This window comes from Salarias fasciatus (genome assembly GCF_902148845.1).
Source record: "Salarias fasciatus chromosome 7 unlocalized genomic scaffold, fSalaFa1.1 super_scaffold_4, whole genome shotgun sequence".
NCBI classification, from domain to species: domain Eukaryota; kingdom Metazoa; phylum Chordata; class Actinopteri; order Blenniiformes; family Blenniidae; genus Salarias; species Salarias fasciatus.
This window is the reverse complement of record NW_021941229.1, coordinates 20,118,539-20,189,728: the sequence shown is the minus strand read 5'-3', so window position 1 is coordinate 20,189,728 and position 71,190 is coordinate 20,118,539. Positions and strand designations below refer to the sequence as shown.

The window sequence follows — 71,190 nt, the reverse complement described above, 5'->3', positions numbered from 1 at the left end:
AGGAAACAAGAACACATCGCTGCCATTCAGTAATCAAGAAAAATCAGTAATCAACTCCAGGTTTTTTTAAAAAAAAGAGCCTTCGTCTGAAACCTTATCTGTTTGGAATCAGGTTTTTACTTACACTAATCAGTTGAGAGCTAATCCATCTGCAGAAGAGGGCATTCAGAGTCCTTTTCAGCTGTGGGCTGAGTTATATTTTGCGAAGCTGCCTAAGACTAAACATCCACTGGTAGTTTATACAGCGGCACTCCTTCCTTTAAATTATAGCTGGATCATCCTGTTCGTTCTGCTGCTCTGACATGCTATTCGGGACAATTCTCTGTCATCCCAACAGGCTGAAACTGGCACCAAGAACAGCGAAGTATCACAGACAGAGATTTAAGAAAGGAGCTCGACGCGAATCACAATCAGCTTCAGCTTGAAGAAAGCCGTTCAGTGAGCCAGGCAACGACACTGAAAGTCTCCAGTAAAAATGAGCTCTGTCACTATTTTACTAAACTCTTGTTCACAGGAGAAGCTTGTAATAAACTCAGTCTTCCTAAGAGAGCAAAATGAAAGATGACTAAGTAACACAGGCATTAGTCTGCATCTACGACATCTGGGATGCATTAGCCAGCCTAAACAGACAGTAATTCATAGGCGCTGTCTGCGTGTTGGTACGTCACCTTGGCACTTTTGCTGCTGCTTCCCCTCAGTGTCTTTACTTCATATATTTGTGCCTTTAAGAAGTGAACTCAAATCATCGATCAACGAGTGAGTGAAGCAACTTCAGCGGTGCTGACGGCTCAGCTGACGTGTCACAGCAAAAGCCACAATAATAAAACTTTAATAATAAAACCGAACAGGCAGACAGCCTTTTCCAGAACTTTATTTTGGCAAAGGTTGTTACTCTACCTTTGAAAGTAGAGCTTAAACTGTTTTCATATATTATCTCAACAGATTCAGTAACCCAGGGACCCGTAAAAAGTGGAGAAATACAAAAAAAATTGACAAGTTCTTATGTGTAATTCAGTTACATCCATGGTGTGATTCATATTTATGCCATAGCTCTTATACCTATTCATCCAAAGTACAAATTGTGGTTAAAGTTTTTCAGACAAGGTCTCACCAGATTAGGATTTACTACCAGCAAGCTGTCAGTGACTCGTAAACACACAGACAGACAGGGAATCTCCTTCTTAGATGACCTTTCATTAGTTTTAATGGCCCACTATAACTCGTGGAGGCTAGTGACAGTCGCAGGACAACTACATCTGCTATCGATTTGTTTCATCACAGCTGGTCCACTGAAGCAAATACCAGAAAACAACTGCTTCTACTACACCAGAAGGTTTATATGAAGTAAAATAATGGCAAGTGGCTGGTAAAGCTAACAGCGGCAATCAAAGGCAATGTATGATGCCAATGGCATTAAGTCCTCATAATCTACCTCAGACTCGCAGCTAAAGGCCGTTTGCAGACATTAAGCAGACCAGGGACGTCACAGCTTGCACAAACATGAACTAATATGGCTCTGAAGGAATCACAAACGCCTCTAAGGTCCCTACTGAGGCTCGCCAGCACATCTGCCGAGAGCCTCCGATCGCGCTCACGGCACAGAGCGGCTTGGACTGTGCAGAGATCGCTTCCCTTTGTTGTCTCAGCGCAGTTAGCTCTAATGAGCTTGAGCTCTTTACAGATTAGAGGATCTGCACGTCCAGGCATTAGTGTAAGGATTAGAGTGACACTGGTGGCTGATCGTTACTGAATGGGGCCTTTGTTGACAGTGGTGTTCGGCTGTGCCGGGTGAGTGCTTAATCAACGACAGGACCCATTATCCTTAACAAGATCAGCGATAGTCAGTCATGCTCACAGTCGATGGCAGAATCTGTGACAGGGAGCAGTGCAACTGTTGTAACTAACATGTTAAGTATGCTATTGAGGGCACATGGCACAACTAACCAAAGATGGTTGAAAATTACAAGAAGGGTTAGACAGTGTTGTCGTTTTTTGTTGTTCAGTTTCCTCAATAAAGTGGACCATTACTATATCATCATCTGGATCACAGGTGGAGACACATTCTGTCTCTTACTGAGTGGACCAAATTAACCAGGAAAAACGGTGTAAAGGAGCTTCAATGTTTACAGTGTTGTGTTTTCTGCATGTATTCATAGATGGTTGTATTGGATAAAGCACCCGTTACTGGCCCCATATGAAAAGTACATCATTTCTGCCATTTCCTAATGTACGGGCATCGTTTTCAAGATGTTGCTGTCTGAACACGAACCTTTACTGAAGCAAAAAACACAAAAACTATGGCGTTTTCAGTCGATCCAACCAGGTAGTAGTTAAGAGTACCTGATTACATTAAATTTGAGAAGATATTTCACTTCACTCATCACTAATTAAGCTTTTTAAGAATTAGTTTGATTTGTAGAAGACAGTCCAATCTACCGCTCACTTCAGGGCCAAAAGGTGGTAGCAAGCTCAACATGACATTGAGTCAAAGGGAGGGTTCACCCTAGAGAGGGCACACACCCTAAGACAAACACAAATATTCACATTAGCAAGCAATTTAGATCCAACAAATAACCCAGAGAAGCATGACTTTAGGTCCCTGAAGAAAGGTGAAGAGATTCAAGGAGAACATAAAAACCACTTCACCACCATTCCACCCTAATAGATATACAGTAGTACCGATCTAAGGTAAACTAAGGTAACCCATGCACCAACATAGCACCTATTTAGCCAACATAATGGTGTAATGTCGGTGCTTCGTCCTCTTCTCCTGACCAGTTCATTTCCCGGGTAAATGGACTTATCAGGTCAGAGGAAATTGTCAATTAAAGCAGACAAAGACAGAAAAGACCTGCTGCCGCTGCATTGGGAGTGTCTTTTGTCACAACTCAATGCTCCAGTGGCTTCGGTCCTCCAACATAAAGAGGTCTATAAAGGGTTATTAATCATTCTCTGAAAAGCTACTGCTGCAGATATCTTCTTTCACTGTCTGAATTTGGAAATAAACTCATTTCTTTTCACTGCATTTGTCATAATTGCTCCCACATAAATAACCTCACAGGTTAAACTGAAACTATCGACCCCGTGCCAGACTGTAGTGTAGTGATCAGCATTCCTGCCTCACGGCGGCTTCGTCCCAGTTTGTGTGGCGTTTGCATGCTCTCCCTGTGTGTACATGGGTTTCCCTCAGGTACCCTGGTTCTTCTTCTACAGTTAAAAATGGTATATTTCAGATTGATTGATGACTGCGAAACTGTGCATGTGAGTGTGTGTGACCGTCTCTGTGTGTTTGCTCTTTGATAAGTGACGCATCCAGACTGTAGCTTCAAATCCCCCGGTGTCAGCTGGGATCGGCTCCAGCTTCCCGCAACACCAAGTTGGACGAAATATAGAGGATCGCTCATCTTTCATGCAATTTTTCGACAGTCACAAGTCTGGATAATTCCAAAATCCCAAATACAAGGGCAATATTGCACTCAATGACCATGAAACTCTCCAAATAAACATAACAACAGAAACATGCTGATTCTCCCCTAACAGATTTTCTTGGGATTTCTGGCTGCGTGATCCACACATGAACAAAAAATATACCAGCATGAAGCTGCAAACGGCTGAGCTCAGATATCCGTGGCCCCTGTTGGTGTTTACGTCTCAGCATTAATCCTCTCCCGAGGGTCGATGACATAAATGCCAACTGCAATCCCGTTTCTGTATTATATGTATTATGACCGTCAGTTTGACCAAGTTAAAACTGTTTTTACTGTTTTACAGCAGAGCTTTTCAATCTTTTCTTTTTTGCAAACCTCTAATAATCTCCTCTTTATCAGCATTTTCACATCATTAAGTTGCAAAGACCAAATAACTTATGCAGATTTTTTTCCCCTTCCCATCTTATTTTATTTTAATCTTTCCTCCCTTCAGATTTATTTAGAAATCCACACCACATCTTAACCGCTGCTTCAAACCACGCATGCTGCGTTGAGTCAGGAAAATCACTTTATTCTAATGAGGGCAGATGATTTAACTGAACTCAGCGCACTAAACCACATCTTCTGACTTCCAAAAGTAGATCTGACCAATAAGGTAAAAATATCCCCATCACTCCAAACTAAACGCGACACAGATCAGTCAAGCCAATTTAAACAATTCTGCTCAAACACAGAGTTCATTAGCATGAGAACTGCACTGCATTTTGCATTAAATAATAAAAATCTGAGACGTGAATCAGCTTCAGACAAGAGTTGACCTGTCCAAAATCTACTATAGACACCATAGAATCAAGTGTGTCTCGGGATTGTGGGAGGAAATGACAGTAGCTGAAAGAAAACTCACAGATGCACAGGGAGAACATGCAGACTCCACAGAAGAAGGCCCAAAGCAAACCAAAGTGGTAATCTCGGCGCTCAAAGCTTCACACAGCAAATAGAGCCAGTCTTTTTGTGAGTAAACAGCACCAATCAGCTAAAGCAGTCACAACAATTAGTGTGATTTATCGTGGGATTCAATAAGAAAAAAAAAAGAAAGAAAAATCGAATTGATGAGCGACAATTAATGACATTTTGAGAGTATCTCTGTATCTGACACAAGAATAAATGTTTCTAGAAAACTGAACCGAATATACACAAAGTAGAGTAATCAGTAAAACTAAAAATATTCATTGTGTTTTTGGAACTAATCGCGGTGATATGTAAACTCTAATCTGCATATTTTGCTCTCACTTTTATTTTCATCCATATTCCATCAGCTTGTTCAATCCAACAGTCTTTAAACTGAAAGTTCTCATCCATCTGTTATCATGCATGACATTCACCGACTGCTGTGCTTTGTTGCAGTTTAGAAAGAAAAACACAGCGCATTTAAATGTCTTTTAGTTTTTATTTAACTTTTAGAAATCATGAATTAATCCCAGCCTTAGTGAATGTCTTTCTGCTCCAACACACCTGCCTAAAATCTTAATTTCATCGTCCAAGTTGCTGAACACCTGAAGCATACTGTTACCATTTGTGCCAGAGTGTGTGTGCATGCATGCATGTGTGTGTAATAAGTGGATGGGACTGATTGTGTGACGCCGGAGTGGTAAAAACGTGCTGTATGAGTGAAGTCCATTTCTCATTTATCATCACCGAGCTCAGCAGAAAGCGCGGTAATGTGCGCCTCATTACAATCAGACGTATTCTTTTCCAGAGTCTCCGATTCAATTTCTGCTTTCAGAGCCTTTAACGTCTCCCTGCAAGTCCATCGATATTCTTATCTAACCTCAATATTGCGACTTAAAAAGCACCACGTTGTGCACGTGCACGCAGCTGAAGACTTGTGAGGCTGGCGAGAAGTGAGTTATAACGGCGCGTCCGGCGGGGGCCTCCCCATCTCTGCAGGGCTGCGTCATTCCAGGCAGCTGACATCTTCCCACAGTGGGAGATGGACGATCTTCACAGAGGCCACTCGGTCTGGCCTTGGTTAGCGGCTGCTCAGCTCTTTCATGCACACAGCTGCGGGAGCTTCGCCGCCTCCGCTTGGACAGTCGGGACATGTGGAAAGTATGTAGGTAGCACGGTGTGGGTCGCTCTCACTAGTTTTTCATGCGCATGAGGAACAGTTTTCATAAAAATCTCAGTGGTGAGCCGACGAAAACTGCTACACGATCAGACTGAAAGGAAAAACAGGCCATTTCAAGTTATAAATTAGGAGGGATTCAGAACTTTGGTAACACTTTACTTGAAGCCCCCCTGCATAACACATTATAAGTACATTCATAAAGCATTATAATGCCATTATGACATGTGTAGCTATAGTTATAAACATTCATAGATGATCACAATGCCAGGACCAAACCCTAACCCTAACCCTAACCCTAACCCTAACCTTAATCCTATGCTGTATACTGCTGTATAGTGAGTTATAAAGCATTGTGATCATGTATTAGTGTTTATAACTACTTATAATGTGTTATAAAGAGGGGCTTCAAGTAAAGTGTTACCAGAACTTTTCTACCATGCGAATTAGTTGTAACACTGTATTTCACTGAAAACGGCCTTCTGCTAACACTGTAGGGCCTCATTGGAGTGAAATACTACAACACTAATACCCACAAACTGCACCATGTTCAGGGTGTTGAAGAATAATGTGCAGATGAGCCGGCCAGCCATTGATAACTGTCAGCACAGCCTTTGCTGCTCGAAAGGCATGAAAGTTTACTACCCTGGCTTAAAATAAATACGTCATGTAGATACAGTATATTTCAAACTAGCTGTCGAGCCACGTTATTCTTCTCGGCAGTTGACAGGAAGGACAAAAATGTCTGCAACTGACCATTATCTTTTCAAGATCCTTTTATGTTTGACATAACAGATACTCTGTCAGCTCGCAAAATTAAAGTGTGGATCATCTGCGTTATTTCCCCCTGTTCCCAACATGGAAGAGATTATACGGAAATGATGTGCTGCAGTCTGTGACCATCTGTGGAAAGGACGCCAGCTTTAAAGAGCATCAATGGCAGCGTCACCTCATCCCTCACGTGCACCCAAACACACTGTACTACTGGGAAAAATCAGGGGTAGCTCCACCTCATAAAATGTAAAAAAAAAAAAAAAGATGTGTTTTTAGTTCAAACATTGTGTAAACGTTAAATGAATCCTATTCTGTAGCTTCAGCTTTCCTAAATCATAAAAGCTTATGGTGGAGGTTCTCATTATGAAATCTGGCAATGTGGAAAGGGCCCATGGCATCAAAACAAATGCTCTCATTCCTCCAAACTACTGGAAAATAAATGGTTTTCTCTTTACATCAATGATTTTTCTCAAGAGGGGCAAACTGCATTAGCTCTCCACTAAACACCAGGCTGAGTACGCTCCATCAGTTCCAGCACTTCGTCGTCGCCGTTTGTGGGAAATATGAGATGAGATAAAGATTCCTGGAGGTTGAGAGTGGCTGGCTCAGAGTGAAAACTCTGAAAAATGTATGGCGAGACAGCTGCTTTGTGCGCCCGAGTGCTTGAGACCACCGAGAACAGGAGAACTTACGTCAGCGTAATTAGTTGTGGTTGAACTACTGGATAAACATGGTAAACATCACTGTACCAAGTAATAAAAAAAAAAATTAATGAAATGGTTTTGGAATAAAATAAAATAGCAGCTAACATGACTTTACAGTAACTTCTTAGTCTAGTTTCTCAAATTTCTTTCAAACAACGATCAAATATTCATATGTATGTTCAAGGCACAACTTATCTTTATGATGGAAAACAATTACAATTCAATTAAAAAAAAACGCTTTGACAGTTGCAGTAAGTTCTGCAAAGAGTACATTTGGCACGTGTTTCATCAATGGACCAGCATTTACACTTTCTAAAAGATAAATCATAGTTAGTTTGAATAATAGCGACAGTGTGCTGTATAAACAAACATGCCTTGCCCAGTGGCTTCATGGAACTTTCACTCATTTCAGCTCTTTGTGAGCCAATTGTCTGTGTGATCTCTGCATTTATCCGCACAACGCTTCATCCAGTGTGTGCTGGAGGCAGGTTACGCCCAGGACCAGTCATAGGGCAGACGCAGAGAGACAGTTTCACCCACACACACATTCGCACGCATTGTGTGAGGAAACTTGAATATTCCATTGCACTATGGCAGGAGAAATTTGGGTGTGGGCTAAACTGAAATTTTAGTAAATCACTCTTTAAAAATAAACGGAAATGCTCACAAACAACTTAAACAGCCTAAAACCAGCCTCAGTGTGGCTAGCTACCAGAGATGGCTGAAGTTTTAGAAGAGCGGTTGAACAAAATGCACTGAGGTGTTGGAACAGCCCTCGCAGACTTCCAAATCATTAAAAAAATAATGGTGCATGCCTCATGAAACCACTACATACATGACAGCACAATGCTGCTATCGTACGCCCTCAGTTACTGCCATATTTAACTTTCAATTCAAGCAAAAAGAAAAACCTAAACAAAAGATTTTACATTAAAATTGAATAAAAACGGATAAAAAAAATGAAAACAGTGTCGTATAAAGAGAGTTCAGAGATTCTAGACGAAGGAGGATTATACTCAGCTGCAACTTAAATTCTGTAGAATACTGTATCTGGTTTTTATGTACATGGATCATAAATGAGCCTTTACGACTTGGAATTTAGTTGCTCAACAGCACAATCCCTTTCTCCAACATATTGAAGCATAAAACTAACGGTGTAGACAAATGGGGTATATTTGTCTGCATTCTCTATTTATGAGTTTCATTCTTTACAGCTTCACATGATGTGGTCCCACTTTTCTCCACGTGCATTTCGTTATCATTTGTCTTATAAGTACATCTGAATGATGCCAGTGTTTTAATTTGTAAAAGTTCTACAGGTTAATAAATCCTTTTTTCCCCAAGAGATCTACACTTTTGCTGTTAAAACAAGATCCACGTTTCCATGGTTTGAAAAAATATATCTCTCAAAGTGCTAAATCTGTAAATTATTCTCAGGCAGAATTGGCGGAAAATATATTTCAAGTATTCCTCCCCCCCCCCCAAAAAAAAAAAATCTGCCATGAAGAAAGGTGGAAGAAAGCCAGTTGAGAAACAGTGTGTGCCCTTCTTTGCAGAAACAAAACCTCAATGTTCCAGTTTATGCATTTCCTCCTGCCAAATCAAGCCTTCCCACAAGATAGAAAAAGCAGTCAGCCAAAGACTGAACTTTGCCACGGGCTGCAGTGACCAGCAAACACCCAGCTGAGTGAAGCTCATCCAAATATACAGGCAGATGTTCTATGGTCTGAAGTTATCGTGGAGGAGATTTTTTACCTCAGAGCAAAAAAAGCATAGGATTATACTCTAAACAGTCTTTACTGCAACTTTGCTTTTGATCTGATTTAAAAAGGCAATAAAAATAAACACCATTTAACCCCTTGACTGTAGGTCAAATACTCTTTTTATTAATATTATAGCATTTAATTGTCAACTCAGTATTATTTGGAGGAAGAAGTTAACCTCGGCTGAGAATCATTACCCCAAACCAGTCAAAACAATCTTCTGTTAACATGACAACCACCCTGCAGCCCTCAGATGTGGGAGCTCGTGGGAGGCGGAACATTTCTGTAGAAGTTACTCACTGGTGATGTTCACACAGCACAGAAGAGGAAAACCATGAAACTTCCTTCTATGGCACTGTTCACTGAACATCTCTGAGGTTTGAACTGTTGTTCCAGACTCCAAATGTCACATGAAAACACAAAGCTGGGCATGAAGGCAAAGCTTGAACTTGGTTTTCTGTGGACCATAGAAGCAAAGATTTCTTTTCGTTAATTTGGTCAAACTAATGTATTTCATGGAAGCGTTTTCTGAAAACGCCTTGAGTCTTGAAGGCAGAAGAAATAGAGGTAGTCAACAGACAGCTGTCGTCACAATCCGTCTGCGTGAGGTTGCATGTTTTAAGCAGAAAGACCCGGAAATCCCTGCAACTCATCCCGACTGGACCCCAAGCTGCTCTAAGCCTGACCTCAAGATCCCAATCATGCCAGTTGGTCTTGGGTTGACCTTCAACCCTAAACCAGCTGGCTCTCCCCTTTACACCAACAGCAATATCTGGCCAGAAAGCTTCCTAACTTGGGAATTTAATTAGGAATCTTTACTAGAATCCTAACAAGACATCGGAAGTGTCTCATCTCGCTACTCTCAATGCCTCAGATGTCTCCCAGACGGCCGAGCTCACCCTGTCCTGAACGGTTTGGTCTGTCCTCCTTTCGGGGTGGCTTTACCTACAAACTCATTCCTTTCCTCATGAGAGAAACACCATGAGCAAAGGTGAGGGTGGGGACGCATACCAACCCGTAAACCATTTTGGTTAACGTGCAACTGGGAAACTAAGCGATTGAATTAAGTTTTGCTTGTACTGTGCCTGCCAGACGACAGCTGCACCAAGGTTTTTTAATCTCATTTTGTGTGCCCGGCTCTCCGACACAAGACTATCCTCTTAGTGTCATCTCAAAAAAATCATCTGAAAAAGAAAACACATATTGTAACCTTTACAGTCTCACCGCACTCAAGCACACAGTTGAGCTTTAGGAATACTTTACGAAGATGGATTATTCACAAAAAGAAGTTGTGTACCTGGGTAAACAGCATACTTTCATTAAAATACTAATCAGCTTCAAAATAAAGGAACGGAATGAGCAAAAAGGTCAATATAATATTGAGTTCTTGGGCTCTTCTGCCTTTTCGTGACCAAACAGTGCAGAAAATAAAGAAATATTGCTTCGACTAAGCGATGACAATTACTGCTACCTGTCTCATTCTTCAAACTAGCATTAAATGCCCAGTGGGGACTCTGCTACAGCTGCTTCCATTTATTCTGTGCTAACAGATATGTAAACACTGGCTGAATGCAGTTTATATTACTGTATTTAAAAAAAGAAAGCCAATACCTCCACGTGTCGTCTGAAGTGGTAATTTTGTCTAAATGTCACGAAGACAAACTGTGGTCTCGCTTTCCAAATATTCCTGCTGCTGATCCCCTGAGGACAGTAAAACCTGACCTTCTGATAAGATCTCCGGGTTGTGCTTATTGTCCGTTTCTGTTTTCCTAAAACTTGCCATCCGTCTTCAGGAGAATGCGGCTGCTGTCTCCGAAAACCATGGTGAGCACAACAAACATCTCGGCCATCGAGGGAAAGCTCGGCGGATGTCATCACTTTCCACCAGATTTGCTCCCAGAGCAGCCGGCTGCTATTTTCAGCTTCACTAGAACGACAGATCAAGTTTTTATCTGCGGGGATTCTTCCATGTGTTGCCTTTTATTGTCGATGATAAAACGTCGAGCATCGTCAATCACACCATTTCCTGAAGACGCCAGACAGACGTTCACCACACAAACATTTATAAGGTAATGTAAATACAATGGGGGAAATAAGTATTGAACGCATTAACTGTTTTGTCATTACATTTATTTCCAAAGATGCAATTCATGTGACATTTCTTCCAGACACTGGTATTAACTCAAACAATCCACACATGAAAAGAAATCACAACATTCAAATCCATAAATAGTGATTATGTGGAATTAAGTGCAATAACACAGGAAAAAAGTATTGAACACACTATCTGAGACTCGTTTAATACTTTGTGGAGAAGCCTTTGTTTGCAATGACTGCTTCCAGACGCTTGTTGTATGTATGAACTAATCGCCCACACTGCTCAGGTGTGATTTTTGCCCATTCCTCCGCACAGATTGTCTTCAAATCCTGAATATTCTTTGGTGCCCTCTGGTGAACCCTTATCTTTAGTTCTTTCCACAAATGTTCGATCGGATTTAAGTCAGGTGATTGACTGGGCCATTCTAACACATTGATTTTCTTTTTTTTAAACCATTCAAGAGTCAACTTTGCCGTGTGCTTCGGATCGTTGTCCTGTTGAAAGGTCCAGCCCCGTCTCATCTTCATCATCCTGGTGGATGGCAGGAGGTTCATCTCAAGAATTTGCCGATAGATGTTTCCATTCATTGCTCCTTCAATTATATGAAGTCTGCCAGTACCACGAGATGAGAAACAACCCCATGCCATGATGTTTCCACCACCAAACTTCACTGTTGGTATAGTGTTATTTGGGTGATGTGCAGTGCCATTTCTCCTCCAAACATGGTGTGTAGTATGACAGCCAAAAAGTTCAATTTTGGTCTCATCTGACCAGACAACATTCTCCCAGTATTCCACAGGCTTATCCAGATGCTGTTTAGCAAACTTTAGACGAGCTTCAACATGCCTTTTTTTGAGGAACGGAGTCTTGCGGGCTGAGCGTCCATAGAGGCCATGGCGGTGGAGTGCATTGCCTATCGTTTTCTCTGTAACACTTGTACCTGCTGCCTCCATGTCTTGCTGGAGTGCTTTCCGGGTGGTCCTTGGCTCTTTGAGAACTCTTCTGACCATCTTTCTGACTCCCTGGTCAGAAATCTTGCGAGGAGCTCCTGTGCGCGGCCTGTTGATGATAAGGTGATGCTTCTTCCACTTGCGGATAATGGCCCCAACGGTGCTTACTGGAATACTCAGATTCTTTGAGATAAGTCTGTAACCAGTTCCATTCTGATGCTGAGCAACAATCAGGCTGCGAAGGTCTTGAGAGAGCTCCTTGCTTTTACCCATCATGAGATGTGTCTTGTTTGACTACTTGGTGAAAAAACAACCTGTTTATAGGGCCATCAATTAGCACTAACCCAGCTGATGTTGGTTTGCACTTATAGGAAGTACAAAGACTAATTACTTTCAGGTGTGAGATGGTATGGTGCCTTTCCTTGACAAACTATACAGCTTTCCCATGGTGTGTTCAATACTTCTTTCCTGTGTTACTGCACTTAATTCCACATAATCACTATTTATGGATTTGAATGTTGTGATTTCTTTTCATGTGTGGATTATTTGAGTTTATACCAGTGTCTGGAAGAAATGTCACATGAATTGCATCTTTGGAAATAAATGTAATGACAAAACAGTTAATGCGTTCAATACTTATTTCCCCCATTGTATATACCTACACAAATAAATACATTAATAGAGCACACAATGAGCATGCTCCCGATCCCCGAGGTATGTTCATGAATCAATATGGCAGCATGGCTGGAACTACAACTATTGCAAAAATGAAAAAATAAAACATACCCTATTTGGTTTTATTTGCTTTTAACAAGGTCAGAAATTAAGCAAAGTTGGAAGATGAACATCTCCAGCTTAAAAACAAGTCCCTTCAGTTCAATTTTATATGTGGGATCAACTTTAATGAGATATTTGAGGTTAGAAATATCAAAGAAATATCTAAAATGTTTGAGGGTTTTGCAGCGTTTAACTAAGAAATAAAAAAAATCTGAAAAGTACATATATGAGGTGGCTTCTCTGTACAGCTACATTGAATTTTCTTTTTTTTTTTTCCACCCAGATGACAAAACGGACCAGATTTAACCTCCATTAACTCAAAAGTGAAGAAGTCGCCACTTACGGCACGAGTCGTTCCAGCCACATCGGCTCAGATCCATCTGCAGCAGGTGAAATCTGGTCCTCCGGGAGAAGTTTCCGTCAGCGACGGGACAGCGACAAACCAAGAGAGCACAGAGCAGGATGGTCACACATGATCCCGCACCGCCACATCAAATCCGGCAACGCGTCCGGCTGTCTTCAAAACAAAAAGTGCATCGATAAACTGTGAATTTAGCTCCTGAGCAGGACAAATTGTTTGTTGGCGTTCTCAGTAGCCAACAGTAGCTGATATGTGCAGAGGGTCATCTGCCTCACTGCAGGAAGTCTGCACAATAAAGAAGCCAAAATCAATAGTGGTAACAAGCCATCATCGGAGCAAAAGAGGTCAGTGCTTCCAGACAGAGAGAGATTAGAGCTGGCGTATTCGTCCAGGCACGGCCGACCCGGCGCTGCTGTCCTGACTTGGATGCCGGTTTTACTACTGAAGATGCCCCCATATAAAAGGACACAGTGGAACTGACTGTCTCCACAGGGACTATTAGAATTCTTCCTGATCATTTTTACTTGTTTTCAAATATACTCTTGAGGATTTAAGCCTCACCATACAATAGGGGCAGTTTTTAATCCTTTTTCAGTTTAAGTCTGTCTAAAGCGCAGAATGAAATACACAGAAAGCAAATATTCAAACAGCGAATAATACTTCAACCATTTTTAAAATCACCAGTAATTAGAGAGCGTCTTATAAAGACATTTAGCCCAACGTCATCTTCTGGGCCGAACATAACAACCGTTAAAATTTTGCTTTGTTGCAGCGCAGAGTGTGAATATGGTTCCACAAAACTAAGCAAAAAAAAAGAAAAACTTCATTACTTACACCGTGCTTCACAGCAAAGAAAAACTAAAAAGTTTAAATTTGAAGGTTATGATGGACACTATTTTACCAGTCCAGCTACGTGAAGATGAACATGCAGCCCCTGAACCAACATGTGTCTGACACCCTGCTTTGAATGAAAACTTCACTCAGGCGCGAATCATTAAGTGTTTTGCAATTAAAGATTTATGTGGGCATAAATAAAATAGATCATGCATCAAGGGCAAAATGTTTTTACAACAGCTGTCGACCTTTGAGCCAACGCCGGTTCAGCATACCTTAACAACACATAACTCTTGTGTTCTCTTTGCAGGATGAGGTGAAATACACTGGTGTACATGTTGTTTTGTTCTTGTTGTGTGAGCAGGTCAGAGGTGAAGCTGACACTGTGACTTCTCCGCTGTCTTTGATCATCTATTTCTTAGAAATGTTGCTCTGAAGGGACTCCTTGGAAATCTCATCAGTGACGTGTACGGTTTCCAGGACCACAATGAGAACTTTCCTCTTTCACAGTGAACGTTGGATGCTTTTTTGGAATCGATGCGTAAATCGAGACTTTTTTTTCCTCTTCTTTTTGGAATCTAAAGATGTTAAATGGTACCTCAGAGTCACATCTGTTCGCTTCGTGTTCCTATAAGGGACCAATTGAAAAACTTATTCCTGTGCATTAGTCATGAGAGTTGCAGCAAACCGCCCACCGCTGATCTCTCTATAGGAAACACTGAAGAACATAAAAGGTGGAACAACAGCTGGGTTAGTCTTCCCATTTCACACACACTCCCAGTTTTCTGTCAGCGTTCTGATATAATGGAGGGTGAAAACTCGACTACAAGTTGACACTGGCAGTCTTGTTAAACAATAATGTCACACTTTCAGACAAAAAACACTGGAGATTTAAAAACCTGTACGTCACAGAGACTTACAGTAAAAAATAAGAGCATTTCAGAATACAAGAAGCTGGATTTTCTCCTAAAACAACACAATGGTACAGTGGTTTACACTCACCTCACAGCAGCAAAACCTCAGTCTGATTCCAAGACGGCTCAATCAGATTACAGTTTGCTTTATGGATGGATGGATGGTTACTTCTTGAACCCCCCACAGGAAGATATGGAGAAAAATACCTTTTCAATTCATTTTGTAAAGAGGCTTTTTCCATCACCAACTGGATTAAATGGGTCAAATACAAGAAGTCCCCGAGGCAACTTGTTATGGAGACTGTATGAATGAACTTTTCACCCTCAGTATCCATCTCCCAAGTCAGTTTTGTGTCTGTTATGTGAATGTGCACAGTCAGTGTACTGAAAATCATTATCCTATTCTGACTGCTCTTAAAAAATCCTGGTTTGACCATCTTTACAACATGTAACAACTTTGATTTGGTTGCTAAAGGAACTGAAACTACACAGAACAATTCATAATCTGTTTTTTTTTACTTTTCAAAAAGAGAAGTACACTTTCTTTAGGTCAGATTTATCCAATATGTCAACTGTTATTGATTGCAAATGCTGTTGAAGGAAACTGCCCAAGATCTGACAAACGTTGAGCTCAGTCGAACTGAAATCTTTTCTCCTTTGACACAAAACACACAGCTACGGTGAAACCTATTTGTTGTGTCACACAATTATTGTGGAAAGTGGCAAAGCGAGTGATGTTGGAAAACACAGAAGACCAGAGAGAAGGGAATAACAACAGGTATTAACGTGTCAGTGCAGGTCAATGATCATAATAGACTTTAAAAATGGGTGAAGAACATGCTGTAGTCCTTGTAGAAGTGATCTCTGCAGTAGCTCATGAATTATCAAGACAGCAGATTGTCCCTGCAGTTTGCATGAATGTTTCATGTAGCTCTAAACGAACATAAAAAGCCAGAAAATCAGTAAACACTGATTAAATCTGGTTTCAAGAGAAATGTGTATTTTTCCATGCCAGGATTTAAATACAGTTAATAAGTCTCAGTCAGAAGCTGCTGTTCGAGAACTTCTCTGAATCTCAATCTGAATTAGTCTTTGATTTCCATATTATCAAGTTTCTCACAGAACTTCCTTCCTAGTTTCTACAATTTCTAGTTTAAATCTGCTGTGCAACGATATTATTTTAATGATATTTTGCTTGCACTGTCAGTGAAATATGGTGGTAATGGAGATTTTTTTCTGCTGGTACTGTAGAATTATTCTGTTATCATACATCGGCTTGTCGTTCCAGTTGGAATGTACTGTGATATATTGATATGAAAGTCTCTTCTGAAGACAAATCACATGAGTCTAGAAATTACGGTAACCTCGAGAACTAGAAATATCCCTGAGAGGAAACAGGGGCTCACAAAACCAGACAACGTGACTGCAAGAAAACATGTCATCTGGCACAAACACAAAACAGCTTCATGAGTTATCTGTGGGTAAGCTTTACCAATGAAATCATATTCAGGTTCATCTACAGAGGAAGAGTGTCTATCTGCAGAGAAATGCTGTGTGTTGCAAAACAACGCTGCAAAGTGTGCAAAATAGTTTCCGACTGCTTTGGTGAGAATCAAGAGAGAGGTGTTTTCTGTGGTCTCATTCGGGGTTATTTTTAGTTCGCAGATGAGCGTTTCTCCAACACTATGATACCATCTGGTGCAACATGACGACTTCTCAAACGCTGCAAGTCGCCTTGGTTTCTGTCTGTTGTTTTGATGCTTGCGATGAAGAAAACTGCAAGAAATAAAAACACTAGTGTTTTTTAACATGGGCTCGAATTCATTGTTGATGCAGGAAAACAGCTCTGCATCTAATGTTGCTACCATGTGTTTCCAGGTTCCTCCTCAGAGAGCAAACTCATGGAAAGGCTTCAACACGTTGCGTTGGACCTGGGCAGGAAGTTGTCAAAATTTGAGCCAAGATCCCAGGAACAAATGGAAACAGTGAACGCACCATATGCACTGAAGTCTTATATTATAGGATGGTCGATTACAGTTTTACAGACATAACAGCTGGTAGGAGTTTTTTTTCCTCTTGTTTTGATAGAACGCAGACGGTGATCTTTCTAGTTGATGCTCTGCTATTGACTTCATTTATCACAAGTCCCCAAATGGATCATGTTTCCACTTTTTGGGCTCCGTATAATATTTGGTTTCCATAGTAACCTCACACAGGGCATCAGCACAAATGATTTTTCTGTTCTAAATAGATTTGAAATTGTTAAAATGTGAATACGTCGAAGCGTTTGGATTAACAGTAAACACTGGATCCTGTTTTAGATCAATAACATGTTGATGAGGATGCAGAGAGCTCCTAAACTAAAGTTACATTTGTTTGGATTCCAACATTAGCAAAATATTCAAGATCTGATATTGCACCACTAAAGGTTATTGTGCCGCACTCGTCTCCTTGTGTCACAGTAATTTAAAGTCCAAGGTATCAAATGCAACACGCACTTACAGCACTCTCAAAGGAAGCAAACCGAGTCACATAATGACTAAAAATGAAGACATTTTCATTGGAAATTGCAGCTGTTAACCACGTCCTGACTGATGAGTCACTTTGTGGTGATGTTTCAAAGATGAGAAACTGCCCAAAATGACAGAAACATTATCACATACCATCTCAGACATGTAGAATTTCTGGTTTAGAAAGACAGTTGGTGAGATGAACTGAAAATGAGATTTGATTGAAAATTAAAAAAAGGAAAAATGTCATGAAAACCATTGTCAAACTGGGGGTTGAGAGATTACAGTCTTCTAGCTGTATTCTTTCTTTCTTATCGTTGAATTTCTTTGAAGAAGAAATTGTGACGAAAACGTGACAAATGGCAGATTTTTAACAGAAATCCCAAAATCTAAAGTAACTGTGACCTGTTCAGCCCCCCCGTAAGCTTCATCATATGGCGCCAGTAGGTTCTCTCCTACATGCTGTCATTGAAATCAAAGTTCTCCTGGAATTTTCCTCCAGTCGCACAGTTCTGGGCCGATGCTGTAGCTAAATTATTTGCTTTGAGTGTTTCAGTGTCATCTCTGCTTCAATTCACATAAAGACACTGAATGAATTCTCCAAATGGGAAACCCCCAGGCTAAATAATGGTATTTTCCCAACAGATCTGACAGCTGATAAAAAGATGATAGGAACTTTATAAAATCCCTCTCAGATGCTCAATATGAAACAGATTCTCTTCTTTTTTTTTTTTTTTTTTAGATGTGATAAATCTGGGACTGTCCACTGTTGGTGTTCTCAGGACCACAGAGAAAAAACCCTCTGAAGCTGACTTAAAGATTTATTGAACTATTAGTCTTAACTGGCACTGAACGTGACATCCTCTCTTCTGCATTCATTATCTAAGAGACAGGCATATCTCGCTGCTGTCTGTTCGGTACAATTTTTTTTCCTCCCCCTTACATCTTACTTTCATCACACCACATATAGAATATGTTTAGAATTTCAGTGGGAGGAGCTGACAATTTTTATCTTTTGGTTGGTTTGTTTTATATTACGTAGGTTTATTGTAATCGCAAATTAGCTAACAAGTGTATTTGTTTTTGGTAGATGTGTAATTTTTCATATAAAATGTTTAATATATAAGAAAAGAAAACCCATGATGGAGCGATTCTTTGGAATCAGGTGTGCTGCAGCATGAAGAGACCCAAAATATGTAAGGCAGAGGCCTGTGGGGAGGGGGACTGCTGTCTTATGGCTCTGTAGCCCCAACTAGTGGTGGGTGGCAGCATGACAGTTAAGCAACAACACTAACGGGTTTAAAAGACTAATATTTCTGGCGAGGCCCAGTGAGAGGGCAGAGGTTTAATCGCTTGCATCTCGTTTTTTTTGTCTGCTGAATGGGCAAGACGTAACAGCACTATGTGTATTTTAACACCACAGCATAGTCAATATGTGCAAAAGACATCCTGGGTGCCATTTTTTTTTTTTTTTTTTTCCCTCAGGATGTTTTACATCTTTGAAAACAGCTGGAAATGAATGAATTCTACACAGATATAGGCTCTCAGTGTTTGTATAATTAGATCTCTAAAACTAGAGTGTGACACCAGATGACTGGTTCATCTTAGGAAAAAAAAAATCATGAAGCTACTGGCAATGATTTCTTTATTGTCCTAACCAGAGGATAAAGATTTTATTTGAAACGTTCAAACTTCCCATCAACACTAAAGAAGCCAAAAAGGAATCAGGGGAACAAAATCTAAGAGCGTGATTTATGACATGCATCTTTACAAATCTATTATTGAGAATGGTAGTTGGTGGAAATCATCCAATAGGTTGTCGATAATGCCGTTTACCGACAGCCCTGATCTCCTCCGTCTGGAATGTTTATCATTTGTAAAACACAGCCAGCTGTTCTAATGCGCTCTTTTACAAAACTCATTGAATCATAGCTGCACTGATTTATACTATTTGTTGATTGCAAAACCTGCCAAGAACTCTGTGTGTGTGTGTGTGTGTGTGTGTGTGTGTGTGTGTGTGTGTGTGTGTGTGTGTGTGTGTGTGTGTGTGTCTCTCTATGTGTGTGCCCGCCCGTGGCAAGCAAATTCATTAATTGCGTAATGGATATTAAAGCTCCAGCTATAAACATTCTTCTCTTTTTCTTCCACCAATGGTTCCAGAAACAACAGGGGCCCTGGAGGCCCCTGGAAGACCCTACGATTTTGCACGGAAGTTGTTCAGCATGGCGAGCTGATCCAAACACACCAATAAAACACACTCCGGTCCTGGAAGACTATTTATTTTTGGTGAAAGACGCCTTTTTTGGAAAGAGCAGGAAAGCTGATTGAGCAGTCTCATATTTTTAGATGACATACGATCAGAAACTTTTAACTTTTTCATGGATTCAATGCTTGACTTCATAATAAAAGTAATTGTTTTGGAGGGAAACGCTGAAGAGTGAGATACAGTGCATCCGGGAAGCACTTTCAGCTCTTTACTTTTCCACAATTTGTTACGTCACAGCCTCATTCCAGCATGGATTGAATTCATTTTTTCTTCAAAATTGCACAAAGGTTGTACAAAAAAACGCCCAATAACATCATGACTACAGGGTTTTTTTTTTTTTTTTTTTAATGATTGCAAATTTCTTCAAAATAAACCTAAATATTATCAGAGACATCTTGAAAGAAAAGCTACTCATCATTTCTGTATCCATGTTACATATAATTATTATTTAACTGCGACTCAAAGTATCCATTTACTGCCAATTTACAGATCTTGCAGCACTTTATTCTTCATTTTGCTGGTTTGACTCCACAGCACTGCAGCCTTCTTGAGAGGGATTGATTCGCTCCTGATATTTCTGACTAAGACATAAACACAAAGCACTTAGAGCTTTTCCTCTGACTGAAAGCCAAAATGCTGCTTTGTGTAACATTGCAGCCGTTTAATATTTTCTCCATTGATAGCTCATATATACAACAACATATTAACAAGTAATGTTTCAAATAGGACAGTCGGCTGCCGTATCCAAATAAAATTGAGCAAATATAGACAGATTAGTAAAATGTAGTATTTCAAGAGTGACTGTCTTCCAAGCGCAGTTAAGACAATGTGAAGAACAAATTCCATCCCTTGGCCTAGCAGCTTTCAATAGGGAAACAATGGGCCCATTTTGATTGTATTACTACCTCCAAGTCACTTCCGCACGTTCTTTTATCTAGAAATAAAGTGCACACTGACAATGCGTACATATGGTGTATTTTCCTGTTAGACCACTGTCTTGGGACGCGTTTGCAACACTGTCACACTACTGATCCTTTCTGATTGGATTGGAACCTGACCGTTCGGGAAGTGGTTTGAGTGAAAGCACTTTTGGTGTCTGTTCACGCTTGTCTTTAGGGCTCGCAACTTGTGATCTAAGGAATCAAAAGCCCTGTTAACGCCAGGTGCGAACGGGCCCTACCTGACGTAGAGCCCCGAAGGGAGAGCGGTTTATGGACAAGCTCGACGCTGTCCAGGTGGAAAATGATCCACCTGCAGGTGAGATGTTAACCGCCATAAAACCTGGAACTGCTGATGTCAGACTAAAAGGTCGTTTGTTATTGAGTCTTTAAACACCAGCAACTCTAATGAGTAAGTAATAAGGCATGTGACTCTTTATTGGCCGGTCTCTTGGACTGTGGAAAAAGTGTGACTGAGCAGTGGATCCTGAAACAGAACATCGGTTCATTGTGTACAGAGCAAAAAGTGTGCCTGCATCCTGTCTTTTTAATTATATATTGACAAAACCCTGGGGAGTGACCTGATTTCAGCCCTAATGAGCATTTAGTCACCCAGTGTGAGATACGATCACAGACTCGACCCACAGCGTCCACAAACGACCGGAGAAGCTCACTAAAGTCGAGTGTTGTAGATTTTTTTTTTTTTTTGGTTTTAACAGCGCCACGCCTCAGACGACCGCTCGTATGCTGCGATGACCAGCACAGAGAAAAGAGGTCGGGATCAGCAAGGAGTGATTTACAGAGCATGAACTGATGATCTCAGGCGAGGCTGAAGGAAGCGAGGGCGAGGTCACGCGATGAGTAGTAGGTTTAACTCAGTGAAATCTTCAGTATGAAGCGCTTTGGACTGAAATAACCTCTGCTGTTACGTCAGTGTCCAAGGAGTGGTTCAAACAGAGAAAAAAACAAATCAGAATAACACTGTGTAAATTCTTGTGCATGCAGATCTGAACTGTGTAGGATTGTGAATATATAGCTTGACGTTATCAAGGTAATAAATGTGAGGTTCATTAAAGAAATTGATGGTGAGAAAACATGGGAAAATACTGAGTGCACAGTCAGTTAAATCCTGGAACACTTTAATATACCCATTTCAGATGGTTGGGATCCGATACCAATGGGGAAAAAAAAAAAAAAAAAAAAAACATCGGGTAATTCTTGAAAATGTCTCTTGCTGGGAGGTCTCGAACATTTTCTTTCCATTAAAAGTTTTTCACAGCACAGAGGATAACCACGCTATAACCGTTTATGAGTGGATGCTTTCACTCACTGATCTGTAAAATTACTCTTGTGGCTTTCGGCATCATCCTGCAGAACATATGTGTTATGTTGAAGGTCTATAAAACTTTTTTTTACTGCGGCCAATAAAAGTCTATATGAAAAACAGCGGGTTTTGCAACCAATTGATTATTTTCACTCCAATGATCAGTTATTTTCTCAAGGGAAAAAAAAAAACTAAAACTGGTCAAACTGTTCATTCCAAACTGTGGTTGAGTGATCAGGTAAATGTTGGACTTTTGCTATTAGAGCCCATTGAGAAAATATACGGTGTTAAAAATGAGTTTCGTGTTTGAGAGAAATTTCAGTTTTGATCATAAAGTGAGATCTGACCTACATCCAAGTTAAAACTAGATTAAAATTGTGTACTGATAAAATAGCTTTTGAATTTATAAAACTCACTCATCAAATATTCCCAGTGATGGATATATTAGAATAAAGTTGTACGTTTTTTTTTTTGTTTTTTTTTTTTTTAATTTTTCAATCACTGGTTTTACATGAGATATTTTATTCCTCTTTAAATTCAAAGAAAAGATATTTCCTCTCCAAAATGGCCATGTAAACACCTGAAATCTGCATTCGGAACTAACTTTAATTCCAAATAAACCGGCCTGTTTATCGGGAGAGGAATTATATGTAATTTAGGCATGATGACTTTATTCCGGTCGCTCTGCACATGCTCGCCCATCGCGAAGATGTACTGGTAAAATTCCAAGATGGCGGGCGGCAGCTCGACTCGTAGAGAAAATTCATTTAACGGGAGCCTAGAAGAAATGGATGTGATGAAAAGAGCAGGTGGACGGGCACATAACAATGCAGACATTTTCAAAGCTGTCGCTTCAAAGTTAATAAAGAAAGAAAGACAGAAAGATCGCCATCAAAATGCTTTGGTTACTACCACAATCAAAATGTGGGGAAAAATGTTTCTGTCTTGAAAGGGTTCACATACTCTATATTTCTAGAGTCTGTAGTTTGCAGTTTCTGTGATTCTATCGTTAGAAGATCGATCTTCTGTGTAATAAATATCCAATGGATTTCAGAGATTTGGACTGATATATTCACAAAGCTCAAAGATCTTTGATGATAGCTGCATCCAGAGTCAATGTCATCTATAAAATTCCCAAATGGAGTGAAAGCAGCTGGAAGAACAGTGATCAGACTCAAAGATTGAGCCTCTTCTCTTTCTGGAGTCGATGTGTAAATGGCCCGCACAGAAAAAGACTGAAGTTCACCGAGTTTGCAGTCTATTATTTTCCAAATCCCTGGACTTTTTCTGCATGAAATGAGGATTTGTAACAGTATGAACTGTATGAAGAAGCAGCGTGCCCTCACAGATCCCTGCTGAAGAACAGGAAAAGGTGACCCTCACCAACTGGCTGCAGGACAACACAGTGGATTATCCACTGTCACCACTGAGCACTCAGTGAGTCCAGACTACAGACTTTGAGGATTTCCGCTGGAGTTGGCAGCATCTTCCCACCAAACACCACTGGGGCTACGAGCGCCTGAGTCATGAACCCATGTGCATCTTAACTTCTAACTACAGAGTGTACAGATTCCTAAATATGCACAGACTCACTGCACTTCTTCCCAAACTGGAGCTTTTTTTTTTTTTTTTTAAACATCTGGAAAATGCAAAAAAGAAACTAGAAAACATGAACTGTGTGAATTCATGGAGCCTCTACGTTAGCAAAGATTTGAAATAATTTGCATCTTAATATTCTAGTTCAACTTCCAAACACATTATCCTCTTGTATATCATCCTGCTTTACGATCAACGCTGCCATGGGTCCACATCCATCCATCTATTCTTATACATTATCCAATCTAAGGCTATTGGAGCCATTATATCACAAATCTTCAGGAAAAAAAATACCTTAAATGCATCATATTATTGAGCTCAGCAATTACACAATGCTGTCTTCTTCTGAGAAATTTCACAAAATGTTGCCTAAGTCAACATGCTGCTACGAAGGGCCAGAATAACCGAGGACGAGACTCTGATGACCCATGAACGTCTGCACAGAACTGAACAGCTGCTGAGACATTCTAACTCCAATAGTAAAAACGTTCCGGCCGCCGAACACGTCAGCCGCATTCCTGCGCTGAATGACCAGACGCCGCTCCTTCCTGCAGACGGCTCACCTCATGGTAAATGAATGCACTCCATTAGTTTTGACAGCATTCTCCAGCCACGGCCTTTTAAACAATCACATATCAAAGAAACGGGCCGTTTGTTCGAGCTTCCTGTCTTTCTCTAAGTTGCATTACACAGACGGCCGTAATGACTTCAGACATTACAGATCCGAACCTCCAGGTGGAAAAGGAAAGTGATTTGAAGTGCCTGACAAGACAAGAAGAACAAATATGTATCTGCCTTTCATCACAAACGGATGCTTTCGAATCCACTTCCATGTAAAATCAACCAATTGTGGCCACAAGAAGAGCTGATATTTGGCATAGTGATTACTTCATTTAGACTTTAGTAGTTATTCAGTGACGTATAAGAAGATATCTTAACATTATATTAGACACTCATGTGTACAGAGGTCTGTGACCCCACTCTGGGTCAAATATGTTCCAGAGGCAGACGGACACATTCATTTCCTCCTGTTGTTTAGTCTTTGCCAGTTATAGATGCTTCGTGTCCGACTTTAAGAGCGTTATCCAAAAGCGGTGCATTGTTTCATTGCACCAATCATTTTCTCCGTGTCTGGTTTATGTACATCTTTACTGCTTTGTCATTGTTTCCTTCAAGCTAAATCCAAAACAGAGAAAGACGACGTCCGTCGCAACTGCTCAGAGTTTTCAGGGAAATTTGTGAAATAATCACAGTTTTAGAGTGACCTTGACATTCCAGACTTTTTTAAAACAGAAATACTTACTTTCTGTTGTTATTGATCACAATATAAGAGACATATCTTTTTTTTTGGTATTAGTTTGGCCAAAAGATGATTTCACCTTTTTCAGTGTAAGCTTGGCTGCATTTCATGGTCACACATAGTCAAAACAGATCTCTATGAAGAGTTGAGTCAAAAGTATGACAAAATGTCTTATGAACTTTGTTAATTAGATTTTCCCCCCACAAAGAACAGTTACTTTTCTAAAATGATTAAGGAGAGAAAAGTATTTTAATTCTAACAATTTCTTTCAATTTTCACTACAGTCAAATGTAACTCCACATGTAGAACGCTGTAATCTTTTGATCATTTCTCCACTTTTATCGTGTTATAGGTAATGTTTCTATTTTAAGTTGAGCTAAAAAGTGCAGCTTACATTTCAATGTGTTAATTCTGATTAAGTGATTAGAGGAAATAAGAATGATTTAAATAAATTTGATGCGTCCAGCAAGTTCCTTTTATTTCCATGTATATGGATGCATCCTTTTTTAATGAAGACGTTTAAAAGCAGAATGATTTTAGAGTTAATAATAATGCTCTGGCTTTATATAGCACATTCCTAGGCACTCAAAGTCACTTTACAACTGTATTATTCATTCATTCCATACTCAGGTAAGTTATGTATGTAGTCTGATGGAAGCAAGGCTGCCAATCTGCGCCATCAGACTCTCCGACCACCACCAACCACTCACTCTCACACTGCATTCCCCCGAGCTTCCTGGTGTTCCCTTGAGGTCTCTCGTCCAGGCGCTGGCCAGGCCCTACCCCACTTAGATTTCAAGATCTGACAGGATCCGGCATCACAAGGAGGTATGGACAGTTTTCTCTGTATGAACTGACTGGTTCAGAAAGACGCAAGGCCGCAAAGGGAGCATAATTATTTAGTGAGTGGCTGAAAGTGATGAGAGAGACATCAATAATTCTCTGCTTATTCAGGGAAAAATATCACAACCCTTTAGAACAATGAGAATGACAGAATAACATTTATTACAGTATGAATTGAAAATTCTATAAAAGTCCATCAAGATTAGTTAATTTACAAGACAAGACATGTTATCAAAATACTCCAAATGAAGAAAAATACCTCAGCAGTAATATTCTTTCACTTCTATGTTGAATACTAAGTGTACTGCGAACAACTGCTTTGTTTGAGCGTTGTCAAACAGCAAAGTGCCGGTTAGTGTTGTCAAAATGCCTTTAAATTACAGACTGCTGCTGTTTACCAGAAGCTTTAACAGGCTTCATCTCATAAACCTCCACAGAAATCCAGACAAACGCCTATTCCTGCAAACCCATCAACCACACTCTGAACCCAAAACTACATCTGTAAGACTGTTTTTCAGAGCTGATAATAGTGATTTCAAATATTTACAACCCTGAAAATAGGCACATTCTTTGGCACACACTCCCACAACAGACACACACTCCCTGCTTACTGTTTCACGCTAAATATTTTTAGATCATTCAAGTATGCAATTATATTGGATAGTCTTTGTGTTTTTTTTTTAATGTAATAAACACGAGGGATTTGAATTCAATTGATTTTTTTTGTACTGATATGTACCGATTTCCCTTCAAAAGGTTCAATATGGCAACAGCAGATAAACAGAAGGGTCTGCCAACAGATGTTTGGCTGCTTTTTGGACTCCAAAAAAGAAAAAAAGAAAAATATGAAAAAACAATGAGCTGGACAAATATAAAGACATACCAAAATAAAAAGAAATGCAGCAAGGTGAAATACAATAAATCACTACAACATCGCAGCACGAGACCTCGGCCACAGAAGACACTATAGATAAAACAAGCCTGCACAACACATTGCTACCAACCTCTCCCTGCGCTCAGAAAATGTAACATGTGCATGGACATAAACCACACTGCGCTGTTGACAATAATTGTTAGTTGCCCTGAACCTGTTGCACATTAGCTGTTTTGCACACATCCATAATTTAGCCACACAGGGAGGCCAAGTCGTTTCATTCCTGCTCGGCAGAATGAAACTCAAAGACAACAACACTACTGGAGCTTCCCGTACATAAACAGATGAGAGATGATTAAACAGGACAGTCTTCTGGATATCACATCGCACATCACAAACTTCCACATCTTTTCCAAATCCAAGCTTCTCCTCCGTCCACACTGGTGCCAACATCAGGGCCGGGCAGTGACCAAGACACGGTTTCCAAAACCTGAAGTCATTTTAATCAAGACCAACTGCAGTTGAGATTCAAGTTTGAAACAAGTCATATAATGTACTGTATGACTTATGAAAATACATGCAATGTCACACTCTTCTAATCTAATAGATTTTACACAAATCTTGAGCAATTTAAACAGCTCTGTTAATAAAAGGTGCAAATGAACACAACAAAGTGGAGCTTGCGTTATAACTTTGGTTTTTAGCTTTTAAAGTAATTCAGTACAGTGGGTTTGCTCGAAATGGCTTGCAAAGTTATTCATATTAAATCTGAATTGAGGTGATAATGGACTTTTAACAGTATTTTGCTGGTTGTGTTTTGCAGAGGTAAACAACAAACAAAGAGGTCTTTATCACCATTAGTGTTGTGCAGTACTGAATTTTGTTGGGAGGTTTGGCCATTTCAGGGTGTGAAGGAAAGTGAGATTTAAGCAACTTTTATACATTGTTAAAGAGAAATAACTTGGTGAAAACACTACGTGGCAATGCACAAACTTGAAAAGAAGGATGTTTTCATAACTTGTCCTCGGTAACAAACCCAAATCTGATTGGGGGCAAGTTCTGTGACTGATACATTTATTATTAACCTTGACGTTCACAATATATATTTTTTATATTCTAAAATAAAAAGTCATGCCAGAGAGGGTTAAAATACTTAATAGGGGCACATTGCACCCAATAACACTGGGAGCATCAGTAAAGTCCACATTTACTCAATCACTATAATTAACTACAATTACAATAGTGACAAGAGGCTAAAATGTAAGCAACAAGGGCAGTATTATAAGAAATTAGGTGTCAGGCCTAAATAAACCTGCAAACGTGCGTTTCCTCATTAAAACCCCCAGCAGTAAACTATGGAAACGTGAAACTGCTCCAGGATGAATAAAACTGAATTAACACAGAGAAGCCAGGCACCGAGCTCCAGTCTCCTGCTGAGACATGCCGGTAATAATAAAACAACATGATAATGGTGTGAAAACAGAGTAAAAACCATTCATATACACATTAACAGAACATAAGTTACTTAACTTCAGCTGAAGTCGTGCTCCACATCCCTACAGATCCAGGCACTCAAACTGTTGACCGCCAACACGCTAACCAGAGAAAAAAAAAACTTATTTACTTCATCCTCACAGATTGTTCCTGCAGTGGTGTGTTAATTTATCGGTTATTTTGGGCTTTCTTTGCTAAATAATCCGAGGAAATATTGCAACACAACCTGTCCCAGGTGAGTAAACGCTACAAGAGGCGCCGGTGCGGAATCCAATATGGCGGCGTGATGGGCGCCGCCATATTGGAACTGGTCCACGGGCGGTGCTATGGGTGTTATGAACCACTGCAGTGACTCACACTCAAACCACCAGCTGCTTTTTTTGAGAGGGGGCCAATGCCAAGACACTTCATAAAATTAGTGTTGATATAAACTCCGGCCAGGTCATTGGCTGTTTTTTTTTTTTGCCATTGTTTTATAATAAATAAATTTTGTTTACATGTGCATGCATTTATATCCTCACATTACACTCCCAACACCCTAAATATGTTAACAATAAGAATAAAGCTGAAAATTCATTGGTATTTTAACTTTTTACTAGAGTACATTTCATTTCAAAACACTTAAAGCTTTACTCTTAAGTTGGCATCCGAACTTTTAAAATGTTGGGAACTTATAAATTTACCACAGCACACATAACTTTGCATTTGTACATTAAAAATATTATTGAAATTAAAGCTATTAAAATAAAGTCTCTGTCAAAATGTGTGCATAGTGTAGCAGAGCTTATCTAAACTGTTTTCAATCTGGCTGAATCACTGTAACTGAAATGTGATTTTCAGAGTAACTCTAGACTACAGCGTGTTGCAGAAAACTGAAGCTTGTTAATGGTGTCACTGTCAAAGGAAATAAGGCTTGTGAGAAAACTAAAAGACTGTCCTCGTTTTCACAGCGGACCACATCCTGTGGAGGTTTAAGCACTGTTTTGTCACTTCATTTCCTCCACACTCTGTAACTCATAGAGCCGATCAGGCCTCTAATATCAGTGGGAGAGTGTATGGCAGCTGTGAGCAGCATCAAACCCCATAAAGGAAGAAAAATACTCTGTTATATCCCCAACAGCTCAGTACTTTCATCACAGTAGACATCCTGTATGAAGCACTAACAGTTCTGTCTTTGTGCATGGCAGGAAATAAATAATCAGTGTTTGTTCCTAAATGGGATTTTGGAGAGGATACTCCGGTAGTTCATTTCCAGAAAATAAAGGCCTCAATCGATTTTAAATGGAAAGGCAGATTACACCAAAATTACCCTTCCCATCAAAGTACAATGATCCCAATTCAGGATGGTTTTAACTGCAGCACAGAAACTCATTGAGAAAGACACAGTGCCCTCTGGTGAGCAGAGGAAGCAGCAACGTCAACATAAATACAACAATTAGATTCATTTTGGGTAAATTTCAACGTCATTTGAGTCTTTAGTTTTATATAGATAGAGGGTCTGTGTGATTTTGACTGACATGAGTTGACTTGATAATACTTATCATTTAAATATACCCCAGAGCTGTTGGCCCCTTGTTTGAAACAACCCTCTTCTCATGTAAAATCATGAAATATTTGAAATGATGTGGTAATTAGTTAGTAATCTTAACTTATCTCCAGAATATATCCCGATCAATCCTCAATTTCTTTGATTTTTTGTTTCCCCATGCAGTCCAAACATGCTTTTGAGATGAAGTGGTGCCTGTAGGTTTGCATGACTGTGTTCGTCCATGGACCGGTGATCTTTCCAGGGTATATCTTTTCTGAGCTCAGAGTCAGCTAGGATCAGCTCCATCGCTCACAACCTTGGATTAGATAAAGCAGCGTAAACAATGGATGATACGCAAACAATTGTAATTATTGAACTGGTTGTTTCCTTTCTGGGGTTTTATTGCTTCACTTTCTTGTTCTTGTAATTTATCATCTCATTGTCCGTCCTGCAGGTCAAATATGAGTCATTTCAACTTGACCCGGTCAGTCACAGAAGTGTTATTTCTCAGAATTTTACTCAGATTCTCCAAAAAAGGGCTCATTTGAAACAGTTGGATGAAACCATCAAACTTTTTTTAATACTGCATGTCCTTTTTTTTGTAGCATAATACATCAATAATCAACATGAGAATATAGATATATGAATATATGGCTCTAATTTCAAAGTACATAAATCACTCAAAGAAATACCCTGTTTGGACACACAAACGATGCGATGCAAAGTGCACAAATGAAGAGGGTTGGTGTCAGCGGCGTCTCGTGACGGGACCGCCGTACGCGGAAAAGAAGCTGACGTTAAAGCTTACATTCAGAGACCTCGGGAGGATGAGACATCCAGGGACAGCTTAACGAACAGTGGACATGAGTTATGTCTTCTGGTGTTTGTTGACAAAACGCATCATATTAAAAGAGCACACACACACACACGCACGCACACATGCACGCACGCACACACACACACACAAATAAAAAACATTTTTGGCACCATGTTGGTTAGCATAGAACATAAAATACGACTTGCACATTATTAGTAAATGGAGGTAATGTTGGATTTTGGCACCTTACAAGAACACTCAAGGTTTAAAAAAGTCCATGTAGTCCTACTTATTACATGCTCAGTTTATCACTGAAAGGTTTATGAAGCTAAAAGTAGAAACCCACCATTTAGTGTACATATTTTTCAACATTGAAACTGTCCTTCAGGAAAGCTCGCTGAGGCTTGGTGAATAGTCAGTGATATGAGATCCCTCGCGTTGACGAAGTAACTCAACGGCGGGGAGAGCAGCGTACTTCTGAAACTAGTAATTTTCAGTGCTTGGAATGAGTTAATGTAAACGAATGGCAACAAATGAGCCGAGTGTGACCTCTGTGTGTCTGTCCCAATCGTGTATTGCACTCTGGAAAATATCATAAGTCCTCGCTGGACAAAGGGGTCGTCCTGGCCTGTTCAAACCATCAAAGAAAAAGCTGGTATATAGATATAGAATTAATAAGGTATTCAGTAATACTATGCTTATTATAACATCATGTGTATATTAACATTGGTATATAGATTATTTCAACATTATGATATGAAAGATACATATTTATAAATTGTTATGAATATAGGCAGCCGCCTCCGTCGAGCGGACGCGGCGCCAGGTATAACATAATATCTATTCAGTGTATTTTCATCCAAAAAAATACAAATAAACGCTTTCTCCATCGTGAATGTGAATTGAAGCCTCCCATGCACAGAGAGGTTTCAATACAGGTCGAGACTGGTTTCCAAACAGGCCAGAGTTCCAAACGTTCAAAACCTCAGCATGCGTGCTAAGTAACAGCGACCTCTGGTGGACATGTAGAAAAATGTCAGTCTGGGGTTCAGTTTGTAGGAAAATCAGTGAGAGGACACTAAAATAAAAAAATAGATAAAAAAAAAGTCAAACCCTAAACTTTAAAAGATTTCTCCGCGATAAATAACAACAACCTGTGACCTACAACAACATTCTCTGCGTCTCCAGCCTCCCTACCTCCACACACATTTAGCTCATGTATATTTGCACCGACATATACCGTATATTTATATATTTATAGATATATATTTATAGATATTAGATTCACATCAGTATTCTATCTTATAGCAGCAGAAACAACATACGCACTGGATACTGTATGGACAGAAAACGAGGAACGGACCATTCCTTCATTTCGTGGATTTATCTGTGTCGACTCCGCTCTGTGGTGGGGCACAGCACTATGTGTTGAGATGTGAGCTGGTGAGCATTATCCTGGGGAGAACGCTCCAGTTTGTCAGAGACACAAACACGTGTAAAGTTTGATGCCTCAGGCTTGACTTGGCAAGCTGCCCTGACTCCTTGGTAACTTCACTGTATCTTCCACAGATGTACCAAACCACCAATCAGAACCACCGAACCAACCCCCCTCCCTCCCCCTCCCTCTTCCCCCCACCCCCCTTCCTCCCTCTCTCCGGTAAGAACGAACACACTCACTTTTACACGCAAGTAGCCTGGTTGCAAAGAGACATGCAGGCAATGTCCACCATCACGGATGGCTAATTCACTAACGAGTTCAAACGACAAAATGAGGAACCTCTCGGAAAGCTCGGCTGGAAACAAGGAGCCATGCATGTCGCTTCAAAGGGAAAAGAATAAACTGGCTGTAGTCTTATTCATAACATAACTCCACGTTTGTCTATGCAAATTCACTCGACACTGGAATTGAGAAGCTCACAATATCCACAATCTGCAAGAAGAAGAAGAAGAAGAAGAAGAAGAAGAAGAAGAAGCAAAAACTGCATCGAACCACGCTCTAACTCTAGCACAAATCTACTGCCAGCTTAATCAGAAAAGACCACACCCCAACTATCTGGAAATCTACAACCCAAACCCTTAAAAGCGGGAGGTTAAAGAAAGACTCTGTTGGGTCTTTTCGCCTCCGTCTCTAGCCTCTGCTCGGCGCCGCACCGTCCACGCCGCGCTGCTGCTGCTTCAACCGAAAAGCTCGTGTGCAGAGCTGAGGTGACGCTTCCGTCGCCGGGATGTCAAAAGAAACCGCGTTTTGCACCCTGAAATGTACGGCAATGACGGAGGTTGGTGGGGGGGGGGGGGATGGCGGCGGGACTGAACGGCCGCGTGCGGCACACAGTGGCGAGCGTGTTTGTATCTGCCTCCCGGAGGAAGGGGGCACAGCAAGACGCCCCCCACCCCGGACAAACCGAGCCCTGAAGGGACCGCGACTCAGCCCGAGCGAAGCCTCTAACGGTCACAGAGCTGCCTGGCTTTTCACCCCTAGCCGTTACCACCCGTGCAGCAGCCCGCCTAGAGCCCCGTGAGGTCCACGATGGCTTTGATGAAGATGGTGTCGTCGCGGATGTAAGAGTTCTTGGCGTCGAGCTTGGAGAGCGGGCAGAAGAGCGGGCAGCCGCTGGCGATGTTCATCTCGCTCACGGGTCTCTGGAAGGACGAGGACGTGACGTCGGGGCGGAAGGCGTCGATGATGTGCTCCCGGTTGCTCTGATCCAGCAGCATCAGGGTCACCTGGAGGGCACAGGTTCAAATCCTTACAGAGACAACAACCAGCTGGCATCAGACAGAAAGATAATCCACTCTCCGCGGCCTTGTGTGATTCTATTTTTACATTTTCACTCTCCAACTTCCTAAAATTCTCTCCTGTTCTGTTTCCTTTAGTTAGAACTTCAGGCTTGTCTCTCATGATATATGAGATGTCTCTGTTTCTGGACCAAAAGAATGTGACTGCTTCATCTCCACGTCTTTTACCTTCTGGTTGAAGGGCCATTTGAGCAGAGCGTCGCTGAGTCCCCTCATCACCACAAAGAACAGGGACAAGTGGCTGCCGCGCCCCGTCCCGTCCCCGTTCAGATAGATGCGGAGACACATCTTGTAGCCGTACTTGCTGGTATAGAAGGCTGGAGGAAGAAAAGAGCTCAGTTTAATGACATCTGCGGTCGGTTCTCTGTTCAGATCGGGTGAGTTTACCTGGCGAGAACATGGCTGGGGCTCGGCCCGCGACCGCATCTTGTCTCTTTTTGGCGAAGTCTGAGATCCTCCAGACGAAGACGCCGTCAAATGTGGTGGCGGACATCTCCCTCAGGCGGCCCTCCATCTCGGCCACCGTCAGGTCCTTCAGCCCCACCGTCCTCTCCAGCTGCCGCACCTGGACCGCAAACACGCCGTCAGGCTGCGCGTCAGTCGAAACGACCCATCTGTACGTCGGTCTCTCGGTACCTTGTTGCTCAGAGCCTCGATCTTGTCCTGGTCGAGCTTATGCTGCCGGTTGCTCGCCTCCATGGTGGTGGCGAACCGCTCCACCTCCCTGTTCAGGACGCACACCACGTTCTCGAAGGTGCCGGCCTTGACCTCCAGCTCCGTGCACCTGCGGCCCAGCTCGGCCACCTTGGTCTTCTCGCTGTGGAGCTGCAGCTCCAGCGCCGCGCCCACCGAGCTGGGCAGGGGCGTGAAGGAGGTGGACACGGACAGGGTGGGGGCCAGCGTGGGCGGCGGGGGCAGGGGGGCCGAGGAGGGCGGGCCGGGGGGGCCGGAGCTGGAGGATGAGGAGGATGGAGCGGCGGCGGCGGCGGCGGCGGCGGCTCCCTGCACGGGAGGCCCAGAGGAGGTGGTGCTGAGCTGGGAGACTCTGGCCTCCAGCTCCCGGAGGGACTGCTGGAGCTCCACCAGTTTGTGTCCGGCGACTTCCAGGCCCTGGGGCTGCAGGCCCTCCATGCTCACTTTCATGCCCATGATGTAGTGCAGCAGCAGGTTGAGGTGCTCGTAGGCGTAGGCGCGCTCGTGGTCATGAATCTTTTCCTTCTCCACCTGTGACAAGAGAGGGAAAAAATATAAATGAACGATGAGATTTTCTGGGATGCTCAAACCTTTATGTCTATTTGAGTCTTAAACATCATGATTATTATGTGATTATAGTCTTTCTATTCTGAAAACAAAACAAATCATAAGAAAATGTTTAAGTTTTGTAAAGTGTTTTTAAAAAGTGTATAAATATAATTAATGAGACTTACAGACATGTCGCATCCCACCACGTGAAATCGACACGGAGTTCTGAATTTGCTGCAGAATTTAATGTGGTCCACATACTAGAAACACAAAAAGAAAAAAACACAAATAAAAAACTGTTATTCTTTTATTTTGCACATAAAAATAAAGTATTCAATTAATGAAAAAAAAAAATTACTGGACTACATTTTCATCAATTTTACTGTGATCTTCAAGTTAATGTTTTTTTAATTTTGTTTGACTTGAAAATCAAGCTGAGGTAAAGATCTGTTTTGCAGAAGTGACCCGGCCGAGGTCGCAGGCTGAGGATAAAATCACGACACAAAGTCAAAACCTACAAGACATTAGTAAGATTAAACACAGTAACATTAACACTCTCACAATCATAGGAAGAGCAACAGCATTTTCTTTTTTTCAGTCAACTCATGAGACTAAGGCAGATTTCCTCATTTCTTGGGCTGTTTAATTTGAAACGGTTCAATTCAAGGTACAGAGTGTGAAAAGATGAAAAAAAATAAATAAGAAATAGACAAACCGGTCCTAAATGCTGCAGCTGCACGGCACTATGATCTATTTTTCATCACAGTGTTTCCTTCCGCTCTGCGTGTTGCTCACAGATTTACCTTTTCTCTGGGTATTTTCTTCTTGGCGCAGCCTTCGCAGATCATCGGGTACTTGGGACAGATCTCATCATGTGCCTAGGAGGAAAAAAAAAAAACAGTAAGAGTGTTAAGCCTTTTTTTTTTTTAAAACTGCACAAACAGCTGCTGTGATCCGCTGCTGCCGCTGCCGCTGCCGCTGCCGCTGCCGCTGCAGCTGCTGCGACCGAGCCCGGATTAGCCGAGCATCTTCGGCCTAAATAAATAATTTCTAACCTTGATGTTTTTGAAGTGAAATGGCTCCTTGCAGTACTTGCAGTTGAGCGTCCTCTCTGGGCACTCGCGCTCGTTGTGGCGCTCCTGCTCGTTGAAGCGGATGTGCTCCTTGCAGGAGGGGCAGGGGATGATCATGAACTCACACTTGCCCTCGTGGTTCATCTGTGACAAAGCGGAGTTTGACCTGAGTGACCTCTGAGTACAGTACAGCGAAAGCTTGAAGCGCTCTTGAAATTATGATTCTTAGCAATTCCTGTGACACCGTCACAAGTAAATACAGAAACAAAGAAGCATGCATGCACCTTTTCCTACTTATAATCACCTGCTGACAGGAGAAGGAAGGCTGCCTCACCTCGTAATCTTTGATACTTCCTTTCCAACTGCAACTCTCATTGATGCAAACAGCCGACAGGTTTTCTACTTCCCTCCGAACCGCGTTGTCAGGAAAAGCCTGAACAACACAAAGTCACTTCTTCAGAAAAATTCACGTTTTGCTAAACTTAAACATTCAGATTACATTCATAAGTCTTCACTGTCTGTTATCTTTTTGTCGCATTTTTCACAGTTATTCAGACTCGATAAAGTTTAAATGCTTCCTCGGTTCCCTTCGTCTTGTTTTGGTCGTGATCGTTCATATCCTTTTTCACTACATCATTCTAAAAATACTAATTATTTCATTGATACTTAGACAAATATGCTGATTTTGATTCAATATGAAGAAAAACACAACTAAAACGTGCTTTCATATTAGGAACTTAAAAATATCTGCTTTTATGGGTTTTTTTTACAGTGTCTGCATTTGTCAAAGTGCTCTGAGCAAATAAAAACGAACGAATAACACAAATGTTCTTTCACACAAGATCGAACTACACAACAGATTGATTGTTTTAAATCTGTCAATTCTTCCACTTTTCTTCCTCTGGTTTGGTGTTATGAACTGTTCATCTTAGTACTAGCAGAAAATAGTTTTGAAACGTGAGAACGTTCAGACTCACACATCCTTGTTTCAGAATCGATGTTGTCTCCTCAAAGATCTCCTCCTTAATGCAGGCGTTGCATTTCTGAGGTCCATTGCTGCAACGAAACAACAAACACAGCGAGGAGAAAAAAGACAGGCAAACATCAGACAGCTGGCGGCGGAAATAATAAAGACGGTTAGTCCAAGAAAAGAAACAGAACAGAAATAAATGGAAGGGATTTGAAAGGAACGTGACGGCACTGAATGGAAAGAATGGAATTTGAGTGGAAATCAATGGAATTGAACTAAATTGAAACCATCAACATGAATTTTTTTTGTTGCCGTTTATACTGACAACAGATGGAAGATTATTATGCAATCGGAATACACTTCAAATTCCATATGACCAAAAAGTGCACCTCTTCGTTTTATAACACAATCTCCAAATTTTGATTTCCTTTAGTTTGGTGCAATTAAAAGTGACTGCTCCGTGACTTTTACTGCGTTTTTTTTTGGTGGGAAATGATGGTGACAGTGACTGAAGGTGCTATAAAGTGGTATTTGGATGCGGCTGATGCGTCCGGTTTTGGACGGTCCCTCACCTCACGGTCCTGTTGAAGCAGTAGGAACAGAAGCGATGGCCACACTGGGCTTGAAACGGCCGTCGGAGGATATTGTGGCAGCAGTTGCACAGGTGCTTGTCCTCTAGCTTGTTGCCCAGGATCTTTTTGGGAAAGCCCGGCTTGTTGCTCTCCATGGACGAGGGAGGGGACGGTTCCTGTGTGGCCATGGTGTCTGTTCACACGTCGCACCTGAAACAATAACAATGCTCTTCAAGTCAACCAACTTGTCTTTGGAAAAAAAAGGTCAAACATCTTTTTTTCTGTTACTATGAAAGAAATGTGAATAAGCAAAGTTGAGGTTTAGGGACATATCAAAACAGTCTGTTTTCAACACTTTATATTGCTGCAATAGTCAGTCCATGATGCGGTATAACTTTCTTTTTCCAGAATGTGTTGAAACAATAAACAAAATGCCCCTCATATTCAATTATTTAAATTATTTATGCACATGAAATTAATAAAGTTTTGATTAATCAGTGACTTTTTTTGGAAGCATTTTAATTATTTACCTACATTTGTATCAAAAACACTGGATTTAATAAAGGCAAAACAACATCTTAACATGATTTTCTAATGAAAATTTCATAATCTGCCACAAAAATTAAAATTCAACAAACAAAGTCACTAAAAATTAGATGGAAACTTGACGATAGGAGTCTCAATGTTTTTGCCCAAGGACAAACTAACTTAATGAGAATGTTGAACTTATAGATTTCACATCATTTTCTGTTTTTAGACTTTGCACTGCCGTGTTTAGGTTTTTTTTTTTTAATCTAATCTGATTGGGATGTGCTGGTTTGGGAGACTGTTGCCGAACATTTATTTACATAAAGAGACAGATCATTTATTGTATCATAGTTTTACTCAAGAACCAAACTCTGTAAAATGTTTCCAAAGCATCCATAGCAATATTCTACTTTAAAAAGATGTTTCCAACACATCAATATGTTACTTTATTGCAAGTTTAAGCTCATTTTGTGGCTGTTTGATGGTTACATTTACTGCTTCCACAGAATTAGTGGAATCACATTAAATACTGAATATCAGAGCTAATCTGGTAACGCAAATGCTTTATTGGGTGTTGGGTCAGTGGGGCAAATTCCTTCCTGTAAAAAGTTTATCAAAGAAATCAGACAAGAGGTACTCATTCTAACAATATGACAATGCAACTAATACAGTATTAAACTGATGTATCAAACACTCCACTCTATTAAGAGTTGAAGTTTATTGTTTTGCTGTTTGCTCTCTGAATGTTTTCATCCACTGGTGCTGCTTCCACAGCAACAGATACAATAAGAAGGCAGTGAAAAGTTGCTGCACGTTGAAAATTAATGATTGAAAATTGAGTGAATGTGGAGTTTTAACCAGCTGGTGGAGAGCAGACAGTAAAAGCAGAGTTAATATTGGGCTTATGACTCCAAATGACTCGTACTGATGGGGAAGGTGTTTATGTGCTTGCTGACAAAGGTCTGTGAAGCTTGCTATCAAATCAAGAGTTGAAAGAAATGTGAAAATCCTTTGTGTTGCGGGAAAGCGTGCGCCCAGGAGCTCTGAGCGAAATAGCAGGATATCTGGGGGCAGAGGGCGACCCGCCGCCGGTCGCTCTCCATCAGCACACCATGTAAGACGGATGTGGATCTGGCAGAGCATCGCAGGCCAGCTGAGAGGCCCACACCCTTTGTTTACATTTCCTCCCTGCATTCATGGCTCCTTGCAGCTCACTTGGCACCAGCTGATGGTGATGATGAGGATGATGATGATGATGGTGGTGGCGGTGGTGGTGGTGGAGATGATGATGCTGCTCGCCCTCGCCTCCTCTCTTCCTCCTGCTCCAAGCACACACACTCTCTCAGCTCGTCTCGGCTCAGCCTGCCCAGTAACGGTGCTGACAAATCGCACATCCATTGTCTCTCCTTCCTTCTCCTTGCTTGTCGCTGTTGCTAAGCTATCAGCATCCTTTAGTCAGAAGTGGTCCCCTGCACGCGGCCACGCCCCTTTCAAACCCCGGCTGGATGCTGCCTGCAACACACTGTTTACTGAGGGACTGCTGGGGGGGGGGGGGAGGAAGCACAGAGAAAGCCTTCCAACCCCCCCACCTTGCAAAACGCTGTTGCAGATCTCCGGAGTTTGCACTCACCTGCGGGCTTTCCAGTCTAAACTGTCATCGCGCGCGCGGGACGTGAAATCACCTCTCCTGGTCCGCAGGTAGACGCTCGCGCTCCGTGGCCGATATCAAACGTGTTCGTGCAGCCGGCTCGACGGGTTTTCCTCAACCGGAGCCACATAATACAAGCTGCGGTCCCCAAACGCGGCGGCTGTTATTGTCCAATATCGCCATTGCACTCGGCGGCGGGGTGTTACGTCAGGCGGGGGGCTGGACGCGGGTTGACGGGCAGACGAGGAGCGGAGGCGGCCGAGCCATTGGTCCGCGCTCCGGAGGGGGCGGGGAGCTCCGCCGCGAGACGAGAAGCTCCACAACACGCGCACCGTGCGGGGCGCGCGGGCGGCGCTCCTGATGTTTACATCTGTGTGCGCGTGCAGCACGGAGACTCACCGCAATGGTAGAGAAGCACCAGGGCGGCATGGATTACTTTGATTTATTTCCTCAAAATTCTACACACAATGAAACAGCATGACAATGTGTGCGGTTTTTTTTTATTCGTTTTTTAGAGTTTTATCTATCGTATTTTTTCAGGATTAAAATGGACACAAAGTTTGTTTTAATTCAGTATTATTCCAACTTTTGAAAAAATGGGAATGCTTTGAATATTTAGCTATGTAATGTACACATGCTTCCTCAGATGTTTTTGATCAATATTTTTTGAGTAATTTTTAATTTTTAAAAAGTTTGAAAGATATGTGCACAAATTATGTACAAAGCTAAAAACAATTATTTTAAAGAAAATATACTAAGATTCGTGAGAAATCAAGAAGCGGGGTATCAGCTAAGAGGGGAATACAACTTCAAAATCAACAAATAACTTAGCTACATAAAATGTTGTAGCTTTTGTAATCAAACATTTATTGATCCTATGGTAGTTGTTAATTAAAAATAATTAAGGTGTAATGAGCATCAGCAGAAGCAAAGCAAAACCAACTCTGAAGAAGTCAGATTCGAGGAATTAATGGCTATTTTCCACAAAAACAAATCCATGTACTTCACACAGTTGGAACTTATCCTTCCATGCAGAGGTATCCAAGCTATGGCCCCAGGGTCAATCATGGTTCATTTTTGATTGGTAGAAAATTCTCAAAATAAGACACAAAATGAAATGGCTATGCTCGACTGCAGTGCACTGTTAAACATAGTCAGGTGTCAAACAGCCACTTTTTGAGAACTTAACTGTTATTCATTTAGTTTCAACACTTCCTCTAATGTTGTTGGTAACACTGGTGTTATTGCTCCATTGAACCGTGTCTGTAAGGAGAAATAAGGACAAAAGGCTTCATGCAGATCTGTATCCGACTCATATCTGACATTATGATCATAAATGCTCTCTTTACATGGAGCCTGCAGCCGACGATGATCCACAACTAAACTGTCGCAACTATCAAACCAGAAAACCAGATTTCCTAAGCATGTGTTGAGTTCTAACTAAAAATATGAGAAATATTCTTCTTGTGCTTTTGACTTGCAGTCACAGAGAGACTGATTTTTGTCCATTTTAACTACATGTAGATATGCTGTCCTCCACCATCCAGCAGGGGGTGCTGCAGCACCTCAGAAACTCTCCTCCCTACAGCCAAGACTGCCACTGATGTCTCTCTTAAATGTAAACTGACTTTATTTGTTCAGCTGGTGGGTAGATTTCTTCATTTTGCTTATGTTGTTTAAGGTTTTTACTTCTTTTTTGTAAAGAAACTGCAGATGACTTCTTCTTTATTAGGTTTTTCTCTTGTTCTCTAATAAAGTAAGGGGCTATTGAACAGAATTCTAAACAGCTTAAATAAAAGCAAGAATAACTAAAAAATTATCAGTTATATATTATAACAGTTGAGTTTTTTTAGGGGGGGGTCAGTGAAAAACATCAGTGAAAGGATCCCTTGTCTTCCACTTCCTGTTTAAATTACATTCAGCTCGGAGTCTTACTTCCTTTTCTAAAATGCGATTGGGGGAAACTTTAAATGACAGTTGAAATTACTGAGAAGTAATGACAGTTATAGTTGCACACAGTGTGCCAAACAGGAGTCTGCCTCTGTTATTGTATTTTTATTTCTTATAAGTATGAAAACCCAAAACAAAACTAAAAGCCTAAAAAGGAATAATACTGTTGTGGGTCAATTCCATAGTATTAGTAATTGACTCTGTTAGTAAAGATTTACCATTAAATGAATAAGCCATACTGTAATAAAATAAAAAAAAGACATAATATGACTGAAACATCACAAATAATTCATATATGTGCTCATAGTCACTGTGCTGTCCAGTATTTACAGTTCAAAGAGAGGATTTTCTCTGACTGCAGTAATATTTATCAAATCCATCAAACACATTTTCCCCAGAAACATTAAGATGCATGTCTACAGTAATATTTTTCCTCTTGACAGTAGTTGAAGTGAAATAAACCCTCCGTCCTCATCAGCATGTGATCGATCATGTTACACCAGAGCGGTTTGCATGTATTTGTGTGGCCGCAGGTGTGATGGCTCTTATGTAACCTGCAGTTTCCCCAGTAAAAGCAAAGTTCAGCAGACGCTGTAGGAGAAATATTTATTTTCAGGTTTGTAAAACAAATCTGAAGAAAGATTTAAGGCACAGTGTGTGATGGAAATGTAAACCAGGAGGGTTAAACACAAGCTCTCAAAGTTACTTCTCCTCAAACACTCAAGACAAACGTCATTCAACTGAAAACGGAAAGAAAAGAAAGCTGTAAAAAAAGACTTTTCAATGATCACAGCAGATAAAACTTATTTTATGTGGTTTCAAATTTTGATTTTTCATTAAAAGTGTTTCACTTTATAAAAACCCACATTTGTAACTGAAAAAGAAATTAATTTAACTTTTTTGTTTTATGAAATGTGAAACGACCTGAAATGAACTGTGGATTTTTACCTTTAGAAATCGAACAACAAACACAGACATTTTGTTTTCTACAATCATCCCTATGTTAGCGGTCTCCACGCACAAGATAAATATAGACGCAACATAAATTAATGGCACTTTTAAAGCTGACAAAGAGCAATTGAGCGGCTCTATTTGACCTTTTGAGAAATGTTTGAACACTGAAATAGACCTGGCATCATATTCCTTTTATAAAAGATCCCACGATTGTGAAATGCAAAATAAAAGCTCTTAAGATAAATACAACATATTTGCTCCTCTAACGATACAGCCGGCACACTCACGCACACTCACACACACACACACACACACACACACACACTCATACAGCTTTTCAATTCTTTTAAAAGAGTCCTGAGTGGAAAAAAAAAAACCAAACTCTTATTGCACGATTGAAATCCACAAAGTTTCTGTGTTTCCCGCAGATTTTCGAGTGTTCGGGCTTTGGAAAACAGCAACGAGTAAAATCTGATCTGTGCTGATCTGCAGAGCTAAATAAAACCCAGCATTTTCTAATGAACAGTGAAGCTTCTGTCCTCACGCTCCAGTTCACGTCTCCTCCAGCAGCTTCCGCAGGTTTCTTTGAATCTGGGACGAAGAGAGAAAAAGTAAAATCAGATCAGACCCGGGATCGGCCAGGAAAGTAATTTTTTTTAATCTTATTGGCTTTTATGATAAAATTTAGCAACATGAGCATGTTTTGGTTTTTAAGGTATTGTAAGTAAGAGCCTTATGTTTGACACTCCTGATTTAAGCCACTGTCCAATTATCACTTCTTCTAACATTAGATCAGCTGTGGACAAAGTGTAGCACAGGCTTTTAATAAGTTGCACTTATTCCCGTAATTCTTGATAAACATGAGTACCATTTCACATTTCTATACCGTCTGATTACACATCAGCACTTTGCAGCAGTGGGAAGTTTTTCTTTCTCTTGTTGCTCTTGTGAATATTCTGCATGGTTTTTTTGGTTTTGACTTCATAAATCCCTGATATGGAGGGACTGGTCAAGCAGTAGTGAAAGTGACAGCTGAAGTTGAGGACGAGAGATAAGGAAGCAATGTTTTTTTTTTATATACCTCATCTTTTTTAGACATTATTAATCAAAAAACTACTTTACATACTCCATTGTTAGCTATCAGCATGTTGCCCTTTTTTATTTGATATTAAGCACAGGACAATTAATGTGAGTTACAGTAATGTTGTCTTTAGTTTATAACATCAGGATTCTGCAGAGTATTATGTCTAAAAAGGATGTATAACCTTTCTGGATTTTTCTGTCCATGTAGAGACAATTTGAAGAAATAATACAGAGAATTTGTGATTTTTACCTACTTTTTATCAAACTGTTTACGCATTTCCTGTGTTGAAAGGAATTTGAACATATCAGCCGTGCAGTTAAAAAAACAAACCAAACAAACCTTTTCTAGCTTGAACAGGTTGGATGAAAGTTCTCCGTAGATCTCAGCATTCACTTCATCCAGCATCTTTTGACTTCCGGTGTTTCTGCGCACACATTTACACCAAATCATTGAACAGATTGACTCCAGTGAGGCCGATCGGGTCTCGATCAAGTCTTTAGATTTCAAAGCTCCATCTTGTTCTTACTCATTGCGAACGTGCTCCCCCACTGACACCAAGGAGTTCAAACGATGCTCCAGAGCCACGATCTTAAAGGCCATGTAACACGAGGACAGGACCAGAATGCTGACTCTGTTTACACACACACACACACACACACACACACACACACACACACAGGACAATGACTTACACGCCCAAACGATGCAAAGCGAACGTTCCAGAGATGTTTAACAATACTCTGTGCAGCGGCTCGTGTTGCACGCAGGGTGAGGTTACTGACAGGAACAGGTAGATGATGAGCACGGCGTGCAGCGACCCGGCCTGCGGGGGTTTGTCCTTCGCTGACACTCCTCGGGACGGTTTGGTCGGGCCTGAAGATAAAAGCAGAAAGAGAAAAGACTGATAGCATCAACCACACACAGTACAGTAGAAACAAGTGCACTTAAGGAAGGTCAAAAGCTTAGTGTTTAGATTAGGATAATGTTATTAGTACAGCTCATTGACTGCTCTGTTATCTGATCTCCTTGCTGCGACTTTCACTGAGGAAAGGACGTCAGGACTCATTCTAACCTAATTTGGGTTCACATAAATTTTTATGCGCTTTGGAAGTCCAGACAGTGCTGCTTGTCTTCAAACCTCATCTGTCATGCAAAAACGCAAATGCAAATGTGGAGATCTGCACGCAGGGTTTGTGAGAGCGGCAGGAAGAGGACGGCGGTCTGGGAAGGTCTGGGTATCGTCATCGTGAAAGCAGAGCGAGAAACCGAACCAAAAAAAAAAAAAAAACTCTCACTGTGGTTCTTAGGAAGTTTTTAAGTCTCGTGCTGTGATCAAGTCTTGAAAGACGACATTATTTGCATTTTTTTTTTTTTTTTTCCATAAAGTCACGTGTGTCTGGAGCCGATCCTTCTTCGGTCACACACTGTGGAGTTCAGAGAACACACTGTACACACTGTCCTATCATCGGTACAAACAAGCCGACACACTAAACCACAACTGAATCAGAGTGAAGAGAACCGAACCAGAGAGAAAAACCAACTAACGCAAAGAGAGCACATGCAATCTCTCCACAGAAGTCGACACACAACATCGCCGTGGTAAATATATCAAAGTTCACTCATCCAGACATAAATGATGCATCAGTGTTGGATTATTTCATATTTAGTTGTACAACCCACCAAAAAGGATCAATGATGGTGGTGTGAATGGTTTTTAATGTGTGACATTTTCATGTACACGAGATAAATGTTTGAGGGCTAATACCTGAATGAAAGTCAGGAACACACAGGAAAAACATGCAGACTCCACACAGGACGGGCCCAAAGCCCAACTCAAACCACTGCACCATCTTTATGTGAAACATAAGAAGTCTGAACTCACACAGCGGATGATGGATTTAGAGAATTCACATAACGAAACCTCAGTTTGCAGACCGTCCTCTGAAGCACCACTGGCTGAGAAATAACCCTTAGACTGATGTTATTTATTGTTTGGTTCTTTAGAAAAGCCACATTAAATATTTTGCAACATTATAAAATGACTCTACGATTTTTCTGAACCTGGTTTCTTTCACTTTTTATAGAGAAAGTTAAGATTTATGATCATTTCTACCATTTATTTTCCTTAGAAATGTTATAAGGTCATAACAATAAAAAAGCAAATAACTTATTTCATAAAAGCACATTTTTTTGAGGACATTGGTCCCATGTGATGCTCATATTGAGACATCAGGGTTGTGAAAGATTTCTGGAGACATCAAGTGAGAATTTTCGGCATTTTTAGAGGTTTTTGTGAAACACAGTGTCATCACAGTTATCACACGTTTCAAGTTTCAAGTTTTTTTCAAGTCTTGAAATGTAATTTTGTGATTGTAACTTGAACCTATATTCATGTAGTCTCAGTTGTCATGCAGCTTACAGACCAAAACGTTACTTTTTTTTATCATTTGAACCTTTTCCAGGAAAAATTTGACTCTATTTTTAGCAGCGTAAACCCTTCAGGAGTCAATATCAGCCAGTGAGGCGAGGAAAAAAAGGGCAGGACTCACTGCTGAACTACAGAACAAACACACACTTTCACTGAGGATCGTTCCCAGTGACACCGGAGAAGACTTTCTCCTCTGCATCCGTACCGTTCTTGAGCGCAGCGCCGTGTTTTTGCCCCGGCGTCTGCAGGTGAACGTCCGCATGGACCGAGACCTCCCCGCTCTTCACGGCGCTCAGGAACGTGTCCGGGAGGCCGCCGAAGTCTGCCGGGGAGGGGAAAACAGGAGAGACGGGCCGTGACTCTCTGTGCAAACACGCACAGAATCACAAATCTACACGTCGAGACTGTCGGAGACGATAAACCTGAAGCTGTTTTTAATTATTCAACAGGACGGAGGTTGTTTACATGCCGACTGTCTTCACTGCAACGGAAAGTAAAACCTGACTGTGTCCTGGACTCACACACACACTGACACCTGACGCCATAAACACTGTAACTCTGCAGAGTGTGTGCAAAAGATTAGAGCGAGCACACACAGCGGAGGAAGGGAAGAAGGGCGTGCACACCTGTTATTTTGTCGTAATCTGGCGTCTGGGACCCGGAGCTGCTGCTCTCCATCATGTCCTGCCGCCTCTGCTGCACGACCCCGTCCAGGTCCGAGAAGTCTCCGGAAAAGTCCTGCGGGAGAACACAGGGCGGGTGGGCGGGCGGGCGCCACACGCAGAGAGGGTGAGGCCTTTCTATAGGTCCCTCTCGCCACAATGGAAAATGCACAATAAATACATCCAGCGCACAAACATGGCAGGAAAATGGACGGACGGAGCCCCCGACTGACCAGAGGAAGCGACGCGGGGCCGGCGACTCTGAAGCTGTTCTCACAGGAGGAAGTCACGGGGCTGCTGCAGGTCTTATCCACCTACAAGGACAACACGCACATGACCCACATGTTTGTCTTCCTTCTGAGCTTTATTGACATTATTTTTTTTTGCCCTACTTATGGGCAACAAACAAGCTGTAAACCTCAACTCTCCTTACATCCTGCCAGCAAAAATGACCGGATCCACATAAAATTCTGTACCAAGAGGGTTCTTTTTGGATATTTAAGCAGAAGTCTATGAATTAAGCTTTAAAAATGGGGGTTTCATCTTTAAAAACCTTATTTTTTTCCACTATTTTGACACATCTGACATAGTTCAACACGTATGAACGATACCAGCTAAAACTGTAGTCTTGTACTTGTTTCCAGAAGCTGTATTAGTATGATTACATTGTATGATGTGGTTGTTAATTTGAAAAAAAAAAAAAAGAACTATTGAAAGTCGAGCTGCACAGTATATTGTTCATAACATGATATGAAGTTGTGAAACTCACTGTTATCAGTGGCCAGATGACCGTCTACGTTTACCTTACAAACAAATCACAATCCTCACAAGTTTATGGCAGTTTATTAATAATTAGGATTTATTGCTACTATTCTATCATATGACAAGGAAGGTTTACACTTTTGTTGGTGCACTGCAGATATTCTAGCCTAACATCAATGTAGAATCATAAAGTCAGGTTTAGATGACCTCATTGGTTTGATAAAAGAAGGTGTGTGTGTGTGTGTGTTAAATCCAGCAGCGTTCATGTGAGTTTTCAGATTTACCTCCAGATGAAGGCAGATGGATTTCAGCAGTTTGAAGGTCGTGTTTCGAGAAAGGAAGGAAACAAACACGTGCTGAAAAAACAAGATTACACCTGAGTCTCTGCCGTGATGGAGTCAAAAAAAAGAGAATAATTCAGGCGTCTTGAGCCCGTTTCTCACCTGATGGTGTGTGGTTTCGATCACCAGTGCGTTTGGCACCAGGAGGGCAGTTTTAGTTTTCTTGATGAACGTCACGGACATGACTGGGATGGAGATCTGAGGAGGAAGAGGAGGAGGAGGAGGAGGAAGCCTTCGTCCATCAGCGGCTCAGAATCCAGGTAACCCAGGTGAGGTGAGCCTACCTTTGTGTCTCTGCCGAAGACTTTGGAGTGGAAGCAGATCCAGTTGTCGGAGACGAACATTTTGCCCTGGTATAAAATATCTCTCTGCAGCGCGCACGTGTAACCTGGAGGCGTGCACGCACATACACACACACACAGAGCCACGTTAGCGCCTCTCTTTCAGCATGTTTTGGCTTCTCGTGTGTGAAACGGAGCAAGGGGAACTCACTTTGTTTGAGTAACTCGTCTCTGTCGACTTCCTTGAATAACTTGTGATACTGAGCGTTTGTCTTTGATAACTGCAGAGAGAGAAAAAAATCACAATTTTTTAAACTTTTTGCATTAAATGTATTAAAAGCCTCTTTCTTTGTTGTTTTTGTTGACAGTGTCGGTTTTTGTCAGAAATAAAATGTTTCTGATGTTGAAGAAACACACTGTTTTGGTGTTTCATCATATTTTGCACAAGAAAGTGTAATGAAACTCAAAATAATGTTCAAAAGCTACCTCATTTTCTTTGATATTTAAACTTTTTCAGGCATTACACAGAAGTATTGTCTTAAATTTATATGTGCTTGTACTTCTTTGCACTAACACACAGGTAAAACATAATAATTTGTGATTACTTCAACCTTTTATACTTTTATTTTACTTAAAATAAGTTGCCTGTATGAGGATACATCTGTACCTGGTTGGGCTGCGATTTCTTCCTCTCCACCTTGGTTTCAAAGTCGCTCAGGTTGAGCACCGGGGAAAGCTGCTCCACAGGTTTCAACCTGACACATGAAGAAAAAAAAAAAAAAAAAAGAAAAAAAAAAAAAGGTCAGTGTTTATGGCAAAGTCGCATGGCAACAGCTGAGGGCGGACAGGCGAAGGGAAGCAGCTCCGGCGGAGTCGCCGTCCCTCATTCGGCTGCTTACGCAGCAACAATGAAGCCGGTAAACAGCAGTGTGCTCGTGCAGGCAGACCAGAAGGAGATGGGCTATTATCAGGCTGGAAAGTGAAAACAAACACCATTTACACAGCTGATACCAATTAGTTATGCAACTTATTATCGAAGGAAACATTTGCTGGAAATAGCGTTGTGGAAGGTCGAATCGTAATGTTATCAACAATACTTGGCCTGTTATAGCAGAGGTGTCACCATAAACATTATCTGATGCAAAATACAACAAAGTATGATGGTAAGTTAGTTAAAATAAATGTTGAATGAGAATTTCATTAGTTTTTTAAGTTAAAAGTGTAAAATGTGTCAATATTCAAGTGAATGCCTTGTTCTGTTAAATATTTGAGTAATAAAACCCACAGGAAGAGAATAAAAGAAAGTGATTTTGAATTTGTGATGCTGGAAAATTCTGAATTTTTTTTTTTTTTTTGACATGATCAGTTTTTGCAATAAAACATACATCATTTTTATTCCCTCTAAAACAAAACACAATGCTTCTGTAATTCTTATTCGGGTAAATCTAAAGTAACTGGTAGCGCTTTAAAGCTTAATCCAAACAGCACAATTGTGCAATAAACACATAAGTGCTTGTAATTACCTGACAACCACTATACCTGAGCATGAATACTTAATAAAGTGCTCTTGACGGCTTTGTTAGAGTGTAGAAGTGTGTTTGTCAGTCACCTCATGCTGGCTGCTTTCTTCCTTCTGTCTGAGGGTTCAGACTCTGGTTCCACACAGGGCTGGAGGTCTGCAGGAGAGCGTGCACCCCTCCTCTGTCTGCCCTGGACCCCATGGTCCACCTCGGCCCTGGACACACACACACACACACAGAAACACACACACACAGAAACACACAAGTGAGTTGCAATTTGCATGCGAGGTTGAACTTTGATCAAGCAGCAGCCGGGCCTGCAGGGTGCAGGTTTTCACTTGCCCTCTGTCCTGTGTTGATCTCACACCTTGATGTTGTTTCCATTTAACATCAGGCTGAGAAATCTGCCTCATGTTGACTGGCGTGCTTGGATTTAAAAAATACTGGGCTCTAGAGGGCCCCATAAAAAGACACACACACACACACACACACACACACAAACATCTTAAGCACAGCTTTAAATAACCAAAGCAGACCATCTGCAAAACAGTTTTAACTTTGTTGTTGTTTTCCTTTTCCGTGCCATCTATCAGAACTCAACGCTCTCTAATTCAAACGCATCGCTCGAGACATGAGCTGAATGCAAAATGACCACAATGCATCGGCCTGTAGAAGTGAAAAGGGCCTCTTGCTCTGCCTGCATCTTCCTCCACACTCACGTCGAGCGATTCCCCCCGGGGTCCCTGCAGGACAGCAGCTCCGCGGCGGGCAGCGGGGTCACGGGTCGGTCCGCCGCCTCGCTCATCACAGCCGGACTCCGGTCCTCATTTCAGCCGCCGCCGCCGCCGCTTCTTTCCCCGCAAAGAAGGAGGAAGCTTCGGGAAGGACTGAAAGTTTCAGGACGGTCGGATCTCAGACAGAGGAGGAGCCGGGAAAAGAGGGAGGGAGCAGCCGGGAACAACGTCAGGAGAGGAGGAGGAGGAGGAGAGGAGAAAGAGGAGTCCTGCTGGGCCTGCAGCGCAAAGTTTGGATAGTTTCAAAACCAGAGCGTCAAGACAGAAATGTTTTTATAAAGAGGGAAAACGCCGATAAAGCGCTGCGTAATGGTGCACAATGCATGCAACTACTGCGCAAGAAAAGTTTCCAAAAGAAGGAAAAAACTGCTTTCAAGATGTTGTGAAGGCACGTCCTGCCATGTTTCTGCATTCACTAAACTTTACATGTGTAGTGGACCGTCCGCAGTTCATCAAAGCTTCCACCAGGGGGCAGCAAAGTATTATAATAAGATGCAAAGCTGTAGAAACACCGACTCAGGATTTTTTTTCATAAATATAGATAATGAAACACAAAACACCAAGAATAGCTACTTAGGATTGCAGATTCACTTAAAATAGGACCAAAAAAAATCAACAAAGTAACAAAAAGCAGGATGAAGAACCAGATTATTCTACACAGAAGTTCTACATTTTATTAGTATCAACTTCTGCACATAACCTAACAGCTGAGTCCAGATAGCTGCAGTTTTAATAAACACGACTTATATCAAACATTTTGTCCCTCCAGCAGAGTGAAGGGTTTATTAAGGGTTTATTATCCCCTTTCAGGGGAACATGTTCAAACTGTGTTTACAAAATTATGACTTTTATTTGCCTCTTGTCCTCACCTCCTGCATTCTGACTCCAGGGGTCGCTGTTGCAGCATTTATTGTCCGGTGAAGAGGCGAGAAGACTTCAGGAAGTATTCAGCTGATGCCACTGCCAGCAAAGCAAAGCAAGCTGGAGCAGCTGGTTCAGCTGCCATTAATCACAGCTGCCAGAGAAGTCGAGGAGTTAAAGGTGGAAACGCAGCAGAAAACACCATGAGAGATGTTACACCGACACACAGAGAGATCAGAGCCGAGTCATGGTAACTCCAAAACACATGAATGAGGCAGAAAACAGAAAACATCACCAAAATTTGAATGGAATCAAACTAACAGAATGGTTTAGCTTTTCTTTTTTAAGCGGATATTGGAGAGTCGAGTCTTAATGCGTCCATGGAGGCAGAAGTATGGCACCCTCTGGTGGCTGGAGGAATTATGACAGCTGCAATATAGAAAGAAAAGAGAAAATCTGTGTGTGATGTTCCAGTTAATTGTGAAACCACAAGTGAACATAGTTTTAAAATAACTGTTATTTCCCAGCTTCACATTAAGTTTAACGACTCGTGTTAAATTGGGAAGGTGGGGATTAGCCCGGCTTTAACTACCTCCGTCCAGGTGCACGGCCCTTCCTGTGATGTTATTACACACGAATAGCCCGGGGGGTGGGGGTACGGATGGAGCCACGCCTGTTCACCGAAGCTCTCCACACGGCCGTGGTGCACAGCACCATTAAAGAAGGAATGAAGAGTTAACACGAGAAAGCTGATTTTATGCAACATAACAGCTGTGTGGTGGGGCTGGTGATCGGCTCTCTCACAATACACTAAAAACTTCCAAGGTTCAAATCTGGTTGGGGGCCGTTGTGGGCAGTTTGGAAAAATCAAATGTGAGCAAGTTCATCCTGCTTTCCAAATAGTATTCAGGTTTAACGTGTGCTACTTAGAAAAGATCAGAACCTATTTGAAGCTGAGAGATATTTTAAAGGCACAGAGCAGTTTAGTAATCTAAAATTACCTGATTGGCTGGAATAAAGTACTCTGAAACTGAGGTAAGTTGGGTGCACGATGAAATTCGAATACCAGCAATAGCTGCTAGGAGAGTGAGACTATTTCTGCAAGCCTCTGAGAAACCTCTCCTTCGGTGGGCAGCAGCCTTTTCAGTGGCTGTCATATATTCCAGCTCGGAGACAGACAGAGAACAAGGACGGCACAGAGAAAGAAGGCTGCTGCAGCCGCCGCCGCCGCTGCTGTGTGAGAGAGAGAGAGGCAGTGCAAAAATGGTGCTCGTGACGGGGGAAGATTGAAGTCCTGTTAAGTGCGCTGCTTGAAAGCATGTCTGGCCTCATTAGCTGTCAGTCGTAACAATACTGAACTGGCAGTGAAGACAGGTTGGAGTCTCGTGGTCATAAATCACTCCTCGACAGCTGCCTGACAAGCTGGGAACCAGTACAGAGGCTCGGGCAACCCTCTCAGCCTCCACATCCACACAAACCCAGGCCCTGGAACTGCACAGAGCCTGAGAGAAAAAAAAAAAAAAAAAAGTGGTGTTTTGCAAAGAGGGAAATTGCTCCCAGTTCATGACTGCATGTATGTAACCTCCTCGCGCCCCTCGTCCCTGCCTGTGCCCATTAGCTAAACGAGAAGTGGCTGCAGGGGCTTCTGCGGGGGCGAGGAGCGGGGCCTGCGGGTCATTAATCACGGCCCCTGACATGCAGAGCAGGAGGCCGAGGCTCCCCTCTGCATACAGCTGCTGGGCCACACTCGCTGCACAGGAGATGTGCTGACCCCCGTGCGCCCCCTCAGCCCGTGGCCCTCATCTGTCCCGGCCCCTCAGCATTTGTGTCAGTCATTCCTGCTGTCAGACGCCGCCTCCTCCTCAACACTCCGTCACTGCCTTTCCTCTTCATACAGGTTTTTTTTTTCTTTTCTTTTTTTAAAATCCAAATTAGACTGTGAAACTAGTAATGTGATATCAGGAGTGTTTATAGGTGGGAGGCCACTGCCGCTAGAGTCAGCTCTTCACTTTGACACATTCTGACAAATTTGTCCAAAAATAATCAGTTCGTTTATTGACTCTGCTGTAATTCATGATCTCAAGGTGATTCTTGATTCTGTTTGTGCCTCAGATGTAATATTGAGCTGAAGAGTCCTCTGCTCAGCTCTCAAAAGGTTAACTTAAAGTGTTATAAAGGTTTCCTCAATACAGTGAAATGCCATTGCAGCCATATTGGAGCTGAGTGTATTTATAAAGAGCCAACAATTCCTCAAAACTGAAAACCTTAACATTTGATGATTTGGCCAATTTCATGACTTTTCAGTTCACGTACAGAGTAAATTAGCAGCAGCTGCTCCCCAGGATCCAGAGTTAGTTCAATATTAGAGAAATCAAACATAGGTTAAAGAGGGATTTGTGTTTTAAAAACAGCCTATTAACAACGCCAACAACAATTGAACTTCACTATGTCTCAGTGAAAAAACAATTACGGAAGAACATTGAGTGAAAATCTGAGCGTACACCAAACTAATTGAAATAAATCTCAAAAGCAAACAGAATAAACTGCTTTGAGTTCAGAATAGAATAACACTGAATAACAAGTTTCAGTGTCTCGGAGCACCATCGTCATGTAAACGGACACCCAAAATGCAGGATTTTTTTTTTTAACTTGAAAATGTTGCATCAACAGTGTGAAAGTCTGAATTCTGCTTCAGTCCTGCCGGGCTGCATTGCTGCTGTCGTGATTGCTGCAGCCTCTAGAGGGCGTCGTTCAGCCAGACTAAAACACTGCCCTCGCAAATCTAATCGAGTCAAATGATTAGAACTGATTAAATGTCTTATTGGGAACATTTAGTCCAAAAGTCAACCCACAGTGACAACCATGGCTAAAACACTGTGGGCTAATATTTCATCTTTCTGCCCAGTAAAAGTGTCGATGGCGACACTTTTACAGGGCAGAATGATGAAATATTAGCCCAGATCGATCTGTTAGTTAATGTCCTTCTGACTCTATTGTGTCTCCTGGGAAACTGAATAAGTGTGTTGGGATGTTTTGTTCCATTTTCTTTCATCGCTCTGGAAACTTCAAATGATGAAGACATTTTCTGAGGTTGCGGTTTATTTTATGGGCGTATTAACTTCATCTGTGGCATGAAAGCAACCGAGAAAGTTCTACAGTGAAGATAAATGATCAAACGGCATTTTCTATGGTTGATGAAGAAGGTTCACCCTCATAATAATAGCTGTGAAACCACTTTTTTCTTAAGTTCCACATCCCCGTGACTGCAGCTCAGGCTTCAGCCAACCGCGGCTCTTTGACGTCAAACACGCCAAACATTGCAAGGACATAAATATGTGAAAACTAATGTGCCATCGCAACCCTGCTCCCATCCGCCGACGTGACGTCAGGCCAGATCCACCAGATCCACAGCTGCTTGCTTCATGACAGGAGGCAGTCGCACAGCGAGACACCGAAAACACTGTTTCATCATTCACAGCCACTAAATCACCGAGTCCTGGCACAAGACATCTGCTGAAAGCCGAGTCCTTATCAGCCTTCCAGCGCGATTCGAGGAACATCTGGAGTTTTCTGAGGACTCTGGCACGGCGCGGGCTGCAGGACTCACAAAAGGCAGCTAATTTCCCCCCCCCAACGTGTTGACACTTAAAGTGTAGCCCAGGTGATCTACAGCAGCACAGCAGGCCCTTCTGAATGCATGAGGGGAACCAGAGGACGGCTGACGACTGGCTTTCGTCGCAGAGTGACACTTCTAAACATTCACACTCCAAAAAAGACGGCAAGAGGACTTTTTGTTTAGCTAACAGTTCAAAGGTGATGCTGAACTTGGCAGATGCAATACATACATGTCTTTTAAGGATAAATAATAATAATCTAAATATTTCTAAACTGGCAATCGCAGAAGGTAGATATTTGGTTATCATTTGCACTGGAATTATCATTGTTCGTTGCATTTCTAATAAAATGGTCTTCATTTCGGTTTTTTGAAAAAAATAGTTCAACTGAGGTTTTTCTCCCACCTGAAATATCAAATTAACAGCTTCAGCCCATAAGTTCAAGCATGTCTTGTGCATGCAGTGATAATACTGGAGCTTATTGTTACAAATTTGTTTTAAATATACACATTTCTCTCCAGTATCCCAAAAAGAAAAGAGTAAAAACTGGAATTAGAAGTGTAGGAAGTAACTGAATAAGATTGAAGTAGCTGCTACTTTTTCTTGCCCCCTTCTCTGGAAGTTTGCTCGATTGAACCATTATAAATTAACTCTGAAGAACTGTGCATGAGCAAAGCACTGTGCACTTTAAATCAGTGCAAAACTTTAAACATAAGCTCCATAGATCAAACAGCCTAATTTAGATAGCATTTTTCAAAGATAAAACTATTGCTCAAAGTTTATAAAAAGGTACACAAAAGATGGATGAACTCATAAAATCAAGACACAATTAATTTGTTGATAAAAACTGTTATTAGAATTGTTAAAACCACGCTCTTTTAATTATCAGTCATGTAACACAGATGTCATCTGTACTGAAAAAATATTAGCAATGATGCCTGGAATAATATTAGCAGTGATTTAGGCTGAGATTAGTGTCACACAGTCACATTCTGAAAGCTCTTTATTTCTCGGAGCGCGCACACGTGCACACACGCATGCACGTGCGCACACATCCTGTCTGTTATAAGTTAGTGGCAGAGATCAGGTCTGCTGGTTAGACTAAACAACAGCGTTTGAGTGGATTTGCTCGCCCTCATTAATCATCCTGACAGCTTGAAAAACAACATTTCCTCCTTAATGACTGTATTTGAGTAATCATGTGTGCTTATTTCCATGCGAGCTTCTCTTTCTCCTTCTGCTTTGTACTCTCTCTCTCTCTCTCTTTCTCAATCAGCCTGTCTTTCTTTTCCTTCTGGTGCCGCTTGTGTGTATTTTGGAGTCTTTTCTTTGACCTCCCAAGTCTGCAGCGTGGCGTCTGCTCCTGGTCCCGCTGCCCAATTACTGTGTTCTTGAAGAGGGTGAAAAACCCCAAAAAAAAGGGGGGGAACGGGAGAACGTGGCCACAGGGATCCAGATGCGGAGAGGCAGAGGATGGTGTCACCGCCAGCGTGCGGCTAACCCACCGGCAGCAGCCGCCGGCCTCCGGGCCTCCGCTGGTCACTGCCAAAGCACGTTTCTCCGTTAAGCGCCGGCCCTGTGATGCATGAGAGCTGACAAGTGAGCTGGGAGCCCTCCGAGCGCCTCCTGATCAGAACCAGCTGGGCCCGCTCACATTAGCAAAGCAACCATAATTGCGTTTGCCCTCTCGTACACCGCTAAGCCTCCTCTGTTTTCACAATGGAAATGAGGAAGGAAAGGTGGGACGGATCTCTCCCCGTTTTTGGAAATAAAAATACCTGCTCGGGCGCGGGACAATTTATTGTTGGATGTGGGTGATTTAACGGCGGTGCAGTGGGAGAGCTCCGGCTTTGTGGAGCGTTTTTTTTCTGCAAGCAAGAAAAGAGTATTTTCATCATTCCTCCCAGCCTGTGGGTGGATGTAAGTGATGGGTTTATAGCGGTTTAGAAACATCAGTGTAGCTATGGCTGACATCTGTGTCCGCTTTATTTTTGGACCACTTGAAAAGCCCTCATAGTCGGATGATGGATGAAGTGATAAAGTTGGAGGGAAGACAAAAATGAAAGCAGAGAGGAGTCCATTTCTGGGAAGCGGCGTGTGATCTGTAACTCGGAGACGAGTCAGAAAGTATCCAGGCAGATGTTCGTAATTTGTGACTACGCCTAATGATTTTTAATGCATGAAATTTCACTTTCTCCGAGGGGGCAAAAGGGAGAGAGAGAGAGAGAGAGAGAGAGAGAGAGAGAGAGAGAGAGAGAGAGAGTCATGCATCTCTGGCTTGAAATCACTCATTAAAAATATATATATATATATATATATCCACAGACATGTTTTAAATCAAATCCCTCCCGCTTTTTCCTTTGTGCCGGTCGAGGCTGATGGAGAGGTTAAAGTGTTGTCATGTAATGAAGGAGCAGCTCCACAGTCTGTCATCATTAATCATGGGGCCTGTCAGGGCCCGACTCACTCACACCAAGCCAGGCAAAGAGGAACAATACCCCAAGACTTCTTCTTTTTTTTTTTTTTACATCGCAGCACGATGTGTCCTCAGCTCTCTGGGTTCAATCTGGACCACCAGATTTAAAAAAAAAAAAAAAAAAAAACTGCTGCGGCTAAAGCGAGAGACGAGAGAGGACGAGGTGTGAGGGGATGGATGAAGGGCGAGTCGTCCGGTCGCATGAGTGACCCCCGTCTTGGAGGAGGACGTTTGTGTGCGCAACAAAAGGGAAGCGTTGATGAAAAACAGCAGGAGTGATGAGTCACCTTCACCCGTGGTGAAACCAAAAAGTTTTGAGGAAAGCGGCCTGAAACGAACGGGGGAATTACTGCAGCACTAAAAGCAGAAGAAACAGAGCCTACTGGCTCCACGAGTACACAATAAATAATAGACTGAAAAACTATTGAGTCCGAGTAAAAGTGCACATTTGCAGTAGTTCATGTTTCTGAAAAGCTGCTTTCTCTGTTTCCACGTTGACGGACAGCAGTGCATTTTGAGAATGTAGCACTCTGGAAGCTGTTGTCATGTAAACAAACAGCCAAATGCAAAACAGGGCCTGAGCAACAACGTGGAAATCTAATCTTTGCGTGCATGCTGGCAGCAGATCAAAAAAGCTAAAATATGTTGCATCTGCTTGTATGGTGGCTGTGACTCCAAAAAAAAACATTAAACAAAGGACAATGCAGAAAAAAAATTAAGACAAGTTTTCACAAACAAAGAGAGAAAAAGAGTAGTTTCAGACGATGAAGAGGATTTCTGTCTGCTGGTTTGTCTTTTACAGCATGCGCTGCACCTACAGGACCCTCCTGTGAAAGTTATTACATTAAAACCTCCTGCAAGAAATTTCACGCTCGCTCATTCAGCAGTGATGGAGTCACCTTGAATCAGATTGTGTGAGCCTCATGTCTGCACTACAGGAAAGATCTGTGAAAGTCATCAGGATTTGTCCACCGAGAGGCAAGAATGAAGAATTTTTTTTTTTTTTTTAAATAATAAATTGACATGATTTGTCACACTGGAATAAAAAAAACTGCATCTGCTTTAAATTCTGCAGTTTGTTCCTGCATTATAATAGAGAAGGTCACTCTAATGTAAATGTTCCAAACATATGAAACGCATAAACACATTTTACACGATCGTTTCCAGAGCGTATGTTAAAAGAATTATGAAAAATGATGAATGGCCCCTGAAAGTGACCACAATGAATGATGTTCTGGCCCCTGGAGGTCAAATCCCTCCACTTTTTGTTGCTCTGAGCCAATACTGCTTGGATAATCTAACATTTTGTAGCCTGAACTGATATTCTAAACTCTTATTTTCTCCAACAACACGTTTCACAACTGTAGGAGTGAATCAAATCTAAATCGGGTTTGAGAAAACGTCAACAGAGCTTCCAAAACAAATGAAAAGTTATCCGTCTCGTCCTTCAGCTAAAAGAAAAACATACGTAACCTCCGCTTTATCCTGACCCGCAAGTAATTTGTCATGCCGTCCGTGAGGATCGGGCTCATTTATTTTAGTTCGATATGTATGAAAGACAGCACGTCTATTAACAACAAATGTGTGAGACTGTGTGACGTGCCTGTACGGATTAATGTCACGCAGTGAGAAAACACACAACCACAAGCAGATGATGTTTCCTCCAGACCGAACCTCAAAGCAAACCAGCTTTACCGGTCACCAATAGGTGGCATCCCAACGCAGCTTTACACTCCCCACCTTTGTTACAGTACATTTACTGATAAAAAGGTGAGTAGAAATCCGTCACAAACATCCAAGAATATCTTGATTTTCCGGCCTGATGAGGACGGTGAGGCGTGAGGCTTCGGAGCATCTGCAGCAGACACTTTTCTCTGAGTCAATGAGCTTAAGTGCTGCTGTTTTTGGAGCATATCTGGCAACACGAGCCCTTCGGCATGGGCCCTGCAAGATCTCCTGCCCTCCTGCCGAACTCAGGCTCCCCATAACGCCGCCTCAGACCACGGAAACAGGAGCGCTCTCTCCAGTTACAGGCCGCCGTGACCCCTGTGGGTCGCCTGTCAGAGTCCTGAGTGACCGGCCCGGGTCATCTATACTTCGCCGAGGGTGTCACAGTGTCATGTTGCGAGGAAATGGCATATTACCGCCGCCAATCACCGGGCGGCCGCAGTAACTGGAGCGACCGTCAAGGTTTCGCCTCGAACACATATGGGGAAGCGGCCGCGATCCTTATCTGGATCCTGCAGCCTGTGTACGTTACGTCCCCAAAGGTTTGACTTCCACAAGGCAATTCTTTTTAATGAAGCACAGCGCTGCAATAAATCTGTGGGAGTTAAATCAGGATGCTCCAAGGTGACACGGCTGCAGCTCTGCGGCCCGCCGACGGTAAAGCACACCCAAAGTCATCAATCACGCGTTTCTCTCACAGCAAAAAATAGCCTCTCCTACGCCTCCGCCGCGACACACTCGCTGACAAAAGTTTACATCTTCCTTTCAGCACTTCACCTGCTTTAGCTTTCAGAACCGGAGAGGAGCGAACTGGAGGAAGTGGTGGAGGGAAAAAGTATTTAGGACACACATCTTGCTGGTCCTGATTTTTTTCCCAGAGAAGCAGCAACAAGATATGGACGGTCTGCACATGTCTTTGCGGTAAAGTGAGAAGGGCTGCTTGTCGGTGCATCAGGTTGAACGGCTGTTTGGAGCATTTCCAGCAGAGATGATGTTACTGTCTCGCTGACATGAAGAAAAAAAAAAAACTTTGGTATTCATCAAAATAAGCTTTGCATGAGAACAGCAGTCTGCAAAAGAAAAAGAACCTGGCTCATGTTAAACCTTTTCAAAATAAAAGTTAGCACATCTTCGCCTAATGATCTCATTTATAGATATAATATTTGATGTAAAAAAACAAACAAAAACAACTTGTGATGTAAGTTAAATAAAACTGCCCGAGACTCAAACTACATGAATGTCTAGTTTGACCAAAAGCTGATTAACAAGAGGTTAAAAAGTAAGTCATATTAGAGTTTAGACAGGTGTTGATGTGCAGTTATAATATACAAACCATACTCTATGTTGCTTTTATGGAAATCAAAAGTTCACATTTAGGAAGCATGAACAGTATTTGATGGTTTTGAGCTGAAATTTCCTCTTTTGTTTGATCAAACCAGCAGAAAACTGCCTCTGACTACATTTAAACTCCCATCTCTTCCTGGGACATGTACTTCTTATGGATTTCTCTCCATGATCACTTAAACATATGTGACACATATTTCAGATGAGACAGCATAAAAAAAATTGCTGGTTGCTTTGGACAGATTTCCAGAGTCTAAGAGAATAAGGATCAATCGAAACCAAGACAAAAGCTTAAACATCTTCAGTGTGATTTATTTACCAAAATATGACCTCCCCTTTCACTGGATCCCATCCACAGGGTGCTCCAACGTTTTTCTTTTTTTTTCCTTTTTTTTTTTACAAAAAAATATCACATCTCAGTTTTTATTGATTCGCTGTGAAAATAAAAACAATCAAAAAGCTGATGAGAGAGAGAGAGAAAGACGAGAGATGTGATTTCAACATTCATTCTCAGGAGAAGCGTTAAGAGACGACATGTTGGACACCTGTCGTCCGGCCTCCCACGTGCCTGCGCACAGGACGGGGAGACGAGCGCAGGTTTATACGGTAAACATTAAAGCCAGATTCCCCTCCTGTAAAATAAATACAGCTTCTCAGTAGGAATAAACAGAACAAAAAAAGAACCAGAAGAGATGGCGGCAGACCGTGGGGCTTGTTGAGTGTGTACGCCGCGTTGAGCTTACATGCATCAGCTGCTGGGAGGAAAGCCACCGGGGGCAAGGCTGCAGCCCGCCGCCCTTTCTCTGCACCGAATCATCGTCGTTATTAGTAGCGAGGAAACCCTGAACATCCTGAAGGCTTTCAGCGAAGCGTCCAACCAGCAATTTGCCGGAGAGTCACCTCAGGGCAGTCTGCTGCAGAAAAATCCGAGCAATGCGCGGACATGCAGGAGCCGCATGTTCTCTGATCTTCACCAAAGAGTCCTGATCGGAAATCCTTCCAGTGACTCATAAACAAAGAGTGACTGGGCTCTCAAGTCAAAATCCACGGCTCCCAGTTCCACTTGAATCTTCCTCAAAGTCCAAAGAAGCAGCGATTTACCACGACTGAGCAAGAACTTAAAGAGATCGACATGTGTGGAAGTCAGAACACCGACAGCCCAACTCAATCTCCAATAAAACATGTTGGCTTTGCAATACATTCAATGTTAACGTTTGAGGGAAAAAAAAAAATCATTTCATTGACTTCACACGAAGGAGCAGAAGGCGCCCCCTAGTGGCTGCAGGAACACTATAGGCCACGAAGAGGAGATTAAAAGATAATGTGGTTGGCTTGAGTCAGTTGAATGGAGATAAGATTAATTTGTATCCAATTGAAAGCAAACATCAAGCCAGAAAACATATTAATAATACGTTTTTAACTAGTTTGATTTACGGTTTCCCCTTCCAGCAGTTTCAGTGCTCAAACATAACCAAACTAACACACAGCGTTGATAAAGTGTTGATTTATGTCGTGACAGCAAAAAAAAACAAAAACAAATCTGACACCCGTTCAAACTTGAGGTGTATTTTCGGTTCACAAACGTTAACATTCAATGTAGTCACAGTCTATAGAAACACAAATCAGGACTTTGTTTCCATAAAACTGCATTCTGCACCACTGCCTGCTAAATATAAAACTACAGCCAGTTAGCTTAGCTTAGCGTAAGGGACTGAAAACAGGGGTAAACAGAAAGCCTGACTATCCAAAGCTGGCAAAGAAGCACAGTTAAAGCTAACTAAACGACATGGAATAGCAAAACAGTAACATTGTTGGCATGAAAACAATTCATGCTGGAGCTCAAACTGGGAACTTAAAGATTAGTTAGCATAACAAAATTTCGTCTTCCGGCTTTAAAAATGAGCAATAACATAAGGTTAGTGGTGTTGGTGAATAGATTCAGATTTTTATTTTTTTTTTTAAATCATGAGGGTTTTTTTCAATTAAAACAGCCTCCAAGAGGACAACTGATCAAGCGAATCGTTCATCTCAGACTTAACTTCAGTTTTGCTTTTACTTTTTACACAGCAAAGACAGATTGGCTTAAATATTTCATATGTAAAATTGACATATCACTTTTGCAGACCAGGTGGTGATCGTAAGCCAATGTAAATGTCACTCGATCCTCAATAAGACCTTCAGCATCTCCTGCTTGTTCTATCAAAGTTGAAACCCACTGCTCCATCTCCTCTTGTTGGGCTGACTACACTCTTAACACTGGAGTGATGCTTTGCACCACCATGTGGTGTATGATGGTATTACAACTTCCAACACCAGTCAAGGCAAGCTGGCTTTCATGCACAGTTTGGTTTATAAAACAGCCTGAAATGTAAACATGAACTCTCAAACTGTTTTTCATAGATTCCTGCATGTTGTCAACTGAAAACATCAAACATTGTAGTCGTGTTTTAAATTAGCAAGATAACAAACAAAATCCATGTTTTTGAAGAAGATGACCTGAAAGGATCATGTCATGCAGATGAATATTATTGAGCCTCACCCCTCTTTACATGTTGCTAACTGGCTGCAGCTACATATTCACAAGGCACGTATATGAGTGTTATCAATTTCCTCCTCCCAGCTCTCCGTCAGAAAGCAAAGAAGTGTTTTCCAAAACATTAAATCATTCCTATAAACATTTAAGTAGATAGAGTATCACGGATATCCAAGAGCAGAAGCGGATCCAAGTCTTTGACTGTAAAGAGCGTAATGAGGGTAGTATGGACCTGTGGTGGGCAGAGAGTGCAGGGAGATGGAGGAGGGCCCAGAGGGGAGGTGGACTTTACTGTAGGGGTGATAGCGAGCCAAGCCCAGGCTGGGCGGCGCCCTGAGAGAGAGGGAGCTGGGCATGGAGCCTGGGCTGCTCTGGTGCGGGAGGTGAAGGTGGCAGGAGCCGGGTCCAGAGGACGAAACGGAGAGCAGCTTACTGTCCATCCCCACCGGCAGCGACGTGTGCGTCCGGAGGTGAGCCAGGAGTTCGTCCGACGTGGCGAATCGCTTGTCGCAGGGCCCGCCGGCCGAGACCCAGTTGCAGGCGTGCGGCAGGGGGTCGTTGGGGAGCATGAAGCCGTACGTGTACAGAGGGTGGGACAGGGAGGAGGACACGCTGGATGACAGGGAGTTCTGGTGGAGGGAGTGGAGCGGGTGGGAGGGGTACACCAGGGGGAAGCTGGACTTGAGGCTGGAGGATGGGTCGTGGATGCAGGAGTTGCAGTTGCTTCCACCCAGATGGGAGACGCTGGGGTAGCTTAGACAGTAGGGATCCCTGCACAAGCCCTGCATGAAGGAGGGCGGGGAGGCGCCCGTCAGGGGGCTGGAGCTCGGGTGCTTTCCGGGCACTCCCATGCCTCCCATGCCGAGACTGGACTTCGTGGGGTCCAACCCAGGAACAAACTGTGACGGGTAGCCTGCATAGCTGCCCACCACTGACCCGTGGTAACCCATGTTAGAGGAGGGCAGCGGGAAGAGGGGCTGGCTGGTCTTATAGGGAGAAATGGGCGTTATGTGCCCGGGGCCCAGGTTCGGCTGCGTGGACTCGGCTTTACCGCCGTCGTGGTTCGAACTGCCATCGGAGCTGCCGTTACTGCAGTTTGTGCTGGCCCGAACGTGGCTGGAGTTCGCATGGTGTGGACTGTCCGAGCGAGCCTTATTCGGGTCAACATCTTTTTTGGGATTGTTATTAAGATTATTATTGCTGCTGGCGCTGCTCATGCCGGTCGGACTGCCCTGCTCGTGAGCAGGCTCGTCACTGGCAGTCTGGGAGGCTGGCTGTCCACCGGGAGACTGGCTCGGTTTGTGGTGCTGCTGCGCCTGTCCAGGTGGAGTGTTGCTGTCACCTCGGGGCGAAGCAGCGTGAGGCGGATACGACTGCTGCCCGATGCTTGAATTCCCATTGGTGCTGACGCTGCTGCTGCTGGGGACCCTGAACCCGACTTTATCGCCGCCGGAGCTGCTGCTGGTGACGACTCCTTCCCTGCGACAGTCTCCGCCACCTTTGTTATACGGCTTGAAACTGGATTTGTCCTCCAGGGAGGGGCGGTGTTCTCCCAGCTTCAGGCTGGAAACAGATGAGCGGCTGCTGGGCTCCTTGTCCCCCTGGCCGCAGGAGGAGCTCAACTTGGAGGAAGACGGAGGGTCTGATTTGCCGATCTGAGAGCAGGTCTGAGCCAGCAGGGCCAGGGGACTCTTCTTAGCATCCAGCTGTGGCAAAATCAAAAAATCCTGGTTAATTTTTAGCAGGTTTCCAGCTTTTAGCACAGGAAAAATGTAACAGGCAACAGCACTGAACTAAACTAACCAACAGTAATCCTCTACTCCTATCTAAAGGCATTAAAAAGGTTTATATGCTTTTAGAAAACTAGAGAAAATACCATTAGGGCTTCCATAAATAAGGGAAATGTTTTAAGACTGGAACTGCAGGGCAATGAAAAACATTCCAGTGCATTTCTGAGCAAAATCAAGAAAAAACAGAGAGTTTTTGCTTTTCTTTGTAATCCTTCAATGTGCTGAATCTGTTTGGATTTGGGGCTTTGAAAGACCTCACCTTCGGCTCTGTGAAGTTGTGAAGGCTGCATTTTAATGATTTCAAGGCACTGAAAGCAGATTAAACCTTGATGAAAACACTCCCTTTCTGCTAATGAACACGAGACCAACAGTCAAACTGGAATATCTCAACATTTCAGCAGCTGAAATTACTTTAAATTTCAAATAAACACTCATTAAATAATTAGCCAAATTATATCCAATTTAGCAATGGAGCTGAACATTTCCAAACAAGCTTAAAGGAGGGTTGCAGTTATTTTAGGATTTTAGGTGATTTTAACACCCAGGAATCTGTTATGTAATGTGTGTGGCATTAACGCACCGAGAGCCAGTTACTTTATTTTATTTCCCTACTCCAGATTAACTGTTTGTTCTCCTTGATGACGGATCTTTGCAGTTCACCTCTCTGATGTGAAATCTGGAACCACATCATAGTGTCACAACAGCCCTTCTCTGCTATAAAGCAATAAAATGACAAAAAAAAAAAAGTCAATAAATACCTCGATGCTCACTGGTGCGGATGTTAACGGTTGTAAATATTCCGGGTGTAGCAAGTGTCCAGTGTGCGCCGTCAACATCTTGAGAACTCGGATAGGAAGCCGCTTTGCCTGGCGGAGAGGGTCCAGAGGGGTCAGCAGGGAGACCGCGGCACCGGGACGACAGTTTTGGGACTCGGTGGTCTCGCTGAACTCGATTTGTTTACTGACTCGATCCGCGGCAGATCCTGGGGAGAGATATTTCATTGGAGAGAGCGCGCCGCGCTGAGGGATGTCCAGAGACGCGGTGCGTAAATGTAATCCAAACGAGACGCAGAGCTGGCTGTACTGAACTGCCCCGGAGGACGGAGGAGAAGCTTCTCAGTCCCAGTGCGCTACTTGGTTTGAAGCATCTTTCATCTCCCGTACTGATCCTGTGTGGGTATTCCAATTTCAAACCATATAAAAAGTCCAGAAAATGGCACACAGTGTCCTCTATCCGCGTCGAGGCGCAGCAGACCAGAGCGCGCTCCGTAGATTCCGAGTGCACGGAGGAAAAATGTCCCGTCGCCTGTCTCCGATCCGGACTTCAGCAGCTCACTGATCACAACAGGCGGACTTGAGAGTGCAGCAGCCGCGGATTGTCCGCTGGGTGGCCGCATCGGTAATGAGCGGGGCGGATAGGACGTGCGTAAAGGCGGAGCGACGTCAGGCTGCACGCTCCTCCGATTCTGTTACAGCAAGAATGTACCTGGGTGTAATTATAAAGTACGCACTAATCCATTGGATATTTATCTTTTACCCCCTTCATGAACGTGCACAAGTGTTCTACTGATAAAATGTACAACATTTCAGATCTTGATTGTCATTGTGCACTGTACAATGGAATTCTGTTGGCATTAAAACAGACAACAGCAAAAACAAAGAAAATAAGATGCATACTGTCAAAACCCAAAAAATCAAAAAGGAACCACACATGCAAGTTGCAGACAGTGATAAAGTGCGCCAGTGTGGAGGTGCAATAGAAAGTAGGAGATAGTGAGGATGGATTGACAGAGGAGGAGGTCACGGCCTTGGAGAGGAAACTGCTCTTCAGTCCACTAGTCCTTGTTTTCGTATAATTTCTACAGGAATCACTCTTGAGTATGATAGATAGATAGATAGATAGATAGATAGATAGATAGATAGATAGACAGATCACACACGCTTTGTATCCCACATGAACATGAGTGATCTTTTTCTAACTGTAAATCCACAGACGTGCATGAGATATGTTCTGGGCGTGGGGCAGACAGGCTGTGGATAGAACCAACATGAACCATATAATTTAGTGTGAGATGTTTGGCATCAATCACTAAGACATTAACATCAAACAGTTGTTTGTGGTGGATTTTAAAAAGACTTTTTTTTATATAACTAAATTATTTGTATTATACGACACTCATCCTACAAATGCATGCTGCTTGCCAGTGTGGCACCATGGAAAAGGAAGAAAAACAAAACATTTTCATCAGTTCCTAAGCATTCCTGTAACAAACTTCCTGTGCAGTGTTTCAGTGCTCAGACAGAGCAGCAGAAGCGGAGCTGTAAACTCAACATGAACGAGATAAAATACAGTGCTTCCCTAAAAATGTTGCCGAGCTGAAATATGTACAGTAACATAAACTGGCTTTCATTACAGTTTTGTTCCCTTTTTATTGGAAAGCAATAAATTCACTAGATTTACTGCTATGTTTATGAATGCCTCATCGCTTTAATTCAGTGTTGCACACAGCCCGGGCAGTTTCCTGAGAAAAAAAAAATACATTTAATTTGGTGAGCAAATTAATAAGCATGAATGTTTTGTGCATTCATGAACTTTAGAATTACATGCCCTAAAAATTCTGGACAGATGTTATATTTATCTACCAGCCAAAATTATACCATCTATGGGTTTGCCTAATCACGATATGCACAAAGTCGGAGCATAAAATCGTCGGGCATTTCTCCAAACGCTTGTCAACCCAAATTAGAAGAAGCGATGTGACTTCATAAAGAGGTTGCCGCGCTTCCAGAAAAACAACTTGATTGCGGCAACAAAGCAAACGATTTGTGGAGCGACAGATTGCGAGATTGTGCGGACGAAGTATTCGACCGTGCCGTGAGGTAATCTAATTACACAATCATAAACTAAACTTCACTCCAATGTCTGTCTTCCAGCTCGTGAAGCAAAGATCAAAGGGAGGAGCCGAAGCTTCTCGCCGAGACGAGTCCATGCTGACGGCTTCCAGAGAAAGGACGGTGCGAGCGCCGGGACTTAAACCCCTTATTAAAACTAAAAATGCTCCTTTGTGAGTGTAATGGTGCGGAGAACAAAAGCCAGCAGTGGGGACAAGTCACATGAGTCATCCTTCGCCCGGTTGTCAACAAGCAGACGAGCACTTGAAGGGTATAAAAACAACAAAAACAGAGTGGCTTTACGAGCCAAGATGCTTGTTTTTCATTGCAAACAGTCACGGTGGGTCTGTTATGGCTTCGGGTGGCGTTGGAGCAAAAAAAGAAAAGAAAAAAAAGTTCTGCGAGCTGAGAGCTGCAATTTGTGTCAAAATCTTTCTCGTCACGGTCACAAATAAATCAAATCCGAACACACACACTTGATACAGTTTGACAAACACTTCCCGAGGACATTATTAAATCCAACGTGACGTCTATAAATCTATTTGGCAATTATAGAAAAAACATTGTGTACGAGGAGAAACAGCCTGAGAATGATCGCATTTCTGTGATCCACCAGATTGTAGTCTGTATAGTAATGTACACATAAACTGCATATCTTTGTTATCAGGGGGAGAACAAACAGAGAACATTCTTCAAGAGCAGGTTTCTGGTGGTTTTCAAAGTTTGGGACAGATCCCTCCAAAGATCTGCTTCCACTTAAGTTTGTCGAAGTTAAAAGTTTCAGGAAGACGAGGGAACACGTTGAGCGGAAACTACCGGAAGTAGTCCGGCTGGGACTCAATGAAGTGAGCCAACGTGATTTATTAAGAAAATATCAGTAAATAATGGAGATCCGGATCCACAGGCGGGGAAAAATGAAGGAACCATTCAGAGGCAGATATGTAATCCTTTTTAAGAGACAAATACGTCACGATACAGAGATCATCCAGACAAGTGTTGCAATTTTTTTTCATGCTGCATTGGCTGCGGTGCAGAATTCAGACAGAACAACTGATTTCTGAAACCAAGAAGAGGAGCGGCATTCACCCTCTGAGAACTGCGAGTGTCATCTTTTCCTAAATATCGTAAATAACTACCTGCTGGTACCATGGGCACCTTTCAATACCTAACCATGTTCTAGTTGAGCGGCAGTGAAATGAGATCAGACCCTGCGATTATAAGCCGTGTGTGAAACGATGGCCTACTTTTTCTCCATAAGTCTATTACCACATTACATGCACACATTAAACAGAACAGGGTGTTCCTTTACAGTGAAGACATAATGGAAGCAGGCAGACACACACACACACAAGACAGGTGACATATCCCGCACACACAAAGGTTTACACACCTGTTTGCAATGTGCCTTAAAATGAGTCATTCCTTATTATATTCCAGCTTAAAAGACACGTGTTTGTCTTTACTCTGCATTTTACCGCTGACGTACGGAGTGGCACATCGTTTGTCTTCTGGCTTTTGAGCAAATTTAAACAGACACACAAAGAAAATCAATGAAGTGTACAGAGCGTGTGTCACACCAGAATCTAATTTCTTTTATTAATTTATGCCATTTTTACCAGTGAAGAAAAATGTGATAAAGACAGATCACCTCTATATTAATGCCTCTATAAATCTGGTATGTTAATAACTTTATTGCATTACTGCCTGCTGACTGACTTTGCAATGAGCTAATTTTGTTAACCTAATTATACAAAGAATTGGTTAAAGTACTTAAAAATTACGGCTGACAAGAACTATTAGCTGCAGCCCAAAATAGTCCGAATCTGAGGGGCTTTGATTCTCTGAATCCTTCGTGGCCTCAATTGAGTGCGAAATCATCCCTAATCCTTCATAACCTGTGGGCAAAAGGCTTCATAATGTGAATTAGCTGACGGATATTGGTACATATCTCACAGGATCCTCTTTAATCTTCACACGAAATAGTCCCTGTGTAAATATAAAGAACGGGTGATGAATGAATGCTTGCATAAATCTGTCTTTTTCTTCAAAACATGCTGTTTAATTTGAAAATCCCTTTATTACACTGCTTCAGTTCCCATGTTAATGATTAAGAATCAGCACTGAGCCACTGTTTGGGAAAAAAAAAAAGAAAAAGTTCAAGTAACTGGCGCCTTGACCTTTTGCCCTGAAACAGCACAACAGCTACTCGCAGCCATCCGTCAATGTCACGTTTGTGATAAGAAGCAGAGGAGTGGGAGCGCCATCTCATCAGGAAACAAGGTCACAGTCTGCGGCTCCGTGCAGGAGACGGCGGGGAAACAGAAAACAGCAGGACTCTGACGCATGGAGAGCGGGGAGCAGGACGGGACAGTGCAACGAAAAGACCGGCTGATAGGAGATATGCTGGATCAATCCACACATCAGGGGGGAAAACACCACTAAAAACATCTCATCTTATAAAATAAAGCCAAAGCTCCATATACAAATCTGTTAACTTTGCATTATTTTGACACTCTGATTTAAAGATAATTATTTTTTTTATTTAATTCAAGAAATTTCTGACAGAAGTACTGTTGTTAGTTGTATTAAAGTATTAAATCTGTTTGACAGGACTCAGTAAACCTTGTTAGAGACAATTCACTTCATGAAAACCTGACGGCACAAAATTTTCAATAAACAATTGTTTAATCGACAATCTAATTTCACTATTTAATTAGAGTTACTTACAAATAAACAGATACATTATCTAAATCTGCATCAAGCCATTCTTTAAAGTGAGGAAAAGTGAACTTAAACTACTTATAATGTCATCGCCCATATTAGATTATTCTGCTTCTGGGACCTCCATTGTTGCTGTCATAATCAGTACGGCCACTAGAGGGCCTCATAAAATTAAATGGTGCAGTTCATATCAATACTCCATAGAGGCTGATAGAATCTGACAATAGTGAGCAGAGTGAGACTCTGTGGTGAGAAGAAGGAGCAGTGAGAGAGGAGGAAAAGTCATACGAGGTCAGACTGGTGAAAAAAAAAAAGAAAAGGCCACAGTGAACAATAGAGCGCTTCTCTTTCAACTTCTCAAGGCTGGCCTTGAAGTCGGTCATTAAGCAGTGGAAAAGTGTCTGTGAGTGATTATGACTTCCTGTTGTTGCCTAATTTGAGGCGGGTTTCCTCTGATTCTCTTATCTTGAAAACATAATCAAAGTGGCTTCACATGGCCAAACAATGGACCCGGCTTCACCAGAATCAGCTGGAACGTCTCCCGCTGTTACGTAATTAACAGCGTTTGGACTGTGTGACGAGTGAGTCACAGGGTATTTTTTGTCTCTGTGGCGTTTTCTTTCAAACCAACTTGAATTGACCAAATGATCAGTTTTCAAATCGAATTTGAGAGAGGTATTTAAACTGCGAGACCTCAGTGTTAGAGGGTTTTAAATAACACTCTGGCTTTTTACGTTGTAGGTGCTGTAGCCAGGTAGCTATTTAAAGCTAATTATAAAATCTATAAATGGTTTAATAATTTGAATAGCCACGAAAGGGTCCTAAATAAACACTTGATTTAGAATAAAAACGAGTATGATGCTAAAGCTGCACTTTGCATTTTTTACCTATTAAACCTCACATTCATCAAAAGTATTCAAAATATCACGTGCATGATCCTTTTCTGAATCTTTATAATTAGTCTGTTTCTTTTCAACTGTGCTGCTGTGTTATCAACTGTGGCCACTAGAGGGCGCAATAAATCTTGCTTTTCAAGCTTTGGTGTGTATAATTTGACCAAACTGCCTCAAATATCCAGATTTAAAGGATGAAATTTTAACAGGTAATGATCAGTTGAAATGGCCCAATGACAATAAAAAAAATCAGATGTTTTTCCACCAGCTTATGTCGTGATTCAAAAACAACAGAAGTTCTACGAAGACCGACTCTTTGAAGCAGTTTGGTGATCACCACAACACTCCGAGGGGTTTGGATGATAGTTGGCTGATCAGGAAACTTTGATAGCAGCACAAGACTTCAGAGGCTCAGAATTTGTTCATAAGAGCCAGAAATGCATCTGTAGCCTTCAGAAAAACAGAATACGCAGGACGTCCTTGCTCTCGCATGCAGACAAACACAGCACAACATTC

At 42.1% G+C, this 71,190-nt stretch overlaps 3 protein-coding genes and 1 long non-coding RNA gene across 6 annotated transcripts; all 4 read right to left on the bottom strand.

The window, feature by feature from the left end:
• Positions 1-20,566: 20,566 nt before the first annotated feature.
• Positions 20,567-30,306, bottom strand: LOC115383040 (uncharacterized). Its single transcript, XR_003930623.1, has 3 exons — positions 30,294-30,306; positions 23,261-23,269; positions 20,567-20,637 (listed from the first exon to the last, which is right to left on the bottom strand). It is a non-coding gene; the product is annotated as an uncharacterized LOC115383040 (long non-coding RNA).
• Positions 30,307-31,856: 1,550 nt separating this feature from the next.
• Positions 31,857-39,252, bottom strand: LOC115383039 (TNF receptor-associated factor 2-like). Its single transcript, XM_030085053.1, has 11 exons — positions 39,030-39,252; positions 36,872-37,081; positions 36,307-36,385; positions 35,664-35,762; positions 35,312-35,473; positions 35,060-35,134; positions 34,442-34,516; positions 33,651-34,238; positions 33,402-33,579; positions 33,183-33,331; positions 31,857-32,942 (listed from the first exon to the last, which is right to left on the bottom strand). Exons 2-11 carry the CDS (start codon positions 37,057-37,059, stop codon positions 32,724-32,726), a joined length of 1,812 nt encoding a protein of 603 aa, XP_029940913.1. The 5' UTR covers positions 37,060-37,081; positions 39,030-39,252; the 3' UTR covers positions 31,857-32,723.
• A 2,336-nt stretch (positions 39,253-41,588) lies between these two features.
• On the bottom strand, positions 41,589-49,955 carry LOC115383030 (GRAM domain-containing protein 2B). Of its 3 annotated transcripts, XM_030085037.1 has the most exons (15): positions 49,749-49,955; positions 49,372-49,479; positions 49,119-49,244; positions 48,177-48,264; positions 47,721-47,790; positions 47,513-47,616; positions 47,331-47,426; positions 47,172-47,243; positions 46,359-46,439; positions 46,090-46,201; positions 45,669-45,785; positions 43,818-43,908; positions 43,562-43,666; positions 43,375-43,459; positions 41,589-42,542 (listed from the first exon to the last, which is right to left on the bottom strand). In XM_030085037.1, the coding sequence occupies exons 1-15, from the start codon at positions 49,832-49,834 to the stop codon at positions 42,504-42,506; spliced, it is 1,380 nt and encodes a 459-aa protein (XP_029940897.1). In that variant the 5' UTR covers positions 49,835-49,955; the 3' UTR covers positions 41,589-42,503. The 3 variants fall into 3 exon arrangements, with proteins under 3 accessions (XP_029940897.1, XP_029940898.1, XP_029940895.1); XM_030085038.1 differs by lacking the exon at positions 49,372-49,479 and having other exon boundaries at positions 49,749-49,953; XM_030085035.1 differs by having other exon boundaries at positions 49,372-49,910.
• An 11,782-nt stretch (positions 49,956-61,737) lies between these two features.
• Positions 61,738-65,505, bottom strand: LOC115383029 (zinc finger protein 703-like). Its single transcript, XM_030085034.1, has 2 exons — positions 64,928-65,505; positions 61,738-64,085 (listed from the first exon to the last, which is right to left on the bottom strand). The coding sequence occupies exons 1-2, from the start codon at positions 65,168-65,170 to the stop codon at positions 62,541-62,543; spliced, it is 1,788 nt and encodes a 595-aa protein (XP_029940894.1). The 5' UTR covers positions 65,171-65,505; the 3' UTR covers positions 61,738-62,540.
• Between the last annotated feature and the right edge of the window lie 5,685 nt (positions 65,506-71,190).

What these genes read in the sequence shown, in the direction of transcription:
- LOC115383039 (XM_030085053.1), bottom strand. Translation starts at nt 37,059, where the DNA reads ATGGCCACACAGGAACCGTCCCCTCCCTCGTCCATGGAGAGCAACAAG. An exon ending in TGCTTCAACAGGACCGTGAG is followed by an intron (nt 36,386 to 36,871) that starts GTGAGGGACCGT and finishes GTTTCGTTGCAG; the next exon opens with CAATGGACCTCAGAAATGCA. An exon ending in CGATTCTGAAACAAGGATGT is followed by an intron (nt 35,763 to 36,306) that starts GTGAGTCTGAAC and finishes TGTGTTGTTCAG; the next exon opens with GCTTTTCCTGACAACGCGGT.
- LOC115383030 (XM_030085035.1), bottom strand. Translation starts at nt 49,568, where the DNA reads ATGGTCTGCTTTGGTTATTTAAAGCTGTGCTTAAGATGTTTGTGTGTG. An exon ending in CTCATCATCTACCTGTTCCT is followed by an intron (nt 43,667 to 43,817) that starts GTCAGTAACCTC and finishes GTGTGTAAACAG; the next exon opens with AGTCAGCATTCTGGTCCTGT. An exon ending in ACCTGTTCAAGCTAGAAAAG is followed by an intron (nt 42,543 to 43,374) that starts GTTTGTTTGGTT and finishes TCTTCGTCCCAG; the next exon opens with ATTCAAAGAAACCTGCGGAA.
- LOC115383029 (XM_030085034.1), bottom strand. Translation starts at nt 65,170, where the DNA reads ATGAAATATCTCTCCCCAGGATCTGCCGCGGATCGAGTCAGTAAACAA. An exon ending in CCGCACCAGTGAGCATCGAG is followed by an intron (nt 64,086 to 64,927) that starts GTATTTATTGAC and finishes ATTTTGCCACAG; the next exon opens with CTGGATGCTAAGAAGAGTCC.